General features: G+C 45.1%; 3 protein-coding genes and 2 pseudogenes across 9 annotated transcripts; 4 read left to right on the top strand and 1 right to left on the bottom strand.

Moving 5' to 3' along the window:
* Positions 1 to 5,334: 5,334 nt before the first annotated feature.
* LOC147989977 (uncharacterized) lies at positions 5,335 to 5,916 on the top strand. The gene has a single exon (XM_087520110.1). The coding sequence runs from the start codon at positions 5,335 to 5,337 to the stop codon at positions 5,914 to 5,916; it is 582 nt and encodes a 193-aa protein (XP_087376236.1).
* A 14,929-nt stretch (positions 5,917 to 20,845) lies between these two features.
* On the top strand, positions 20,846 to 23,020 carry LOC147989976 (uncharacterized). The gene is made up of 6 exons (XM_087536756.1): positions 20,846 to 21,391; positions 22,016 to 22,204; positions 22,318 to 22,353; positions 22,447 to 22,683; positions 22,818 to 22,924; positions 23,008 to 23,020. The coding sequence occupies exons 1-6, from the start codon at positions 20,921 to 20,923 to the stop codon at positions 23,018 to 23,020; spliced, it is 1,053 nt and encodes a 350-aa protein (XP_087392882.1). The 5' UTR covers positions 20,846 to 20,920.
* An 11,592-nt stretch (positions 23,021 to 34,612) lies between these two features.
* Positions 34,613 to 48,227, top strand: LOC147989974 (uncharacterized). 7 transcript variants are annotated; one of them, XM_087546622.1, is made up of 8 exons: positions 34,613 to 35,265; positions 35,359 to 35,421; positions 35,515 to 35,577; positions 35,671 to 35,733; positions 35,827 to 35,895; positions 35,970 to 36,227; positions 36,358 to 36,464; positions 47,798 to 48,222. In XM_087546622.1, the coding sequence occupies exons 1-8, from the start codon at positions 34,786 to 34,788 to the stop codon at positions 47,997 to 47,999; spliced, it is 1,305 nt and encodes a 434-aa protein (XP_087402748.1). In that variant the 5' UTR covers positions 34,613 to 34,785; the 3' UTR covers positions 48,000 to 48,222. The 7 variants fall into 7 exon arrangements, with proteins under 7 accessions (XP_087402748.1, XP_087402766.1, XP_087402764.1 ...); XM_087546624.1 differs by having other exon boundaries at positions 34,614 to 35,265; positions 35,827 to 35,889; positions 47,798 to 48,221; XM_087546643.1 differs by lacking the exon at positions 47,798 to 48,222 and adding an exon at positions 40,953 to 41,252 and having other exon boundaries at positions 34,621 to 35,265.
* LOC147989975 (uncharacterized) lies at positions 45,442 to 46,897 on the bottom strand (annotated as a pseudogene).
* An 8,695-nt stretch (positions 48,228 to 56,922) lies between the features above and the next one.
* Positions 56,923 to 57,503, top strand: LOC125532690 (uncharacterized; annotated as a pseudogene).
* Positions 57,504 to 72,089: the final 14,586 nt, after the last annotated feature.

Below are 72,089 nucleotides of genomic sequence, written 5' to 3'. Positions count from 1 at the left end.
ACATTTAATATTATAGGGTACATAAACGAGATAGAACTAAATAACTTGAATGTGGATGTTCCGTCAATATGCATTTGTAGTGTTGTTTGTTGCATATTGCCATGCCATGCTTCTTTAAATCGGACATGCATCATACTTTAAACCGGACATGCCTATGCCGCGATACCTACCACTTGCTATGTCATGCCTCACATATTGCCATGACAAGCCTCTAACCCACCTTTCCTAGCAAACCGTTGTTTGGCTATGTTACCGCTTTGCTCAACCCCTCTTATAGCGTTGCTAGTTGCAGGTGAAGATGAAATTTGTTCCATGTTGGAACATGGATATGTTGGGATATCACAATATCTCTTATTTAATTTAATGCATCTATATACTTGGTAAAGGGTGGAAGGCTCGGCCTTATGCCTGGTGTTTTGTTCCACTCTTGCCTCCCTAGTTTCCGTCATACCGGTGTTATGTTCCTTGATTTTGCGTACCTTACACGGTTGGGTGTTATGGGGACCCCCTGATAGTTCGCTTTGAATAAAACTCCTCCAGCAAGGCCCAACCTTGGTTTTACCATTTGCCTCACCACGACCTACCTTTTCCCTTGGGAGTCGCGCTCCCGAGGGTCATCTTTATTTTAACCCTCCCGGACCAGTGCTTCTCTAAGTGTTGGTCCAACCTGAGCAATGTCCGGCGCCCCTGGGCAACCAGGGTCTATGCCAACCCGACGTCTTGCTCATCCGGTGTGCCCTGAGAACGAGATATGTGCAGCTCCTATCGGGATTTGTCGGCACATTCGGGTGGCTTTGCTGGTCTTGTTTTACCATTGTCGAAATGTCTTCTAACCGGGATTCCGAGCCTGATCGGGTCGTCCTAGGAGAAGGAATATGCTTCGTTGACCGTGAGAGCTTGTGATGGGCTAAGTTGGGACACCCCTGCAGGGTTTTGAACTTTCGAAAGCCGTGCTCGCGGTTATGGGCAGATGGGGATTTGTTAATATCCGGTTGTAGAGAACTTGATTCTTAACTTAAATAAAATGCATCAACTACGTGTGTAGCCGTGATGGTCTCTTTCCGGCGGAGTCCGGGAAGTGAACATGGTTTTGGTGTTATGCTTGAACGTAAGTAGTTTCAGGATCACTTCTTGATCACTTCTAGTTCACGAGAGGGTGGCTTTGCTTCTCTTCTCGCTCTTATTTGCGTATGTTAGCCACCATATATATTTAGTGCTTTCTGCAGCTCCACCTCACTACCTTTCCCTACCCATAAGCTTAAATAGTCTTGATCTCGCGGGTGTGAGATTGTTGAGTCCTCGTGACTCACAGATTACTTTCAAAACATTTGCAGGTGCCGTTGATACCAGTGCAGATGACGCAGCTGAGCTCAAGTGGGAGCTCGATGAAGATCGTGTTCGTTGTGTTGTTTTCCTTTCCTTTCGATCAGTAGTGGAGCCCAGTTGGGGCGATCGGGGACCTATGCATTTGGGGTTGTCTTTATTTTGGTTCCGTAGTCGGACCTTGTTTGTATCTATATGTTGTAATGCTATATTTATGTATTGTGTGAAGTGGCGATTGTAAGCCAACTCTTTATCCCTTTCTTATTCAGTACATGGGATGTGTAAAGATTACCCCTCTTGTGACATGCCTACTATGTGGTTATGCCTCTAAGTCGTGCTCCGACACGTGGGAGATATAGCCGCATCGTGGGTGTTACAAGGAACCAACCCGACGGCAACGCTGCTCGAAAAGAAGGGGAAGAAGGTGCTCCCCTCAGGCTCCGGCTCGTCGGAAGCAAGCCGGAGCTCCGTCTTCCCCCACTCGTTGCTCTCTCCCGCCGTCAGCAGGCGCACGGAGGCAAGGCTCTTCTCCGTGACACTGGGCTCCTCAGGAGCATGCTCGTACCAAGCCGGGGACGAGGAAGTCTTGACCTTGCGCGGCGCCATGGGCAGCAGATGCAGAGCGAGGCCGGAGCAGATCTGTAGGTAGCGGCGGCGAAGAGCAAGAAAGGGAATCTCGAGCGAGGCGAGGAAGAAGCAATGAAGGCAAGTGGCGCCCGCGCCAGCCTTTTGTCAGGTCAAGCAGTTACGGAGACAACGTGGGGAAGCGGAGACGCCCACGTCCAATCAACCGCCACGTGTCAACTGAGGCCGCAGGCTTTGGGGGCCGCGATGCTCCGAACTTGACCCTTAGCTTCGCCGCAAAGCCAAGCCTGTGCGCACCTTGGTCCCGGGGGCTACTGTCGGCATTCTGGGAACGGGGGTCCCCAGACTTGCCTGCCTGCGGCCCGCGGTGTGGCTGAGCTAGCGGGCCGTACGGCCCATCTTCACCAACAAAGCGCCCAAGACCCTCGCGAGGGGCCAAGCCTCGCGAGGCGAACGACGCAAGACCTCCTCTGGAGTGGCCTGCTACGTCTTGAGCTTGCATTGGTTTTCCCCGAAGAGGAAGGGATGATGCAGCAGAGTAGCGTAAGTATTTCCCTCTGTTTTTGAGAACCAAGGTATCAATCCAGTAGGAGGCCACGCTCAAGTCCCTCGTACCTGCACAAAACGATAGCTACTCGCAACCAACGCGATTAGGGGTTGTCAATCCCTTCATGGTCACTTACGAGGGTGAGATCCGATAGATATAATATTTTTGGTATTTTTGGTATAAAGATGCAAAGTAAAAAGTAAATGCAAAGTAAAAAAGCAAAGCAAGATTAAAGTGATGGAGATTGATATAATGAGAATGGACCCGGGGGCCATAGGTTTCACTAGTGGCTTCTCTCAAGAGCATAAGTATTCTACGGTGGGTGAACAAATTACTGTTGAGCAATTGACAGAATTGAGCATAGTTATGAGAATATCTAGGCATGATCATATATATAGGCATCACGTCCGTGACAAGTAGACCGAAACGATTCTGCATCTACTAGTATTACTCCACTCATCAACCGCTATCCAGCATGCATCTAGAGTATTAAGTTTAAAACAGAGTAACGCATTAAGCAAGATGACATGATGTAGAGAGATAAATTCATGCAATATGAAATAAACCCCATCTTGTTATCCTCGATGGCAACGATACAATACGTGCCTTGCTACCCCTTCTGTCACTTGGAAAGGACACCGCAAGATCGAACCCAAAGCTAAGCACTTCTCTCATGGCAAGAACTACCAATCTAGTTGGCCAAACCAAACGGATAATTCGAAGAGACTTGCAAAGATAACCAATCATACATAAAAGAATTCAGAGAAGATTCAAATATTATTCATAGATAGACTTGATCATAAACCCACAATTCATCGGTCTCAACAAACACATCGCAAAAAGAAGATTACATCGAATAGATCTCCACAAGAGAGGGGGAGAACTTTGTATTGAGATTCAAAGAGAGAGAAGAAGCCATCTAGCTACTAACTATGGACCCGAAGGTCTGAGGTAAACTACTCACACTTCATCGGAGGGGCTAGGATGATGTAGAAGCCCTCCGTGATGATGGCCCTCTTCCGGCGGAGCTCCGGAACAGGCCCCAAGATGGGATCTCGTGGATACAGAAAGTTGCGGCGGTGGAATTAGATTTTTGGCTCCTATTCTAATCGTTTGGGGATACGTATGTATATATAGAAGGAAGGAGTACGTCGGTGGAGCACCGAGGGGCCCATGAGGCAGGGGGGCGCGCCCTAGGGGGGGACGCCCCCCAGCCTCGTGACCTCCTCTTTGACTCCTTGGAGTACGGTCCAAGTCTCCTGGATCACGTTCCGTGAGAAAATCACGTTCCCGAAGGTTTTATTCCGTTTGGACTTTGTTTGATATTCTATTTCTCCGAAACACTGAAATAGGCAAAAAAACAGCAATTCTGGGATGGGCCTCCGGTTAATAGGTTAGTCCCAAAAATAATATACAAGTGGAAAATAAAGCCCAATATAGTCCAAAACAGTAGATAATATAGCATGGAGCAATCAAAAATATAGATATGTTGGAGACGTATCAGGCATCCCCAAGCTTAATTCCTGCTCGTCCTTGAGTAGGTAAATGATAAAAAGAGAATTTTTGATACGGAGTGCTACTTGGCATAATTTTAATGCAAATCTTCTTAATTGTAATATGACTATTCAGATTAGAAAGATTCAAGACAAAAGTTTATATTGACATAAAAATAATAATACTTCAAGCATACTAACAAAGCAATTATGTCTTCTCAAAATAACATGGCCAAAGAAAGTTATCCCTACAAAATCATATAGTCTGGCTATGCTCCATCTTCACCACACAAAGTATTTAAATCATGCACAACCCCGATGACAAGCCAAGCAATTGTTTCATACTCTAACTTTTTCAAAACTTTTTCAATCTTCACGCAATACATGAGCGTGAGCCATGGATATAGCACTATAGGTGGAATAGAATGGTGGTTGTGGAGAATACAAAAAGGAGGGGAAGATAGTCTCACATCAACTAGGCGTATCAACGGGCTATGGAGATGCCCATCAATACACATTTAACAATTTATAAATACATGATTAATATTTTTGCTAATATTTGTTTGATATCTACTTTTTTCATAAAATTGTATATTTTTCATATACATCAGGAACAATGTTTCTACATGTTTAGCATTTTTCAAATACTTGATCAACACTGTTTAAATATATTTTTTATGTGTACTTTGTTTATGCAAGTTGTGCATTTTTTATAAATAAAAAACATTATGGGTTGGTGTGCTACTTACGTGCACCATCGTCATTTTTAAAACACATGAAACGATTTTATAAATTCATGTCCAGGTGTGTTATGTTGGTGTGCTACTTAGGGCATGTACAATGATGCTATTTTAGGACTGCCACATAGGATAAATGATGATATGGAGGAGAGAGAATTCACAAGAAAAGGCTTGTCTTCTCTTATTTAGGAAAGGACAAGAGATGATCTCTTAGCATAATATGTCTCATCATATTTTTAGGAATAATAGTTGTTGAAGATAAGGCTAAGAGATGACCCATTGTAGACATATTTTTTTGTCATCTCTAAATTATATGCAAAACTTAAGATAAGACCATCTTATCAACCATTGTACATGCCCTTAGAGCATCTCCAACAGGCGCGGCAAAAGATGCGCCCGCGCGGTAAACTTTGGTTTTAGCGCGCGCCGGCTGGTCCCGCGCGCTCCAGCATTGGCGGGAACTTACCGCGCGCGGGAAGCGTTTGCGCACGCGCGGGAGAAAGCGGCACGCGGCGCGGTAGATTTGGCGCGCCGCTTCGCGCGCGCCTATAAAATCCCGCGCTCGCCACGCGCACAGAACACATCCACGCACCCTCCCCTCGCAACCTTGCCGCTTCGCCGCTTTCCGCGCCACCACCGTGCCACCATGCCGCCGCGCCGCCGGGGTTCTTTGGGCTACCGCGGCATCCGCGAGCGCCTCAACCGCTGGTACTCCACCGAGATCCGGTCTGGCGACGTCCGGCTCGGCCTTGGGTCGTTCCAGAGCGCGTACGACGCGGCCCGCGCATACGACGCGGCGGCGTGGCGCTTGGAGAGGCCTTGGTCGCAGATGAACTTCCGGGACGTCTTCACACGCGAGCAGGCGCAGCACGTCGCCCATCCGCCGCGTCTCATCACCGACATGGACTGTGCCGACCACGCTCGGCGGCAGCGCCGCCTCCTCATCGCTGAGGAGGACGAGCGAGCCATGGTGGAGTGGCGCCGTCGCCACCCAGAGGACGTCGCCGACGAGCGTGCCTACTGGGCGGAGAGGACGGCAAGGCGCCGCGCGGAGTGGGCGGACCGGCGTCGGCGGAAGGCATTGGCGAATGCGCAGTCCAATATTGTTGCAGCAGGTGGGAGGTCGATCTTCACGTCAAACGATGAACGTTGGGACGACATGTGGCTCGATACCTCGGACAACACCGACGAGGATGATGATGGTGATGATGGTAGCGACTTGGAGTAGTTTCTATCTAGTTGCACCGCAGTTCTATCTATCTATGCTTTCGAATTATCTATCTAGTTGCACCGATGTATAATACCTTTGTATCATTTTTTATCTATGCAAATTTTATTAAAATATGTTGTAGAATGAGAGTGCGCTGTATTTTTTGCGCGCTGCTGGAGCGGCGCGTGCGCTGCTTTTTAGCGCGGCCGCTGGAGCCAGCGCTGCGCGCCGCGTCAAACCAGACGATGGGCGCGCGGCAAAGCAGTTTTTAGCACGTGACGCGTTCGGCGCCTGTTAGAGATGCTCTTACGTGCTCACATCCTAAAATTTCCTCGGCTGGGGGCCCAAGACGGCAAGTCCTCCCGGGAACAAGTAAAGGCGTTAGAAAAGAAAATGACCAAACCTACAGTAACGTACTATTTATGTCTTGCCACCGAGACATAGACGCGTCCGCGAGACAGCTGAGAGCATCTCTAGCCGCGCCCCCAACAGGCCCCCCCAGGCCACTTTTTCGGTGCCGGCGCCGAAAAAACGGCCCAGTCGCACCGGTTCGGACTTTTTTTCCGTCCGGCGGTCACAGGCCGAACCCGGCGCGCTGGGGAGCAGTTGGGGGCTCCGGCGCTAGGGAAAAGCACGCCTGACCCACACCGACAGGAGAAAAGTCAAGGTTTTCTTCCCCCGACTCGCCTCGCACCCCCCGCGCCCTTGGCCACCACTAGCTATATCCCGGCGACGGCCGCCGCCCTACTCCGCTAGATAGCCATTCCCCGCCGGAAAATAGCAGCGCTTCGCTGCGGCAGCCCCTCCCATAGCAGCTGGGCGTTTCCGGCCGCGGAGGCGCGGTTTAGCGGCGGGTACACGCCCACCAAGCGCAAGGTGTTCAGCGTTTTGCCTGTCTCGGCGATGGACTCGGATGACGAGGAAGAGCTCGCCGCGCTGCTGGAGGAGGAAGCCGCGGCCGACGTCCAGGAAGAAGAGCATCTCATGGTGCTCGCCGCCCTCACCCAGCTGCTAGCGAGCCATGAAAAGCCGCGGCGAGGTGGCTCGGCGCCGGGGCAGTTGAAAGCAAAGAACCGGCTTCGTCTTGAAGGCTACTGCATGCTCTACTCCGACTATTTCGCCGATGCTCCACTTCACGGCGAGAAAACATTTCGGCGCCGTTATTGGATGAGCCGAAAGCTCTTGCTCAGGATTGTGAATTCCATCCGGGAGTTCGACAACTATTTCAAGTGCAAGATGGATTGCACTGGCGCTCTTGGATTCACCTCCATCCAGAAGTGCACGACAGCGATGAGGATGCTTGCATATGGAGCTCCCGGTGATTCACTCGACGACTATGGGCGCATGGCCGAGTCCACCAACATAGAGTGTTTCTACAAGTTCTGTCGGGCAGTGGTGGCAGTGTTTGGGCCACAATACTTGAGAACACCCAATCCGGAAGACACTGCTCGGATCCTAGCCCAGAATGTAGCAAGAGGATTTCTTGGGATGCTTGGAAGCATCGACTGCATGCATTGGAAATGGAAGAATTGCCCATTTGGTTGGCAGGGGATGTACAAAGGCGCCAAAGGCGGTTGTAGTGTGGTGCTTGAGGCGGTAGCCACACAGGACCTCTGGATTTGGCACTCCTTCTTTGGTATGCCAGGAACTCACAATGACATCAACGTGCTGCAGTGCTCTTCTATTTTTGCCAAGCTCGTTGAGGGTCATTCTCCTCCGGTGAACTTCGAGATCAATGGGCACCAATACAACAAGGGGTACTACCTAGCAGATGGCATCTATCCGAGATGGTCGACATTTGTGAAGACGATCTCAAACCCTGCGGCAGGAGGCAAGAACGACTGGTTTGCGAAAGTTCAGGAGGCTTGCAGGAAGGATGTCGAGCGGGCATTTGGTGTGCTCCAATCTCAATTCACTGTTGTTCGGTACCCCGCTCAGACCTGGTCCAAAGATCAAATATGGGACATTATGACTTGCTGTGTCATCTTGCACAACATGATCATCGAGAGCGAGCAAGAAGACCCAGTGTTTGACACTGAACCATACTACAGGCAGGGTACTCTAGCCGAAGTTGATCACCATCTACCGGTAACTTGGACTGCCTATCTCAGTATGCATCAGGAGATCCGAGACCCACAGGTGCATCATCAATTGCAGAAAGATCTGATTGAGCACCTATGGAGGCTTAAGGGGGACGCCGTGTGATGAAATACGAGTTTTTATTTGTTGAACTATATAATTTGTATTGAACTATTTGTTGTTGTACTATTTTGTTGAAGTATTTGATTTTTCTGTGATGAAATATGTGATAAGAAATAATTGTGTTGATAATTGTACGCCGAGACACGGCGAAACCACGCCGAATATGGGCCTATTCTCACTCATATGGACCCTTTATTCATCGAAATTGGGCTGCAAAGTAGGCCAATTTCGACGCCTGGGGTGACGACTGGGCGCAAAACCGCCCCCAGCGCCGATTATATCACCGGCTCGGCCCCAGAGGGCGATTTTTATGCATCCTGGGGGGGCCAACGGCTGGAGATGCCCTGAGAGCTACAAGTCGCGTCCGCGAGACAGCTGAGAGCTACAAGTCGCGCCCGCATCAATCGCTCACAAGTGGGTCGCCGCCCATTTCGCATACACTCGAGTGAGTTTCCTTCTCTGAGTTTTCAATTTGCGTATGCTCGCTGGATTTTTCATTTCATGTGTGAGTTGAGTTCCTCCTTCTACGAGGGTCTTTTATCAGTACTATTATCTATTCTTTTTTTCATTTTCATTTTTCTTTGTTTCATTCTTGATTCTTTTTCGTTTTTCATCTAGTTTTTCCTTTTTTTGTTCCTTTTCATTGTTTTTTCTATATATGTCTACTTTTTTCATAAAATTCTACATTTTTCGTATATGGCAGAAAGTCTGTTATACACGTTTAACCTTTCTAGTATCCATGACTAACATTTTCTAAAATATATGCATTCATGTCTAATTTTTTTCATGCACAGTGTACATTTTGAGTATACATATGGAACATTTTATACATCTATAAAAATGTCAAATAAAGATTAATATTTTTTCAATATACGTTTTGATGTTTATTTTTCAACATATTATAATTATTTTATACATATAAAACATTTTTAAACAAGTTTAACATTTTCAAATACATGAATAACTTTTTTCAAATATATGTTTTCTTGTCTACTTTTTTCAAGTTTAACATTTTCAAATACATGAATAACTTTTTTCAAATATATGTTTTCTTGTCTAATTTTTTCATACACTTTTTTTTAGGGGTTGGGTGTTCCTTCAGATGTGTGCCCGTGAGAAAGAGCTTGTGCTTGCCTGACTGCAGCATCTTGTTCATTGAGTGCATATAAATGTTCATCTTGTGTTCTTTCAGGACAGGTCGCTTTGCTTGTCCGTTTGTTTCCTTTTTTATATTTTTGAAATATTATAAATACATATATTCTCCAAAATTAATTTACTTCAAATTTTAAAAGCATTCATCATGGGCGTGTTTGGTTGCCTGCATATGGCCCAATCAGGCCCGCACGGGAAGGGAACGGGCTGTTTGGACGCCTGGTTTTACTATTCGGCCTGCACAACACGAAATTTAAGCACCTCTGGGCCTGGCTCACTAGGAACGCACGAATCGGCAGTTTCTCGAGGGCCAGCCCCGAGTGGTGCACGTGGGTGGCGGCTGCTGCATGCGCGCGGCCACACTCGAGAAGCCGCGTTGCTTCCCGAAGCGTCGGCGGTTATTAGCCTCACCGCCCCTCACCACTCCCTCTCCCCACTCTTCCCTACTCTCCCAACTCTCATCGGCGGCGGCGGATCGGAGCAGAGGAAGAAGACCACCGGACTCCATCACCGGCGAGCGGATCAGCAGTTGGACCGCGACAATGGCAGTAAGCACTTCTCTCTCTTCGACATGCAAAACTTTATCCCGTTCGATCCGGTGATAGATTCGATCCACGGCGGAGGGGAATGGGGAATAGAGGTAGATAAGCATAGGGGTAGTTCATACTAGTTCATAGCAGTTCATACGAGTTCATAGATGCAAGATCGGAATGCAGAAGGGGGATTGGGGGATTGGGGGATAAGGGGTACACAACAGACACCGGCTGACCGCGGCGGCCGTCACCGGCGTGCGGAGCGGCTGGTCGAGCCGCTGGCCTTCATCTTCTTCTTCATCGCCGTGCGGGCCGGCGGGTCGTCGTCGTCGTCCTCGGCGGAGTCGAGGTCGATCCGCCAGCTACGACGGCCTGCCCCCAGCGCCCTCGCTGGCATTCACACCGCTTCTTCTTCCTCCTCCTTAGGCTCCCCACCGATGACTGCCGGCGGCGCGATAGCCGTCTCCCAGTACACTGTGGCATGGCGGTCATTAGGAGCCCAGTAGGTCTTGTACTTGCACCACTTCTTTCTCTGTTTAGTGTCGTCGGAGACGGCCTGATTCATGGCCCAGCGAATGATGTCAACTGCCATCGCGCCCTTCGCTGGGTCAGGAACCAGCGTCTTCAGCTCTTCTGCAGTGACCTTCATGAGCACTGCATTAGATTCCTTCTGCATCTCAGGCATGGAGCCGAAGTTCGAGCACACCTCCATGGTGTTCTCGAACTTGGTCCGGTCACCATCCATCCACCCGAGGAAGAAGGCCCTCCAGCCAATACCCCAAGGGAAGGGGTTGGTGTTGGAGCTGGAGCTAGAGCTCATGGCGATGAGGAGGAGGAAGGTTGACAGTGAGAGAAGAGATGGGGTGGGTAAGTAGTGCTGGGAAGCGTGAGTAAATATAGGGGGAATGGAGGGGAGGAGAAGAGTGACAGTCATGCTGTTTTAACTACATGCTCTTCAATTAGACATGAAATCTGTGATGTGCTTGACTCCATGAATTATGTGCAGATCGAGGAGAGCAATGAGATGGGCACGGAGGTGCTCCCGACCGTTGATAACAAGGGCAAGCAACCCCTTCACCCAATGCCCGACGAGGTTGTGTTGCCGCCCACCGCCGAGGAAGACCCGAAGACGCCTGAGGGTGGCGACGACGAGGGCATGGAGCAGCCCCCCAGCAACAAGCGCCGCAACTATGGCCACTACCATCAGGAGGATGGCCCAACTCACTTCTGCAAGGTCATCCTGCACCGAAGCTTGAGTGCATCCCCATGCCCCTGGACTTCACCAAGCACTTCGTCACGGTGCCGAAGGAGTTCAAGCTCAGGAACAACACCGGCTGCTCCTGGAAGGTGACGGTGAAGTTGATGAACGGCAGGGTAACCCTGGATCAGGGTTGGGCCACCTACGCAGCCGTTCATCAGATCAAGATCGGCTAAATGGTAACGTTCAAGCTCCTCACTCCCGACAACCTCAAGGTCATCACCTTCGACGACGATGTCATTGAGGTCGTCAACAAGTGCAGGAAGCACGACGAAGTCTTCGCCGCCAAGGAGTAGGGCCGGGGCCTCCTAAGTACTATCGAGTATGCTTTGAACTGTTTATGTTTATGGTTTATGCGTAGAACTGTTATGAAGTGTGGTACTGCTTATCTGAAATATGCTTTTAAGTAGTTGATCCTCTGTTTATTCTCTACTCTGCTTATGAAATGTGGTACTGGTTGTGCCGAAGTGTGCTGGTAACCTCACCAACTAGCCAAAGAGATTACCACACACCAGGTGTTGCATACAACCAAACATCATGCCTTGGGTTTGTCCACTAACATGCAGGCAACCAAACACCAGGCAGTGTGGTTCTACCCATGCAGGCAACCAAACAACATGCAGATGGTGCATTTGAGGCTGCATTTGCTTAGCCAGGTTGGGTGGAGAAGTGTATGCAATGCGGGTACTGTAGCGCACAACAACCAAACACGCCCCATGCATATAAATGTCCATGCAGTATAAAATTGTTTTTTAATAACTTTTATAACATGTTGATAGCATTCAATAAAATGTACTTGGCATTTTAAAATGTTGCATGTTTCAAAAATATGTTAGTTTCATTTAAACAATGTTAAGACAATATGAAAAATATGTGTGTGATTTTAGAAAACATTCGTCACATTTTGAAAATACAGCCTTGTAAGTTAAAATAAAATTCGTACCATTCAAAAAAAATCTGTGATATTTCTAGAAATGTTCACACGTTTCAAAAAGATATACATGACATTGAAAAAGTATTAGTATTATGTGGAACAAATGTTAGCGTAACATAAAAATGTTTCATACAGTTCAAAATAATGTTCAAAGTGTATTTGAAAATGTTTACATTTATTAAAAATATGGTCAAAGATGTATTTGAAAAACTTTCAATGTATATTAAAAAAAGTTATGTGTGTCTACGAAAAATATACAACATGTATTGAAAAAGGTAGACATGTACCTCGAAAAAGAAGAAAAAGGAAACCACCTAGAAGGTTCTAAAACTAGCCGGAATTTGTCCATTGAACCTTCCTAAAACCGCTTTGATCGGCCGACCTACTAAGGCGAGGACGCACCGACTGCTAGAGGCGAAACTGATACTCTTCTCGCTGCAGGTAAGATATAGCCATGGCGCCAGTAGGGACGGTGCCGACTGCCGGTGGCTGGTGGGCTGGGGTGCTAGGGAATGCCATCGGGAGAGAGGCATAATCACCCACATGTCCCAATTTGGGCCGGCCCAACATAAGGAGGAAGTTGGTCAAAGGAGACAGTAACGAGGGGCTGACCTAACGACAGCTCACGGAGACAGCAAGCATGGGCATGTGGCTAATTTCTTCGTAAACTTTAGTAGACATCCATAATTCATGAAATTTTGGTGGTAATCATTGAATATTCGAACTAGGTAGAGGCACAAACCCAATTTTACCATTGGAAAATGATGTCATAGTTGGGCTAAAAGGAACCATGTTTTACCAATTTGTTCTTAACCTTCCTATAAATCATGAGAGATTTTATGACAAGCTGATGTACAAATATTAGGACATCATGCTAAGTTTTACTCTTTTTTGATAATTTTTCTTCTAAAATACTTGAAAAATGCTAACTAAATATTTTTTACGTAACAAATGGTGATTTTAGTTCATGTTATTACAAATATTAAATCAAGGTGTATTCAAGAAATGGAAAATAGCTCAAATGGCCACCGAGATTCGGTTAAATAGATATTTGCACGAGATGTTATGGGAGATAGCCCACTTGGTGAACAATTAGTACTTTTCTTATTTTCATCCTTCCCATAATTTTATCACAAGCTACTAAATAGCTAGAAAAATGCTAAAATATTTTTTTACATAAAAATTGAGATGCTAATTCACTTTGATTATTATAAACCTTGAGTCAAGATGTAGTCAAATTTTTAAGTGGAAAAGAGCCAATTGGTTTATGTGGCTATTTGCATGGGTTGCTATGTGAGATAGTCCACTTGGTGAACAATTAATGTTTATCTTACTTGCATTATTCTAGGATTTTTATCATAAGCTATTGAATCAATATTGCAATTCGTTGCCAAATTGTTCATATTTTTTACAACATTAAGATATTTTTTCATTTTTATTTCCTATAAAATAGCTAGAGAAGATTCTAAACATTAAAATGGTGATTTTAATTCACATTCATTATTACAAATGTTAAACCAAGAGGTAGAGAATTTTGAAGTGAAAAAGAGCTCAATTGGTCATTGAAATTGGTTATGTGGTATAAAGTTGAAGATGTGTTGTGAATGTTATGAAATAATATTTGAGATAGTCCATTTTGTGGACAAGCTTGTATTTAAATTTTGTGTATTGTTCCCAAATGTATCTGACCAACTCATGTACCAATATTAGTACGTCACACCAAGTTTTAGTAAAAGCAACTACAATTTTTGTGTGTGTAAACACACACAAAATCTTACTTTCACTTTCCCCCAAATAATTGAATATTTTATCCATTCCCTGCACATGGTCCACAATTGTATATGTGTACTTGTTTATATTGTTTCTGTGATTTTAACTGTTCATTTCGTATACGTATAGTTCAAAATTGAGTTTATTTCACCCACAAAAAGGAATTGAGTTTATTTCAACAAGTGGGAAAAATATTAAAATAGAAGTCAATGACATGTGGGGAACCTTTCTTTGCTCCTACACACAAACTCTACCACTCAACTTGGATCCTCTCACTCAAGGGATACGACTTTGGGCTCGCAGACATTTGGGACCTGCAACTTGCTTGCCCACATGTCAACCACCAAAGATAATCTATCTCAAGTCACTCAAAAATCTTTGTCCCCAATAGTAAACCCACCCAAAACTCTCTTCTGCCCCAATGCTCTGGTACCACTCCCGCATGGCCGGCCGACGCAACCCCGACAACCTTGCGAACACCCATGCGGGGTGGTACTTGGGCATGGAAGAGCCCAACATGCCCCCCTCCGCCTCTTCGTGAATGGAGTCTCCTCCTACTCGCGTGCTCCAAGTCGCAATGCCGAACCTCACATCGGTGGTCGAACCCAAATTGGAAACCAACTAGTCATTGTAGAGTTTAACATCACCATCACCAAGTTTAGAAAAACATATGATCGCTTGTGTGGCCGTCTTTGGAATCCAAGGATGGTGACGTTGAACTAACGATCACTATAAAGTTCAACATCATCTGAGAATCATATCCATGAAACATACTTGTGTGATTGTCCTTAGAATCTAGCGAAAATGATCCTTGGCATCACCAGTGCAAACTGTATCACAAGCCTCATAAAAGGTGGCATTCACCTCCACCTACAACCATAACCACATCGGAAATATGATCCTCACCTTGCGAGCCCGTTTCGTCGTCTACTGCTCTGCTGGTCCCATTGCCAGTGGAGGCGGGACTGGGAGGCAGCGGCGGACCGGTGGCAGAAAACATTGTAATGGACTGGATGGTAGCGGCAGACCCGTTGCATACGAGATAGAATGGAATGGACAAGATGATATTTTTTTAGATTGATTCCGTTTTTGTGTGATACCACTTAGTAGGTGGGGTCCAAAGCTGAAGTGGGTCAAACGAGTCTCCTCTTCGTTGTTGATGACATCAACTATTTGTTGCCTTCCGTAAACTTATAAACAAACTAATAAGACCGATAAATCACAAACTAAAAATAAAATAAGTGAAAACTTAGCATCACCACCATGAAATCTAGACAACAAGCATCCTAGTTATTATAGGTTGAGACTAGATTCAATTGATTCTACACTTCTTTGACACCCCCCCCCCCCAATGACCCAATCTCCACACATAAAGGTTGTAGTAGACGAGGTGAGAGGCAACATGAACTTTAGAAACTAGAATTCATCACAATCCATGGCACTGGTTACCAATTGGCGCACAGATTCTCCTCGACGAGGAAACTTCAACTTGTCATTACGTCATCGCCCACTTGATAATCTCACATGTAACCTTGGTGGTGCGGAAGCAGGCACCACTGACATTTCCTCCACATAATTCCGCCCCACAAATGTACTCCTCGCATGACCCTCTTTGAAACCCAACAAACACTCTACTCACGCATCTCTGGCATGAACCACAACACAAGCCTCACAAAAGGTGGCAATCATATCTTGATGCATCCATGTCCAGATCGGCAACATGAGCCTCACATCGCGAGCCTGTAAATCCCTCTCCCGCTCGACTGGTTCAATTGGTTCAATTGCCGGAGAAGGCAAGGGAAGGAGGTTACAGACCGGCAAGGAACATGTGGATTGGACGGTTGTGGCATACCAGATGCAATGAAGTGGGCTAGTTATTGTTTCTATGAATCATGTTATTTTCCTTTGACATACCTGGGTCTAAATGGTCAAATGAGTCTCCTCTATGTTGCTGATGACATGGCAAAGTGATAGATACCAAAGGGTCAAATGAATCTCCTCTCTGTTACTGATGAGATGACAAAGAGGTGGTTACCAGAAAGAAGGAAACATGTCAAAGGAGATGACAACAAGGGCTCATTTAATGACAAGTCATGGAGATGGCGCAAAATGGATTGTGAAAAATTTCTTCGCTAGTGTTCGTGGCACAACCACAACTCATGGAAATCTTGTGGCAACAAAGAATATCGGCTCTGGATGGTGCCACCGACCGAATTTTCCCTAAATTTAAACATGTTTGTGTGCGCGTCTGTGTGTGTGTACAACATTGCAATATTTATGGTAAAATCACAAATGTCATCATGACATATAGGCAGTACATCAATGTATCTATAGTCTGCTATCCAGCCGATAATTAAAAATGGTGCCTAGGCTCATCTACACTCGATGAATAGTAAATTCAAAAATAGTAAAAACTTCAAAATAATCTGAATTTTTTAGGCATCCAAGATGCTCATGTACGCCAGGTGCGTGCAAAATTTAGATTGTTTGGACATATGAGGAGCTCGTGCAAAAATAAAACCAAAATTGGCTATGAATAGTGTTCTTTTTCAAAGTTTCTCCGACACCCAAAATTTGATGTTTTTTACACGAGCTCCTCGGATGTCCAAACACCACGAATTTTGCACACATCTTGCGCACATGAGTATCTTGGATGCCTAAATTTTTCAGATTTTTTGAATTGTTTTTTAAAATAAATTTACTGTTCATGCCCGACTGCAAATGAGCTTGTGTGCAGAATAGCTGCTCTCTCTATCTAGCATGCATCGATAGCTATACTCCACCCTCCAACTGAGAGACCTCTGCATTTTCATGCCATATCATGTGTTGCAATTTATTTTGCCGTGAGAAAGCTTATAAGAAACCAAAATAAAACACTATGTTTGTCAATTTATGTATATTTTCCACTACAATATCATGTTTCTTTATTCCATTTTTTATAGTCATGGTGTAGTGGAAAAATATGATATTATAGTGATGCTGGACTAATTTTATGTCTACTACAATGCGCGTGTCGAGGTAAAGCTTAGTATGATACACAATAGAAACAAGTATGGTGTGGTCATGCAAAAGTAATATGCTTTTTAATGCATTGCAACACATGGCCATTTGGTTATTGTCTAAATTGATGCTTATGTTGTTAAGTGTAGACCTTTTAGCTAAAGATGATTGGCGGCTAAAAAAACAAAGTAGTATTAAACCTTGTCCCGGATAATCGATGGACTTTTCTTTTTAAACTTATCGTTGTCGCTTATTTCTGCTGAATTTAAGAGCTCTCATTTATGTGATGGAACCTTGTTGGGATGGCTAGCAGGTATCTGCGGCAGGTGAGATCCTTGTCCTCGAGCATCTTGTATCGGCATGGACTGACCGAGCCAGCCAGCGTTGTGAGGAAGATGTCGGATCTTTACCAAGACGATCAGGATCAGCCATCTCCTTCATGGTCTCAGGCGACCGCATCTTGGGCAGGGACCAATCATGGTTGCCCACCGATGATATTTGCAGATGTTGCTGCTGCAGCAGCTGTAGGTGCATGTTCTGTTTAGGCCTGTTTGGCAATAGTTCAAGTTAATGACATGTTATATCAACAAAACGTTGTTGCATGGCAAAATTCACTCATGTTTCTTCCTTCAAAAAGAAAAGAAAAAAAAATCCAACCATCTCCACTAGCCAGCTACAAACTGAAGCTGCCAATGGAGAATGGACCATGGACAAGGAATTCCATATGCAACACAACATTGTAGCTTGTAATAGTGAACATTTTCTTGCAGTCAATGCCCGATGCTCATAATAGGGTGGAAGTATACTACATGTGTCACTTGAGCTTGTCATATTGCCATAACTTGTTATAAAACTCAAGTTCAGTTTATCATTTTTTGCAATAATATAAGACATTTGTGTACTCACATGCATTTTTCATGTTGCTTACTAATCCCTCCACTCACTATTATAAGATATTTTGGATATTTCAATATAAACTACATACGGACTAAAGTGAGCGAACAAACACACTATAACATGTCTACACATATATTCGATTTAGTAAGAACATCTTATAATACTGAATGAAGGAAGTATTTTTTATCTTAGAACTTGTGGAGATGGTTGGCAAGTATTTGAGGCAAGTATCTTATTTAGTAAGAACATATATTCAAACATATTATTTGTGAACATCTTATTTAGTAAGAACATATATTCGAAGCTATAGCACGCTATTTAAAATCATGGTGGTTTCCCTCCTTCCACCGAGATTTGAGGCAAGTATTTATCTACGCGAAGGATTCTTATAGTAATTGCAAGACGGGCTGGTTTAAAGATTTTTTTTAAAATTGTGGACTTGTTTAAAGTATTAGCACAAAATGGCAATTTGTTGATTCAGTTGAAACAAATTTTCTATTTTCTAGATTAACATGAATACGTTCCAAGTTCTGCCTATGCATAAGCACATTTTTCTTGTCAGTCATCCACACTCAATACACATTGCAGGCAATGCTCTTATGAGAATATCATGCACGTGTTTTTTTTGCGGGAAAGGAACTTTTCATTCATCAGTCATTATGTTTACATTCAGAGATGACAATGCTACCTATTTCCACAGGGGAGTTCGGAAGCCAACAGGTTGTGTGCTATTGCGAGTGTGAGGCGCTACATTTGCATGTCTGCTGATTTTAGCTAGACTAATCTTCCTTTCATGAGCCAGAATCCTTCTGATCTCATTGATCCGGTTCACATACCTTGAGCGCTCAACATCTTTACACTGCACCATCTTCAACAACTCAGTGCAATCCGTCTCCACAACCAATGACAAATTGGACCAGTGGAGCGCAAGTCGAAGCCCTTCATCCATGGCCGCCATCTCCGCTTCCAGAGGATCACCACAATTAAAGAGCACCCGTGTCGCAGCGAAGATGACCGCTCCTTCATGATCCCGCAAGATGATCCCAGCCCCGGCTGTACCATCCTCTTTCAAAAAAGCACCAACTATAGTCAACTAAGCATAGTTCACATCAGGGGCCTTCCATTGCGGCGTTACTGCTGTTTCATGTGTGTTCTTTGACATGCTTCCCAGGTAATCGATCACCTGCTTGCCCTTCGTAACGCCCGCTTCGGGATACTGCCGTATTGCGATTAGGGAAGTGATATAACTCGAGAGGAAATGGCGCGAGGCCTCAATCGAGATCGGGGTTTATAATGTGTGATCTCATTTCTTGCATAGCAAATCCTCCACATGATCATCAATGAAGCAAGCTTCTGCCCTTCCAGCAATTTATCAAGCAGGCGGAACAGCCACTCTGGCTCAGCATCACGCAGGTCAGCAGGGCTCGGTAATGCCCAGTGCCCTCGCATAGCCTCCCAGAGCGCCGCTGCGTGAGGGCAGATGACAAGGGCGTGGTGTTATATATCATGCACGTGTTGAATATGCACAAATAGTTTCTATCCCCTGGGTTCACACATGTGTTTCAATTTTTTACGAACTTCTAAAATTTTGTTGTATGAAATATATAACCTCTGTTGGAAAAGGCAATGCCTAGGAGGCGCTTAGGCACGCCTAGGCGCTAGGCAGTGGCCAAACGCCTCGCCTAGGGTATAAATGGAGGTCTAGGCAGGGCAAGCAAGGAATTATCTACCCAAGTAAGAAATCATGCCACATACTGCACTAATATGCCAAACGGGTTATATTCCAATGGCATTAGATGGTAATTAACTTATTTATATGCCCTAAAGTAATATCAACACCCATATAATAATCACAAAGACACTATGAGTAAAAATTATATTACCGCCTAGGCCACGCCAAGGGCGCTTAGGCACTGCCTAGGCACTAGGCGAAGGCCAACCGCCTCGCTTACGCCTACCGCTTTTTCCAACCTTGTATATAACAACACATATGTGAACTGAGAACTACATATGACAATTGTAGAAATTTAAGGAGAAAATTTAAAATTTATATCTAGGCGATTAGATGGGATCGATGGTTGTGATTGTGAAGAAGGAATTCTGGAACAACCAATTCTAACTATGAGGCATTAGCTAAAAAAAGTTATATGAACTAATGAGGCTACGTCTTTTCCTTCCCCTCTTGCCAAAGTGATGCCTAGGGCGAAGAACTCATCCCCTCCAGGCTCCGCAAGCGAGCCCGTGGATTCACCTCCTCTCCACCTATCGCCCCAGTGACCAGTGGCTGGGAGGGGAATCTCGGTGCCTCGGCTCCAACTATAGTTTAGGTTAGGTGTTTTCAGTCCTCGCATTGGCGGCACTTGGTTGGATGGCGACACTTCATCTTTGAACTGGTCTTCCGGGCTTCGATCCTCCTCAAGTTTGTCCTCGGGTGGTGTTGATGGAACTCCCATCTAGATTCCGATCGTCTCATTGGAACAACAAGGTTAGGATTACTTGTGGTCGTGCTTGATGGCGAGAGATCTGGTGTGGGGCACTTCAGATTGATCCAAGGTTCAACCATGACAATTGTGGCTCTAGGACGCCGGTCCTTAGGGACATATGCATGAATACTTCCCGACCGTCATCGACAACTTCAGGTCAGCTCCGGGAGGGGAGCGGTGCATCGGTGACTCGTTCTAGCAGCACAGTGGTCATTCAGTGGTCTAAGGACGTCGATGTAAGTTTTATTATGTTTGAGTTTCTTTCTACTTTTGGTGAAATTTGACGGTCGTTCTGACTCCTTTCCGAAAAAACAACTAATGAAAATATATTATTTGCCAACATAAAGTGGGTAGATTTTTTATAAGGTACCCTTTAAATAGCATTTAATAATAAATATTTTCTATACAATTTTAAATTCTATTCTATACTGTTTCCAGATATGCTTTGTTTTGTATAGTAATATGATATTACCATAAAGGTGGTGCATGGCGCATGCAAATATTTCAGCAGTTATTTGGCAAGTATGCCTATAATGGGACCGTCATTAATGAGTATAGGCTGTCCACAGTTTGCTCTATTTGTCACGTCTGCCTATCCTCCACTCATACTTTTTGGGAGGTATTAGACTCTTAGCATCTTTGTTTGAACCTTTATTCATTTGCTTAAATGATAAGCATACCCGACATACCTTCTTCTTCCTGCTTTCTTCTTCCTCATATGAATCTGTCGATTCAAAACTAGCTACTCTTCTATCCTCCCCTAAAAAAAAGAAGAAGCAACTCATCCTGCTGTATGCCTTCCACACCTTCCATGGCACCCGATCTAGTGAATGCTTCAAATTCTTACTATATGCTTCTTCGAGAGTTGTTCTTCCGTTTGGTCTTTGGTCTTCAAGTTGAGTCTTCCCTTTCCATGGAGATAATTGCCTTTTGGTTGTGGCTCCAAGGGAATGGCCAAGTTGATTTCCTTCGGCGCATATACTCTTTTGGTGACAACCATTTTTGTGCCCTTGTTTCTTCTGTAAAACGTTTTCTGGAACTTCTCCATTTCGGATTTGATGATTTAGCGAGCAGATCTATACCAAGAAGTGACTTTAAGAAGGAAGCTGTTGAAGGAATTTCTTTCTACCTCAATGGTATCTGTTACGAGGCCTTGGAAGATCTTCGAGAAAGAATAGAGATGGATTTTATCCATAATCAGAGGACATATCTGCGCCATGATGCCTATGGACAGTCCATGACTGATCGGGTTCCTGTAGGCTCGGTAAGACTAGGTAGGATTATTATTTAGTTACCGATATTCTAGAAAAAAAAATTAGTTACCGAGGATCGGATCTGTTACTAGTTGAAGGTTTTACCCTTTTGTGATTTACCTTATCATCCATGCAGATGACTGATCTATACCTACAAATAATGAAATTGTTGGCCTTGGTCCCTGTACACTGATGCTAGGTGTAGATCGATTGATCTCGCCGGGACACACGCACACGACGAGCGTGTCACTCTTGTAGTTTATTGCTTTGATCTTGTGTTACAGGGGTAGGTTATAGGTATATATAATGCAGCCATAGCTAGCTATATATACTCTCCTAATCCTATACGGTGATTGATTCTTGTCCTAGCCGGACTACAACAGCGTGGTTAATTCCAACAAACATCAGTAGTATTTTAGTTTTTGATTGTTGGTTTTAATAAGATAGTTAACTGCTCATGCGGAGTAGTAAGATCTGTTAGAGTTTGTGAAGTATTTTCTGCCTTTTTCTGATCACAAAGTTCCTTTGTAGCCTTGCTTTGAGATCCGTACTCTCCAACTAACTTATAACAAGCAGATTTCTCTTTTTTGTTTCTCTAAAAATGAAATTTCTGATTTACCAAGTCATCTATGCAGGAGCACCTTCTCAGCAAGATCAAAGCTTTGTATGTCAACACTCCAAATCATGATGGAGAAGACACAAGTTCTAGAAATATCCATGTTCAAACAAGTCATATAAATGACGAAGTACACGATTATCATTCAACTTCCCGTTTGGTGACATCATTGGATAGCTTGAGCTTAAGAGAGAAGCATAATGATGCAGTAAGAACGCCATAAATTCTATGCATCGTGATTATATGTCACTAATAATTATTTGCATGTTCATTCTTTTATTTTCTGATGAGACTTGATAGCTTTCATCCAATACTTTGCAGATCATGCAACAATCATCTGATGTTCCTAAAAGCTCGGTGAGAGTAGTTCAAATCTGCAATAATGAAATATCTGTTAATAGTTTGTGAAGTATTTTCTACTTTTTCTGATTCACCAAGTCATCTATGCAGAATCACCTTCTTACCAAGATCAAGGCTTTGTATGCTAACACTCCAAAGCATCCTGGAGAAGGCACAAGTTCTAGAAATATCCATGTTCAAACAAGTCAAATGCATCATGGAGAAGGCTCAAGTTCAAGAAATATGCATGCTCAAACAAGTCATATGTTCCACCATGATTATCAATCAACCTCCCGTTTGGCAGCATTGCTGGATAAGTTGAGCTTAAGAGAAAACCATAACGATGCGGTAAGAAAGCCATCATCACTGATCATTCTTTGCATGTTCATTTGTTTATTTTCCAATAAGACTTTATAGCTTTCTTCCAAATACTTAGTGCAGTTCCTTGCCTGAAGAGAAAATAATAATATATTTCTTTGCAGATCACGCAACAACTATCTGATGTTCCACCTGATGAGAGAACTTTGTTCGTGACATTTTCCAATGGTTACCCACTGACCAAAGATGAACTGTATGATTTTTTTATGAGGTATATGCCTTTCATTTCAGTTCATTACATACGTAATAGGGACAGCCTGCATGCAAGTTGAATGATTTTTCTATTTTGGTCAGTCGACTGATCTAAAAATTCTGTTTGTCGATTTGCTCCATATCTTTCATCACCCAGCTCCTTAGCAGTACACAGCTGTAGCTGCTTACTTCATCACCCAGCTGTAGCTGCTTTATCACTAGTTGATTTTTATATTTGCATGTGTGTTCCTACGTACTAGCAGAGATGCTTTCATCCCCTCGCAAAAAAAAAATGAAAAAGAAAGAGATGCTTTCATCATCCAGCTGTAGCAAACATGCATAGGGCCGCTAGTTCTTTCAGGCGTAGGTCAGCGAGAGATCGGTCATTTTTATGTAGCCGGGCTGCTTTAAAACAGACGAAAAGATTGACTAACTAAAAAAGATTTCATGTGACGGAAGAATAGCAAAAACGATTAACATATAAATTCCATTTAAGTTCGTGACACAAAATTGTGCACAAATAGAAAACCGGTTTTTTTTCTCGAATATCCACGAGTGTGCATATTATATATTAAAGAAGAAAGGCAAAGAGTGCATCGAAAGCAAAATACAAAGCATTAACCAGATAATAATCAAAAGAAGAAAAGGGCCAGTCGTATGAAATTCTAATACTTGTGGTAAATCCGATTTTGCACCATCCAATGGACAAATGAAAGCGCATCAAAATAAAAATTGACATGCGCCAAATTTGTTCTCAGCTGATTTTTGAGAGGAGCAGTCGGCCCTATGCAACCGTAAAGCAGAAGCCCACTAGATACTTGGGCTTGGTTTTGAACATAAGTTTAGTTTCCTGCCCCCGAGTGGAGCTTCAGAACTAGTTCTTTCTTACTAACAGCAGCTGGCTCCTGTCGTAGGAGGTCTGGTCGTTTTGCTATTTCGATGCTTTTATGAACAGCGTTTGGTGCTTGTATCCAGTGCCATTTTGGTTTAATTAATATAATCGGGTTCGGGAGCTCCTCCCTGTTTGTCTAAAAAAGCTGTCCCAATACTTGGTAAGACACAAGACAAAAAATGAACAAAAAAACAAAGTATTTTCTAAGAAAAATCGAATTAGTGCCATTTGTATTACCCTTTAAAAATAAAGAAAATGAAAACTAAAGTAAAAAATAATAAAAAAATATTTTTTATAACATGCAAGTATAAATATATAATAGAGGAAATTTTGCTAAAATAAGTTTTCTCAGAAGGATTGAATTAGTGGCATCCATATTACCCAAAAAGAATAAAATAAAAACAAAAAATATGATGACAAAATTTGCGCACAATTTACACAGAAATTGTGCTTTGTTACAATGTGCAAGAATAAATAAACATATTATAGTGGGCTTAGTTGCATTGGCATTACCGTTAAAGAAGAAATAAAAACTAAAAAAAATCAAAATGATGAAGATTTGTAATGAAGAATGAATTAGTGTATTACTTTTAACATTTAATAAGAAAGGAAAGAAAAAATAAATGAAAAAAATGAAAAAAATGTACACAATTTACGCAAAAATTACACTTTTTTTAAATATGCAAGAATAAGCAAATTATAGAAGAATTTTAAAAAAAATCCCTAAGAAGGAATGAATTAGTGGCACTGGTATTTCTTTTAAATAAGAAATAAAATTAAATAATAACCAGAAAATCATACAGATTAGGTTTTCTGAAATGAATGAATCAGTGGCATTCATATTACCCTTCAAGTGGAAAAAATGAAAAATAATAAACAAAACATGACAAAATTTGCTTAGAATTTACACAAAAATTGCGCTTTTTAAAATATGCAAGAATAAACATATAATATTGTAATTTCTACAAAATATAGAAGTAAGAAGGAATGAATTAGTGGCATTGGTAGTATCATAAAAGAATAAAGAAAGTGAAATAAAAACTAAGACAAAATCAAAATAATGGATTCTACAAAAGAATGAATTAGTGACTTTAGTATCACCCTTTAAGAATAGAGAAAATAAATAAAGAATTATAAATTATGGGATTTCTATGGAAGAGTGAATTAATGCCATTGGTATTACCCTTTAAGAAAAAGAAAATAAAAAAGCTAAAACACACAATGACGAAATTTGCATACAATATACATAATTTTTATTTTTTAATACGAAAGAATAAGCATATAATAGTGTGAGTTGATCAAAAAAATGTTTCCTAACAAGGAATGAATTAGTGACATTGATATTAACCTTAAAGAAGAAATAAAATGAAATGATCACTAAATCAAATTAATAAAATTTAATAAGAAACAATGAATTAGCGACATTGGTATAAATCTTAAAGAAAGTAGATAATGATTTTTCAAAGAAAACTTGCACACAACTTTGCACTAAAATTGAACTTTTTATCGCATGCAAACGACAATCATATAATAGTGTAATTTTTGCACTATTGCATAGTATTTATGTGTATACATTTACACTCACCCAACATCCCAAACATATAGAAATAGAAAAGGCAAAAAAGAAACAAAGGGAGAGAAGGGAGGGCATGGTGGCATAGGTAATGGGTTTCAACCCACTAGCCAATCGACTGACCCAAATATGTGGTCAGTCAATAAAAAACAAGACACACCGCAAACCAGCTCACATGATAGCCCACAGGAAAAAGTAGGTATCTCAAAGCAGAAATCAATGGTCAAAAAATCAATTAACTCAAAATTAACTTTTAGGTGATTTACATATAGCTAAAGTGTACGTAACAACACAATTATGTGCTTGGAGAATGGCTTGGTAATAAACAGTCCAATATTAGAGTCGTGGGAAATTAGTGAACCAAATTTCAAATGTAAGCACATATTCATCTATTCACCCCCAAAATCTAATGTGATGCATATCTTTTTTTAGACAGTAGGCTCGATGAGCCTCCTTTAAATTAATAAAGCTCCAAACGGTTGTAGTAGAGATACAAAGTGCCGAGGAAACAACTTATAGGGCAGAAGACAGGAATTAACTAACAAAAGTAAAGAAGAAAAGTGGACCTTGGATTCGATGAAGCACTCGCGAGAGTGATAGTGAAGCAGGAATTTGGTGTGCAAGTAGGCAAGCAATGGTGAAAACACCCTCGTCCATTTTAAAGAAGGCTAGAACATGTCGCACACTCATTTGTATGCATCGACGAAGAGAACCCTACACTCTCGCTCTAGTTCGATGGGTGTCGTGCGGTTGACGAGTAGAGAATCTCACCTAAAGCATAGTGTTAGGAAATGATGAGAAACCTGCCAAGGAGAAGAAAGACAAATGGCCATGTCATAGATCACAACTACTGTTGACTGCCTCACAACAACATATCAATATGCGGATCAGGGCCCAAGGTTCCATGGCCGAAGCCTTTTTATTAGTAATGACATTGTAGTACTTCCCGAATTGATAATCCGGGCAAAGGATTTTCACTCGGAACTCGAGAAAGATGAGTGTGGACCCTCAATGATGCGTCCAAGAAGGAAAGCGACATCCAAGAACGTCATCTTTGGCTACGTGGACCACCATCACACAAAGGTATGACATGGGTACCATGACAGGGCATTGGAGGTCAAGAAGATGCCACCCAGATCTGGAAGGGGACGGGGGCGGGCGTAACAAACGTGTCGTGAACCATGACCGATCACCAGTAGACCACTCTGATGCCTAGCAAACAAGAAAGAAAACTAGCCCTCCATGTCACAATTCTTAGTCAGGAGACCATCATGATCACCATCCAAGGCTCTCCTCGGCTTCCAAACCTCCCACGCCTCCACAAAGGAACAAGGAAGATACCTTCTCATCTGAGAGGCCCAACACTAACTAGTATATCTCCATGTGTGGACCACCAGAATGCAATGAAAAACCGCTCAGACTTGTCCAATAACCAAATACAACTCACACAATTTTGTATACTCTCTCTCTCTCTCTCTCACACACACACACACAAGCGCGCGTGCACGTAGCTGGCAGCGCAGAGGACGAAGAGGCTGCTCCTTGCAAACTCCTAGAGCTGCCATGCCATTGTATCACTAGAGCTCTCTCACCATCCACCCCTTCCCCACCACGAGAGGCATTAGGTCCAGATCCACAAAGTGTCAGCAGTCTAGGAAGATGCAAAATGCGTCGTTGGCTCTTGGTTGTCAGGATCGAGGACCCCCGACTAACCCAACGTCAAACATGGTTGCACCACCCATTACTAAATGAGTTGCACATAGAGAGTGGCTCGGTATTGTCATCCTCGAGCTTCGCGAGCTTGCTAGCTGCCACTTGGCCATGATCTGTAAGCGGGAAGGAAAAGTGTTTGAGGGCTCTGGTTGGTCGCCTATGATATCAGTCTGGATGGAGTGACACATGGAAGTGAGACGTTTCCCAACAAGGTATTGTGGGGCCTAAATTGTTGAAAATGGAAAAGGTAGAGCTTTCATATAATTTGGTATTAAAGGTAACAATATTAAGTTGTGACAAAACTCCATTCTCCACGCAGTTCAAAAATACTTGTCTTTTTTATCCCAGTGTGTTTGGCAACTTTTGCGAAGGGGAATGGAAGTTAAGATGCAGGGGCTTATGTGAAAGAGAAATGACGAGTCACATTATTCCTGAGACCTTTGTTCTGGTATCTACAAGGAATTATGTGTCAAAATTTGAGAGAGTTTGTGGGAATTAAATGAGAGCTTAAGTAAGAGATGATAACAATGGTCTGGCTCTTTGCAAGTCGAATCCTATAATATGGAGGTTACTAAAGCATTCCGGGGAGGAAACATGGTGGAATCAACTTGTTGCCTATCTATGCCATGTTTCAAATTTGTACTATGATATTGGCATGGTGGACTTTATGCATTGTCACCAGGAAGCGAATGTGGCAACACAATTATTTTGTCCAACGTATCAGTTGTAAATATGGGTCGGTGATCCTCCATTATTTTGAACTCTCATGCGGACGATGTAACTATTGGTTGGTTATCAATGAAGTGCACCATGGTGACGATCCCTCAAAGAAAAGTAAGAGATGATTACATAAGTTACGATGATGCCTCAAGATGCTCTTTTTTAAAGCAACCCGTTCCCAATTCCCACCCCTTTTTCTATTATTAAAATGGTGGGAGGTGAACTCTAAACTCCTATGTTTAGTCTCTACTAAAAATCTCATTCATTCCGACCAAACAAGTTAGTTTGTATCTAACATACCCCAAATTCACATTCCCTTCCAATCAAACTACTAGGTGTAGTCAAACTTTAGCTAATTTAACTAGATAAGTAAAATTCATATACTTAAATTTGTGCAAAATGTAGTTCATAATATTTTATCTTCTTGTGCTCCACGAACATCATATAATAGTTTGTGGTAAAATATGCATTTGAAGACCTTGGTGATATCCATAATGACACGCTTTTCCTCTTTTGAAATGGATGCAATTGCCTCATTCATTAGTTAAGAAGAGTTTTACAACAATTAGAAGTTAGCCAAAGTATGGAACATAAACATCTAACCTACTCCCGTAGCATGATCAATCTCAAATCTTCTGCACTTGCCACTCCCAAAGTGTGGCCTCCATTTTTACCTTGCGAGTGATGATACTAGACATGGCTGAAAGGTTCATAAAAATACTCGCATTCAACTCATTCCAAATTTCCCACGAATTAATAATAAGGAGGGAAGTGACCCCCTCATCACTTTTATATTGTTGTTGATCATAGAGTACGAATAATCGTTGACCATGTTGAAGTAGCTCCAATCGTCGGTGTTATAACATCAATAAGCCCAAGAAACACTTTATTCTCATTCCAAACACACCTCGTGAATCTACACTTCAATAACAACCGACTCTGGCTCCCTTCCGCATGATTGACATAAACCGTGCTCTACGGTGTAGTTTCTCAACCGCCCACGCCTAGTCTTCGAAGATAAGCCATGCAAAAAATTGTCGCTAGGAAACAACCAATAGTTCAAAAAGGCAGCTTCAAGAAATAAAAGTTCCCGGAGTCGTGTTGAGCGGAATATGTTGATGATGCCGAGTACTCTACTGAAAGGTTCCAAACAATTTCACCCTGGTTGTCATCGCTTGTGTCATGCAAACTGACCCAAATCTCAAAAACAATAATCAATTATGTCTTGCATAGAGAGACCTAAATTTATCTTAATGTTTGTGATCCATTGGTCATGCTTCAAAGCTCTCTCAAGCATTAGGTTCTTGCACTTGGAGATTGCAGAAGTGGATTGATCAATGTGTTTTGACTTGTGCCCCCCATGCCAAGGTGCATGCCAAAAGGTAGCAATTTTACCATGTCCAATAGTGGTTGTGGTCACATTATAGAAGACGTCCATGTTGATGGCACCAAATACGTGTCAAACCCTACCCATTATCCAGGTCTTTTCATGCAAGCCATGGCCAACAGAGTAGCCTCTCTAGAATTTCTCTAGATGAAGGATGCCAACCCACCCATAGATGGCAGCCAACAGACAAGTTCCCACTTGATTTTACACTTCCCTCTGGACTACTTCTCCGACCCGACCCGAAAAAGCACACTGTAACTTAACTTTAGTATTCATGATTGCTTAAGGACAAGGGGAGCAAGGGGTAGTTGGCTTGTGAATTAAGGACCGATTAAATCAACGTGTGTCTCCTCACCATTCCATACTTGTCAATGAGCTTGCATGTGATCTTCTACACACTTCGCAAGCAACGCGCTGATGAAGGAAATTAAGAAGAATATCATTGAGATCGATGCATAAGGGGACACATAGATTTTTTTCCACACTGGTAACGAAACCGGTAACCTTACCAATGCTTTGCACAACGCTTGACATGTTACTGACATCTTCTTTGATAGCGACCACAAAAACCGAAGCGTGGTCTGCATAAAGGGAGGTGTGAAGACATGCAACCCGACCTCTGAATCCATGGAAGGCAACCGTTAGCCATCGCCAAATCCAAAACCTACCACAACGGCTTAATAGTGATGACAAACAAGAATGGGGAAAATGGCTTCCCCTAACGATGGCATCTCCGGTATTGTGTAGGCTACCCTAGATGTTATTAAGAAGAAAATCAGAGGATGACATGCGCAACAGATCGATCAAACTAGCCACAAAACCTCGAAGGGAACTCTCTTTTCTGCAAAAGGTCCAATAAATATTCTTGTTGCATAGAGTGAAAAGGCTTTTTTATGTCCAACTTGAGAAGCAGAGACGGTTTGTTTGTTATTTGCATTAACAAGATGACCCCCCACGCATTTCTGCGAGAATTAGCTGCAATATATTTTAATGAAAATGGTTGAAACATGAATATTTGGATTAATAATATATGAAATAAAACTGAAAACACATAGTATATATTATATTTGACTACAAATATAGCTAAGAAAATATTTATTGAATGTAATAGCATAATAAATGAAAAAAATCACATGCATGTTGTCGTTGATCTTTGATAAGGTGACATGTGTGGTTAGAATATATATGTGTATTTTGAGATAAATACAAGTAATGGGGATCAAGTAATAATGGAAAACTTTTCCTAGACATGTTGAGGTAGGCCTTTCATGAGGTTTCATGTATGCATGTTGAGATCAATAGAAGTAGTGATGATCAACTACTTAGATATAGAGGATATAGGTTTGGATTGGGAGTGTGTAAGCGGAAAAGTGACGAGAAATAAATGTTATAGCTTTTTTAGTATGCATTGTGTAAGCTTCTGCATCCCTAATTTATTTATATAGATGAAAGGCTACTAGAAGAATCAACATGTTGAAGTTGATTATTTTGTATATCACTGAACCCTGAAAATGGCTAACATATATTGTTGTAATTATACCAATTTACTAATGTATACTGGGAACATGTTACATATAACGAAGACTATATATATGTTACTCGTACATATATAGTCGGATTTTTTTGAAAGGATATATAGTTTGATCGGTGAAACAATGTTGAGATGACTGTTTCGATTGAATATGACCAGTGAGGTAACTTTTAAAGGTAATTAACAAGATATTGCTCAACATTGCCAGACAAATTAGTAGGTTTGTATGATGCCTTGGCAAGTGATAAGCAAAAAGATGTAGATATATAACTAGTTAATTAAGCGGTTAATTTGACTTTCACAAAAAAGAAAGTGGTAAATTTGACAGTTAGATATTATGACATAAAAACAGGAAAACTATCATAAGGAAGAAGAAATTGATATAAGGAGAATTCATTGCATTAGTTTTCCCTATATATGCAGTTGCTAATTATGTTGCATTAATTCCTTCCATGTCACAGCCACTATGGAGATATTGAAGAAATAAGTATAGAGGTGCCAATCGAAGACAGGCTACCTTTATACGCACACGTTACATTTTACTCGCAGTTGACACTCTTCCGTGTTCTAGATGGGAACATTAGAGTCAAGTTCATGACCAGCAGTGGAAAACATATACGGGCTCGACAGTTCGTCCCCAAGAAGAAGAAATAAACTGAAGTGTGATGACCTACTCCTTGCATAAACATTCAAGAATATTCTATGTATGCCAAGCATTCTGGAGGCGTACTCGAATATAATCTGCACTTCTAAGATTACTCTTGTGCCTACTGCACCTTAATTACCCATTTGTGACCTATATTTATTGGTATTGTTCTGAACTTCCGATGTATGCCACTGTGAGGACTAAAATTTCTACTTGTTAAGGATTACAAATTCGTATTGTTGGTATGTATAATGGTCATATCAACATTAACATTCGGTCCTTGAAACCTATTTTCATCTATGGTAGTTATTGTGTGAAGTCAGTTAAATGTTACCCTCTATTTTTTCCTTTTTATTGGAACGGAAGATGCATCATCAGGTGGCTCCAAGAGCCAAGTATTTCGGTAACAACATAGAGATTGCAAGTTTTGCTAGCCTATCTTCCACCTTATTTGAATTTCTACTCTCAAATTTAAACAAAATTTTTTCAAAGAAAGCTCAGCGTGAAGAGTGTTCCCAGAGGCTAGCTCTATATACGCATTTGCTTCCTTTATTTATATCTTCTGCCACCAATAGATAATCTGAAGGGACCTGAAGAAGGTGCACATACGTTCAGGTCAAGTGCAAGACCTAGTCCTCTCGGCAGGCCATCACCTCAACGATACGGTCTATTGTCAATCGAGTGATTTTCCTAGTGATAAGTACACCCGACAAAGTCTACGCCGAGTGTTACAGTCGGCAAACCGCACTCAGTAGACACCCCGCCAACAAAGTGCTCTTTGCCGAGTTCTTTCCATAGCGCACTCGGCAAAGCCTTTGCCGAGTATCAAAACAGGTACTCGGCAAAACAAACTAGCATATACTCTGCCAAGCAAGGGGTTCGGCCCCTTCGGAAAATACCAGCAAGAAAAGGGCCTAGAAATGCACTCAATGTATTAAATTCCTAGAGATGCGCTTAATGTATTAAATGTAGCAAATGAACCCAAAAAAGGCCAAATTTTAACATGTAATGGTGTATGTTGAGCATAAGAAAAAAACTCTAGGTCAAACAATAAAGAAATGATCATTACCTTCAAAAACATTACATATTCTCTCCCGAACCATGATTCCTTCTCAAAGATATGAAATTTGGCGAAACCTTCTAACATATTTACCACAGCCTCCAAGTGTCAGGTAATAACATCATGCCAAGTTTCATGTTTCTCACACTTCATTTGCATTATTTGAAATTAAAAACCAACAAGATCCAGGTTTGAGATCGAGTTGGCTTCCCCGGATGTTTGGAATTCCTGCCGTTTTCTTTGATAAGGCCTAAACATAAGTTCATTAACACAAATATAATTTTTAACCAATTTTTTATAACTTTTTCACACACTTGCAGTCTGAATTTGAGTTATATCTATCAAATTAAATGACTAGAAATGCATGTAATGACTTAAATATAGCAAACGAGAACAGGAAAGGCGAATTTTGACATGGAACATGTGATGGTATATATTGATGGTAGAAAAAGTTTCAAGGTCAAACAATGAAGCAACCGACACTTCACAATCAAACCTAACCTGTTCCTTCTCAAAACCACGATTCTTACTTGAACATGCTTCAGTTTCTAAGTAGCGTACATCATAAAATTTACGGAACCTTCTAAATTTTTTTACCACAACCTCTAGGGATCATATAATGACACCATGTTTATGTTTTCAGAATTCGCTTGCATTTTTTAAAATAAAAAAAACGACAAGTTTCATGTTTTGGGTGAGTCTTGGCACCCTGATATTTGGAATTCCTCTTTTTTTCTTGGATATAATATTTAAACGTAGACTCATTAATATAAATAATATTTTTGAATACAATTTCCCCAACTTTTTTAATGTTATGCAAAGGAAAAAAGAAAAGACAATAAAAGAGAATAAAATAAGAAATAATTTAAAGAATGAAAATATAGAGAAGGAAAGAAATAATAGAATGAAAATACAAAAAACAAAGTTAAATAAATAAATATAATGAAAACATAAAAAAACGAATTGTTTTGTCGGTGTTTTTTGTTTACCAAGTGTAACACTAGGCAAACCATGAGCTGACCGAGTGTATTTTCCCAAGAACTAGGCAAAGGGTTTGCTTGCCGAGTGCCTGAAAAAAAGACACTCGGCGAACGAGCATGCACTCGGCAAACAGGCCGATTCCGGTAGTGTGGATGCTAAGTCAACCTCTGCTCTGCAAATTGCACTAGCTGATCTCCTGTTTGATGAATTCGTCATTGCTCCATCAACATTAAGTTTGCAGATGCCACCTGCTGGGCGGTTTTGTTTTCACTGGCGAATTACCTACCTTTACATTCTTCTTCAATGTTTTAAATAGCGGGCCATGAAAAATAATGGTGGGCCTCTAAATCAGCTATAGCGGGGCTATAGCGGGCTAAAGCAGGCTATTTATGAAAACGGCCTTTTAACGGCACCCTGCTAAAAAGACTATAGCGGTACTATAGCCGACTATTTAAAACTATGTTCTTCTTTGATAGAAACTTGAGCTCACCGATAAGTCCATTAACAAACCCCATAATTATTACACGGCAACTGAAAATTTGATTTGAGGATTGCTTTACACCTGGCCGATCAGATCGCCCATAAAATAATGAGCACCTTGTGATGAACTCTTCACTAGTTAACGGTATCCTGGAGCTCCATTAGCCATTCCCGTGGGTCACCAGCGGCACTTCTCGAGATATGCTCACTGAACTCTTCATGAACTAAAGCACATATGCACACACACACCGTGCCATTGTGCAGCTAATCAGCGAGTGTTTCCATTAGTCTTCTCCATCTTCGCAGATGGTGAAAAACATCTAGGCGATTAGATGAGATTGATGGTTGTGAGAAGAAGGAATTATGGAACAACAAAGTCTAAAGATGAGGCATTAGCTCAGGGATCCGGTAACTAATGGTCATATATTATTTGCCAACATAAAGTGGGTAGCTTTTCACAGAGTGCAAACTGCATGCGTCTTTTTTCAGTTCTATGTATATGTAAGTATATACATAGAAGCGCTTTAAATAGCATTAAATAATGAATATTTCCATATATTTTTTATATGTCTCGTGATATAGTTGGTGATTTTGTACAGTAGAGATTACCAAAAAGGTGACCCATGCAAAAATAGAAAATCAGCAGTTATTTGGCAAGTATGGTTATAATGGGGCTGCCATTAATGAGTATAGACTATCAACAGTTTGCTTTTTTTGTCGCCTCTGCCTATCCTCTACTCATACTTTGGGAGGCATTAATTTGTCAATCAACATCCGCTTGAACCTTCTGGATTTACTTAAATGATAAGCAAGCCCGCATACCTTAGTCTTACTACCTTCTTCTTCCCCGTATGTCTTTGTTGATTCAAAACTAGCAACTCTTCTATACACTCCTGTATGCTTGCCACACCTTCCATGGCACCAGATCCACTGAATAATGCTTCAAATTCTTCCAATATGCTACTTCGAGTGTTGTTCTTTCGTTTGGTCCTTGGTCTTCAAGTTGAGTCTTCCCTTTCCATGGAGATAATTGCCTTTTGGTTGTGGCTCCAACAAGGGAATGGCCAAGTTGGTTACCTTCAGCACATATACTCTCTTGGTGACAACCATTTTCGCGCAATTGTTTCTTCTGCAAAACGTTTTCTGGAAGTTCTCCATTTTGCGTTCGGTGGTTCAGAGGCCAGATCTATACCAAGAAGTGACTTTCAGAACCAAGCTATTGAAGGAATTTCTCTCTACCTCAATACTATCTGTTATGAGGCCTTAGAAGATCTTCGAGAAAGGATAGAGATGAATTTTGTCCGTAATCAGATGGCATACCTGCGCCAAGAAGCCTATGGACAGTCCAGGACTGATCGGGTTCCTGCTGCAAGCTCGGTAAGACTGGGGTTAATATTTAGTTACGCAAGATCTGATCTGTTAGTAGTAGAAGGTTTTATCTTTTCGTGATTTTCTTTATCATCTATGCAGATGACGGATCTATACCAAGAGGCCTATGGAGAATCATCGCATGAACAAATTCCTAATATCTCAGTAAGACAAGTGTTCATATTTAGTTATTCAAGATCAGATCTGTTACTAGTACAAGGTTTTACCCTTTTGTGATTTGCTTTATCATCTATGCAGATGACAGATCTATACCAAGAGGCCTATGGAGAATCATCGCATGAACAGATTCCTAATATCTCAGTAAGACCAGTGTTCATATTTAGTTATTCAAGATCAGATCTGTTACTAGTACAAGGTTTTACCCTTTTGTGATTTGCTTTATCATCTATGCAGATGACAAATCTATACCAAGAGGCCTATGGAGAATCATCGCATGAACAGATTCCTAATATCTCAGTAAGACTAGTGTTCATATTTAGTTATTTAAGATCAGATCTGTTACTAGTACAAGGTTTTACCCTTTTGTGATTTGCTTTATCATCTATGCAGATGACAGATCTATACCAAGAGGCCAATGGAGAATCATCGCATGAACAGATTCCTAATAGCTCGGTGAGAGTAATGAAAGATCTGTTAATAATTTGTGAAGTATTTTCTACTCCTTTTGATTCACCAAAATCATCTATATGCAGAAACACCTTCTTACCAAGATCAAGGCTTTGTATGCTAACAATCCGAAGCATCATGGAGAAGGCACAAGTTCTAGAAATATCCGTGTTCAAACAAGTCAAATGTGCCATGGAGAAGTCTCAAGTTCAAGAAATATCCATCCTCAAACGAGTCGTATGCTCCACCATGATACAGAGGACGAAGTATATGATTATCAGCCAACCTCCCATTTGGTCACATTGCTGGATAAGTTGAGCTTAAGAGAGAACCATAATGATGCAGTAACTCATCGTCCCTGATCATTCTTTGCATGTTCATTCGTTTATATTCCAATAAGACTCGATAGGTTTCATCCAAATATCTAGTGCAGTTCATAGCTTGAAGAGAAAATAATAATATATTTCTCTGCAGATCACGCAACGCCTATCTGATGTTCCACCTGATGAGAGAACTTTGTTCATGACATTTTCTAATGGCTATCCACTGACCAAGGATGAACTACACGAATTTTTTATGAGGTATGCCTATCATTTCAGGTTTTATTACATATGTAAATTCACCATTATTTGTTAGGGGAGTGGTATGGTTATTGATTGCAGGTAATAAGGAGTGTAATATAGGAGTCAGCGGGAAATTAGTGAACCAAATTTCTAACATATGCACTCATTCATATACTCACCCCGAGAATTTGATGTGATGCATACAAATACTTTTTAGACAATAGGCTCGTTGAGTCCGACTTTAAATTACTAATTTTCCAAACGGCTATAGTAAAGATACAAAGTGCCGAGGAAACAACTTATAGGGCAGCAAACAAGAGCAAGCTAACAAATGTGAAACAAAAAATGCGGAGCTTGGAGACGTCGAAGTACTCACCAAAGTGAAGATAAAGGAGGAACTTGTGGAAAGTTGAATTGTAGGTCAAGCTCCAAGGTACCTGCTATCATGACCGTCTATTTGACATCATGATCATTGCAGCTGGGAGCACCGCGAGCCTACGTCTGACCGTTCTTGCGTCATTACCAGGCGTGGACCAAGCCCCTATTTGGCATCTTCTGTCACCATTCTCACGTGATGAGCTGCCCCACACAACACAAGCAGATGCTCCATGCAAGATTCATGCTTCATGGTGTGTGCGCAATAGAGAGAGAGAGGATGTGAGAGAGCAGGCATGGGGAGGAGAGAGAGAAAGCGAAGAAGTACAAGAAAATGAGAGATAGAGAGAGAGAGGAGATGAAATGGGACTACGATGTGTGTGTGTGAGGAAGGGAGAACAAAGGTGAAATGGGACTAGGCTGTGTGTGTGAGAAAGAACATAGGTGAAATGGAAAGAGAGAGAATGCGCCATCCCCTCTCAGCATGTGAGCAGTAGAGATAGAGGTTGTGAGAGAGCAGAAATGGGGGAGAGAGAAGAAGAAGAAGATGTGAGAGATAGAGGAGAGAGGTCAAGCGTGGAGTTGTGGTGTGTGAGGATGGCTCCCTCTCTTGCTCCCCCTCGCCCGACGCCCCTCTCTTTCCCTTCTCCGGTGACCCGCCCCCTCCCCTTCTCTTGTTTGCCCTGCCTCCCCGCTCCGGGATCTCCATGTGGCTCGTCCTCATCCCCTTCTTCACCAGTTCCTTCCGCCCTCCCTGCCCCCTCCCTCGATCTCTGTTCTCTAGTGCGGTCTCTCACCAATCACTTCTGGGCACTGGATCTGGATGTCGACGATGTTTTGAGTGTTGGTAGCTCCCCCTCGCCTTCTCCCATGGTGATAGTGTGACGGCACTGCGTGACCTGGGGGCGCTGGGGTCTGACTCTGCAAGTTCGTACCTGGTGGCCACTCAGTGCTCGTAGCTCTTCGTCTCGGGGGGGGGGGGTCGAGGTTGGGTGGTTGTGACGCCCAGATCTCTCCGCGCTCGTAGGTTACTTCATCCTACTCCTTCCCTTGGTTTGCTTGGCTCTAACCCGGTTTCACATGTGTGCTTCGTCTCGTTGGATCCTAGTGTGGGTATGATCTCGTTGGTAATGTCGATGCGGGATAGGGGGCCAGCGACGCCTTTTGCGCCCGTCTCTGCTTCTTCTACTTATGGGACGGAACCCTAATCCGGTCATCAGCTTGTGAGATGGTGGGCTCGTCTATGAGCTTGGTGGGCTCTGCACAGGGTGGTGGCCCTGTCCAAGGGTTGGATACCGCTTCGGCTATTCTTTCCCCCCTCTCCCTTTTGGGCTTCGACTTATTTCTCCCGTGAGTGGCCCAGAGCAGCCAGTTGGCCCACCTAATCTTGTTGGCCCATGTTGTGGGTATATGTGGCCCCTTCGAGGTTGTGTCGTCCTAATCCTAGGGTTTTCTGTTTCCTGCGCTAAGATTTGCAAGATTAGATCTGGTCACCTCCTTCCTCGCTCCATCTGAATCGTTCCACCCCCACCTCTGACCCGCTCCTTCGCCAAGGTGCTGAAGATGGGCTAGTTGGGGGACCACAACACCAACAACAAGAGGGAACTTGATGGATTTGGTGAGGCCACTTGTGGACTCCGTGGCGCCTGAGGCTGAGTTGAGGGCTAAGTTGCAGCATGGGCAGGAGGCTCGCGAGCGTGCTACCAAGGAGCGGGAGGCGTGGGGCACACCGCCGGTTTGGTTTTGGGAATAAGAGTGGTACAAGGAGTAGTGGGCACATCAGGAGGAAAAGATGGCGGCAACTCGCTCCTCTGCTTCCCCCATCCCATCTCAATGGGCGGGCTCAGATTCGTCTGCCCTAGATAACTGGGAGGCGGCAGCATCGGGCGCCGTGCCCCCTCCCCCATGCTGTTGCTCCTCGGTCGAGTGCGGATGCTGCTCTGCTTGCTCCTCCTTCTAGTGTTTATGGGTTCCAAGGGCAGTTTCGTCCCAAACCCTGTCTTGGTGGCTTCCACAACGCCTCCTAACAATCGGCCAAAGAAGTTCAATAATTTTTGGTCGAATGACAATTCTGATGGATCTAGTGATGGAATCCTCACCCGCCCCTACCAATCTCTGGATCTGCTCCACTGGTGGGTGGCTCTGGTAATAGCTCGGGTCGTCCTTCTCTCACATGCTTTGCATGCCATAGGCCGGGTCACTCTGAATCCCGTTGTATGTTTCCTCTTTTTCTATCTGATTTACTGTGTCGAAGGCCACCTCACAGTGGGTTGTACTAATCGCTCCAAACCTCCTTCAATTAAGCAATATAGACTAGGCAAGACAGGTTGTGCGTTTTTGGTTTGTATGGTGGTTTGGACATGGTTGTGGTTGCGCCTCAAACATCCTACGTTGCTATCATCTCGGTCCAATCTGCTATGTGACCCTGCAAACGATTGCGGATGAGCTAAGCGAATGGGGTCCGGATGGTTAGGACTGGTAGTTACAGTAGATTTCACAGTCAGAATTTGGGATTGCTTTCCCAGTCTCGGGAAAGTTTAAAGATGTTATCTAAGGGCACTAGTTTTACGCTTCCAATGAACCAGCTTGTATTTTTTGTCAAAAAGGTTGGGACGATGATCGATGCTTTGGCAACTTCGTGGATAACTGTGTTTTGTTAAATGATGTTCATTCGATCATGCGTAACAAGGCGTGTTTGATGGAATTTGGTGAGCTCATTGGAAAACCTATTTGTGTGGATGAAGATTCTTTGGCTAGATTAGCCTAGTTCATACGAGGAATTGGTGTAGTGCGCCAGATTGGGTCCGCGTGGTTTCACCAAGGTATACCCCAAAAGTAAAGCCTTTCAGATCAATGTTTGAGATGAGGGCCAGGTTTCTGCTCACGCTCCCCCTCGTCTTCTAAAGTGTGTACAAAATACATTGCCCCCATTGTTCTTAAGGTGGGCAACAGGGTTATGTCGTGTTGTGGTAGATATAATACAGTTGCTGGAGAAGTTCTCATCACCAACTCTTCTCTTCCCTCTCTCCCTATGTTCTTTATGGGTTTTTATAGGCTACCTAAGGGTACCCACACTGGTCTTTATAAGCATCATAGCAGATTTTGCTAGAATTTGGCTGACAATAAAAAGAAGGATCAGTTAGTCAAGTGGAAAATCATTTGCCAGCCTAAAAGCCACGATGGCCTGGGCATTATTAACACATCGATTATGAATTGTTCCTTAATTGTCAAATGGTGGTGGTGCATTCTTCTTCCTTCCACTAGGACCTTTTGGTTTGATATTCTTAAAGCACAATATTTCCTTCCACTAGTGATCTGCTGGCTTCACATGATAATGGATCTCAATTTTGGCAGCTTTGAATAAGGTGAAAGATGTTTGCCGATCTTATGTGAAGTTTATTATTAAAGATGGGAAATCCAGTCACTTTTGGCCTGATTGGTGGCACATGCCACCATCTTTGCTCTTCTTTCCTGGTCATTTTCTCTTTTTGTGGTAATCTTGATATTACTATCTTTGATCTTACCAATTCTGGTTGGAATTTAGCCTTTAGCTGCTCCCTATCTCCTGTAGAGTTGGAACAATGGCATAAGCTTGATGCCACTTTCCTCACACTCTCGGAGATTCTGGACTCGGTGGTCTAGCCTCATTCCCCTCGGGATTTTTTCGGTCAAATCGCTTCACCATAGTCTTATTGCTAGGTCCTGTTCTTCTAAGTTCATGGGTGTCCGGAGGGCTCGTGTTCCACTGAAAATTAAGAACTTCCTTTGGCAAGACATCCATGGGAAGCTTCGTGTTGTTGATCAAATTAGGAAGCATAATGCTCACGCTGATTCTACTTGTTATTTATGCTCTAGGCAAGAAGATTCTGACCATATTATGTTTTCATGTGACTTTGGCATTCTCCTGTGAAGTTGTACTCGGTCGTGGCTGGGTTAGCTAGGCTCCGACCGGTTTTTGCTCAATTACTGCCGCTTTTTAGTGCATTATCTGACCCTTTGAGATGCAAATTCTAGTTTGGGTTTGCTGCTGTCAGTTGGGCTCTTTGGACTACTCGTAATAAGTTTACCATCGAGCATGTGTTCCCGTCGAAACCAGCTAATGTTATTTTCCAATCCATTACACTAATGCAGTAGTGGAGGCCCCTGGTTAAGAGCTATGACATCGACACCACGGACCTACTCAGCTCTCGCTTCAGGGCTACATCGAACTCGCTATCACCAAGGGTGCAGGCTCTAGCTTAGTGGACATCCGATCATCATTTACTAGTTTTCTTTTGGTACCTGGTTGTTGGCCTATGTGTCATTTTTTTATTGTTCATGTGGGATTTGTTGGTTGTTGGTTGTTCGACAACTTGTGAGACTTCTTTAATGGTTGTAATCGGTGTTGTGAATCTCCTTTGGCTTTATCTATAAAGTCGGGAAATTGCATTTTCTCTAAAAAAATAGATAGATGAGAAATGGGAGGAGGCTCTGAGAGAGAACAAAGGAGAGATAGAGGAGAAGACTAGAGAGAGAAAAGGGAAGGAATAAGAGACAATATTAAAGTTTCTTAAGAGAGGGGAGAGAGAGAATGCAGGGAGACAACATATGTGACAGAGGTGCTGCTGCTAATCACAATGAATCACAGGTCATGGTTGAGATATCGAGGGAAGGGAATCTGGTACGAACGAGATAGATAGAAGGTACTATGGAGCTCAACCTTGAACAAATCACTCTCAAGAACTTGGTGTGTGTGTGTGTGGGAAAGCAATATAGGCCCACCTCTATTTCAAAGAAGGCTAAATAACACCACATACTCATTTGTCCCCATCGTCAAAGAGGAGCCCCTGCACTCTTGCCTTGGCTCTATGGGTGTTATACCATCGGCGTGTAAAGAATCTCTCCCAGAGCATACGGTGAGGAATGGTGACAAAATATAAAGGAGGAGAAAAACAATGGGTTGTTTTGCAAACACCAAAGCAAAGTCCACATTGTGATCACAACTACCACTGACTGCCTCACAACCATGCATAGACCCATAGATTAGGAGCAAAAGTTCGAAGGTCGACGCCTCCAACAATGTAACGAGGCTATAGAGCTGCTCCGACAATCCGGGTTAATGATTTTCACCTGAAAATTGAGGAAGATGAGCATGTAACCTCAATGAGGCCTCTGGGGAAGACATTGATGTCCAAGAACATCGTTGTTATCGGCACTTACCACTGTCAAGAAAAGCTATCTTCATGGCACCGCGACACCAATCCATCTAAAGGCCTATCGCTACACCCTGAAAAGGAGAGAAGGGAACTGCTGGTCAACATGACACCCAAATCTAGGCATCATAGATGCCCCACAAACAATGACCAATCGTCAAGAAAAGCACTATATTGCCTTAGCAGCCAACTAGCACTCCACATTGCAAGATTCACCGTCAGAACACTACAGTGACCATCATCTAGGGCTGTCACCCGGCTTTCAAACCCCACGCCTTCACAAAAAAAATAAGGAAGCAACTAAACGTTCGCAACCATGAGACCCAATGTCGACCAGTAGATCTCCAAGTGCGGACCACTAGTTTGCTACAAAAACCGTCTTAGATCTAGACTACCATCCTGGTCCAAAGCACCAAAATTCAACATCGACGTAGGGTGCATACTTACACACACTACTAGCTAGCAGCAGAGAGGAGGGAGATGGTGCTCCATCCAAACTTTCAAAGTGAATTGCCACATTATCGAGTCAAATGTAGGTGCGCCACTCGCTATTGAAATGAGGTGCACATGAAGAGCGTCTCGATGACACCACCTCGAGCTTCGTGAGCTCTCTGGCTGCCACTCGGCGAGGATCAGAGAGTTGTAGTGAAAAGTGTTTGGTGGGCCCGAATGGTCACCTACCATGTCGCCTCGGATGGTGTGATGCGGGAACATTGAACAGTTTACACATAAGGTATGTGATGCATAATTAATAGTAAATTTGGAAAAGTAGAGCTTTCATATAATTTGGTATGAAAAGGTAAAAGCATTAAGTTGTGACCAAACTCCACTCCCCATGTGGTCCATAATGGCATGTGTTTTTTTCATAGTGTGTTGGCAACTTTGGCGAAGGGGATGTGAGTTTAGACGAGGGGGTTAGGGTAATAGAAAATGTTGTGTCATTTTATTTCCTAGTGCTCTGTTTGGTATCTTGTATCTACAGCGAACTATGTGTGGGAATTTAGAGAGTTTGTGGAAATTGACGAGAGATTAAGTAAGAGACGCTGACACTAGTTTGGCTCTTGGAAAAGGTATCTAGTGCAACTCTTTACAACTCGAATCTGATAGTACAGAGGAGGGAATAGACCCACCTCCTCGTGTTTCCGTTGATCTTGATCACATAATATCACCAATCTTTTGCTGAGTTGAAGTAACCCCATTCACCGGTGTTAACATCAATAAGCCCAAACAACACTTTTATCGCATTGTAAATCTGCCTCATGAACCTAAAATTTCTAGGGCCCTTTTGCAAAATTGTAATCTATTAGCTATCCATACCCTTTCTTGCAAGATAAGCCAAGAATGTTTCTTTCTCTTAGACGACAATCTATTTTCCAAAAATCTGGCTTCATTAACTAAACACTTTGTAGAGTCGAGTCGAGCGGAATATTCCAATGATGTCGACTACTCTACCGAAGCAGTAAGGTTTCAAACAGTCTAATTCTTGTTGTCATCGCTTGAGTGTCTTGCAAATTGACCCAAAGCAGAAAAAATAATCAATGATGTGTTCCACAAAGAGACCAAAATTTATCTTAATGTTGTTGATCCATAAATCGTACTAAAATAATTCTCTCTCCATGGTTAGGTTCCTATGCATAGAAATTTTAAAATGGATAGTGCAATGTCTTTTCTTTTGCGGACCCCAAGCCAAGTTGCATTTCAAAAGGCTGCAGTTCGGAGTGAAATTTGTGACAGAAAATCCACTTCCCAGTGACCACACTAACACATGCAGGACGAGGAACCAAACCCAAGTATTGTTCGTTAGCAAAGCATTAAATTCGTCAAGCATTGCGTCATGCCAGTGGTGATCTTTGAGAGCAGTTTTGTAAGAGGAGGGAAGAGGAGAAATGGCAGGGGTGGCCGCGAGGAAAAATAAACGGCGTGGTTGAGCGAAGCCCCTCTTGGCTCGGGTTGTCATTTTATGTGAATTAACAGGTGGAGCAACATGGACTACATGACAATGTGGAGGACTAGGCGTGGCTGGCACGGAGGGCGAGGAAGATTTGGTGGGTCGCTTGGCGGGGTGGGCGGTAGATCCGAGGTGAGCAGGCGCGGGGGATTCAAGGGGAGCAGTCGTGGGCGAACCGAGGGGAGCAGGATCAGGTGGGTCGGGCGAATCTGGCGAGGTTGAACCCGGGGAGGGCGCGTGGCATGCGGGAGGTGGGTGGGTCGGCCCAGTCGGCTCGGTGGGGAGACAGGCGGATGCGTGGGAAGAGGTTGGCGGCGGAGCAGATTGCGAGGCGGATCATGTAGGGCTGCAGGCATCTGATGTTGGTTGGTGGGCGTGGATTCCAGAGGGGATCGTGCGTAGGTGAGTGGGAGGGGCGGGATCTGGCGCGGTAGTTGCGCCTGTGACCGGGGTGTGTATGGAAAAACAGTCTCGTCAAAAATGTGTCGAGAAACGATAACGCGACGGGAGTGTAGATCGAAGCAGCGGTACCCTTTGTGCTCTAATGGGTAGCCAAGGAAAACACAACGCATAGAGCGAGGGGCTAATTTGTGAGGGCTGGTGGCATAGAGATAGGGGAAACATAAAAACCAAACACACGGAGGTGGTCATAACGAGGATGCACGCCAATGAGGAGGAAAAATGGGGTGTACGGGGTGGTCTTGTTGGAGGGGCGGCGATTGAGCAGGTGTGTGCCAGTGTGTAGAGCCTCGACCCAAAAGGGAGGTGGTAAGTTTGCGTGAATGAGAAGGGTGCGTATGACGTCGTTGGTGGTGGGAAGCATGCGCTCAGCCTTGCCGTTTTGCGGAGAAGTGTGAGGGCAAGAGAGACGATATATGATACCGTTGGTAGAGAAAAAGTCGCGGAGAGAAGTGTTGATGAAGTCCCCGCCATTGTCACACTGCATACATTTGATGAGAGTATGAAATTGGGTGAGGATATAGGTGAAGAAGCGTTGTAAGGTAGAAGAGGTGTCGGACTTGTGGCGCAAGGGGAAGGACCAAGAGTAATGGGAGTAATCATCGAGAATTATGAGATAGTATTGATAACCAGAGAAACTTACAACCGGGGAGGTCCACAAATCATAATGAATAAGTTGAAAAGGTGCACTAGTACAATTGTGGGAAGATGAAAAAGATAAACAGGGCCGCCGTCCTAATTGACATGCCATACAAGGAGAGCGGGCAGTGTTATTACAATCTAGAAAAAAATCCTTGGAGATAGAGGCAAGTGAAGGTTTGCCCGGATGGTTGAGGTGCTGGTGCCACAAGTCGCCTGGAGTGGTGAAGAAAGCAGCGCCATCGATAGACTTATTTCCATAGAACGTGTAGAGAGGACCAGCGCTACTGGACTTCAGAAGAGCATTCCGGGTTGGAAGTGCCTTCGCAGAGAAACCAGAAGGATTAAATTCAACGGAAACATTATTGTCAATAGATAACTTTCAAAGAAAGATAAGATCTTTGACAATATGAGGGCAGACAAGAACATCGGCGAGGGAAAGGTTAGAAGGAGGAAGGGTGGTAGAACCCATGCCAATGATAGGGAGACGATCACCATTACCGACGGTAATGCTAGATGAATTATGCTTTGGAAAAGAACGAAACGTAGAGAGGTTACCAGGGTTGCCGGTGACGTGTGTGGCCACGCCGGAGTCGAGGATCCCGTCAGCTCTGTGGTGAGGAAGACTCTGCTGGCTGTAGGCGTGCTGGAACAGGGCGACGTGATCCCAGGAAGGCGGGCCGGTCTGGAACGGTGGTGTAGACAGAGGCGGCGGCGACGGCCCGGACAGCATTAGTGGATACGCTTGAGAGTGAATGCCGGGACAAGGGCCGAGCACACCGGCAGCATTGGGAGGAACCCACCCGGAGCGAGGGGCGGGGAGGGCCATGCCGTACGGAGCGAAGTACCCGGTCCAAGGGGACGGCTGAGGCGGAGCAGACCTGCTACCACCCGGGTCGGATCAGCCGCGCCCACGGCCGCCAGTGCGGCCGCGTCCATGCCCGCGGTCATCGCCGCCACGGTTGCCACTAGAGCCATGGCCCGATGGGGGGCGCGAGCCTTGCGGTCGGCGCGATCGCCGTGGTCACCATGGTCGTTGTTGGAGTGGAGGCCGCCGGAGATGGTGAGAGCAGCAGATCGGGCCTTCGCCCGGAGGTTGATGTTGTACTCGGGAAGATACAGGCGGGAGCGAGCGACGTGGAACGGCGGCAGAGGCACCGTATCGCCGAGGATGGTGCAGATGGTGTCGAAGCGGACATCCAAGCATGGAGGAGCTGCATGGTGAGGTCGTGATCCTTGACCGCGTGACCCGTGTCCGCGAGGCCGTCCGCGAGGGCCTTGAGACGGCAAGCATAGTCAGAGACGGAGAGGTCTCCTTGTTTCAGGTTCCGGAACTGGCGCGTCAGGTCGAGGTACTGGGCGCCTTCGTTCGTCAGGAAGTAGTCTCGGATACAGCGCCACGCGGTGAACGCGTTGACGGCGCCGCCCATGACGAGCTCGAGAATGGAGCCAGCCAGGGTGAAGTAGAGCCAAAGGGTGAAGCGATGATCGACCGCGAGCCAGGCCGCACCAAGGTTGGGAGGAGGCGGGCGATCCACGTGATCTTGCACGCGATACTGCATGAGAACGCAGTAGAGGAAAGTTCGCCACTTGATGTAGTTGTTCTCGGCCGGATCTAGTTTGAATTTTATGTGGCTGGAGATATGATCATTGTGGAAGGAGATGAGGAGGGAGTCGGCCGGTGGTACGGCAGGGGGAGCGGGTGCAGACAGGAGGACTGGGGCGAGGTCGGAGGAGAGGGCAGCAGTGGTGCTCTGGGAAAGGGAAGGAGAGGTCCCGGGGGAGGACGAGGGGATGGCCGGAGATGGGGGCTCGCCGAAGATGTCCTCGAAGGCCATGGCGACTGATACCAAACTAAAGGGAGAAAGTGCTCACAGTTCTGTCATATTGATTATGGCAAGAGTTACAGAGATACAAATAGCCGCGGTCACCCAACGTCTCCCATGATACACGGCACGCAGGGCCAACGTGGAGAGTGGTTGTGATCCTCAAAGCTAGGAAGTAGTTACAACAATATACAGAAAACTACGTACATGCAATGACCGGGTTTAACACAATAGTCGTCGTGGTGACATCACAGAAGAGGTCCATATCAATGGCGTCACAAGGGGGTCCCAACCGTATGCCCTATCCGGGTCTTCCATGAAAGCCATGACCAACATCATAGTTTGTGAATTAAGGACTGATAACCAATGTGTTTTTCTTTGCCATGCCATGCAAGTTAATTAATACGCTTGCACGTGATCTTGTACACGCTTTTCAAATGATTCGCTGAGAGAGGAAGACCTAAGTGTGGCAGTTGGAATTGAGTGCAAACATCCCAACAATCAAGAAGGATGCTGTTGAGATCGATGGACGAACAAGGGTAGTTGGCACTAAGAGCTTTTGCAGCACACTGGAAACATGACTGATAACCTCATCGAAGATTGCAAAATGCTCAACAGGTTGCTGCTATCTTCTTTGCTAGGCGCCAGAAAAACCGTTGTGATGTCCACATAAAGGGAGGTGTGAAGAAATACACTCCAACCTCTCAATCTGTGAAGGCGCAAAATCTGAAATCTACTAGTTAAAGTGATAAATTTGATAATACATATAATTGACATAAAAGACATGAAAGGATATAATAAGGAACACAAAATGAATTTCAGGAGAAAATTCAGTAGATTTAATTCATTTCATTAGTTTTGCCTATATATGCAGTTTCTAATTTTGTTTCAAAAATTTCTTCCATGTCACAGGCACTATGGAGATATTGAAGAAATAAGTGTAGAGGAGCCAATCGAAAGTAGGCCACCATTGTACGCGCACGTTACATTTTACTCACAGATGACACTCTTCCGTGTTCTAGACGGGAATATGAGAGTCAAGTTCATGACCAGGGGAAAACATCTATGGGCTCGACAGTTTGTGCCAATGAAGAAGAAGAAAACTGATGTCTGATGACCTAAGCCTGATTTCATATCCATTCAAGAACATTTTATGCCAAGCATTCTGGAAGCATACTTGAATAGAATCTGCACTTGTAAGATTAATAGATTATTCTTGTGCAAATCTAATTCTTGTGCCTTCTGCTCCTTATTACACATTTGTATCACAGATTTATGGACATAGTTCTGATCTTCAGACGCATGACACCGCGAGGACTCAAATTTGTACTTGTTGAGTATTATAAATCCATATTGTTGGTATGAACACAATGATGTTAATCTTTAAATTCGTTCCTGGAACTGGAATGCTAATTATTATTTTGCGGGAATCCTGGAATGCTATTGTACTCTATGGTAGTCATTGTGCGACCCTAGTCAAATGTTAAGCTCCGGTTTTGTATTTTCTTTGGAAAGGATGGTACTACCTCTCGAGTCTTTTATTTTCTTTTTTAAGCTGAGCTGAGCTCCTTACCCACATGGGCCGCTGCCCTTCACCCAGTAACAACCACTGCACGAGCACGACCACGACCGTCATTGATCGCTTCCGTGGCGACGGCGACGTATGCCCCTTCAGAGTCTCCGAGTGCGTGTTAGCCTGCTATAAGCTCATCGTCACGCAGCGTAGGATGCTATACTTTTCTGTTGTAATAAGGTGTGCATGGGCCTGATGCGACAGCCGCATGCACGCACGTAGTGGAGACGTGCACAGTGCACGCACTCCTTTCTCATTGTTTCTCTCCCGGTCAGCACATATCACCGTGTGGAGGAGTCGTGGGATGGCGCGACTTGACCGGATCACAGCGAGCAGGCCGGGAGGTTAGCTAGTAGTTGTTTTCACTCAATGTAACTAAGATAAGAGAAAGAGAAAGATAACAGAAAAGCTGCGAGGTTTGCGCAGAGGAAAAACAACTCTCTCTCACTCGATGTAACTAAGATAAGAGAAAGAGAAAGATAACAGAAAAGCTGCGAGGTTTGCACAGAGGAAAAACCACTCTTTCTCCAGTTCGTGTTCATTGTTCTCGCTCGCATCTCTCTCTCGATCGCTCGTTTCGCAACGACAGTGCGCTCCCTCCCCGGATAGTGACGCTGCATTTAGAGTTTAGACATCGGCGGTCGGCTTTTCTACGGCGTCCTTTCCTTTGCCGGTGCAACCTCCAAAGCTTCTACACTAAGTGCGCTCAGCTTCTCTGTGCCAACCACCAAGATGCGACCGTGATTTCTCCGTGTTGCCGGTGGAGTTTGAGATTGGGCCGTGACTTGGAGATGTTGTAGCGTCCCTCCTGCTGTTTAGATCAACTAGTCATCAACCTGTATTTCTGCACCGGCTAGCATAAGAACGTACTTACTAAGTTTTCAATGTTATGACTACAATATCATATTACAGTTTCCCGCTTATCCATATTAAATAATATAATTTGAGTGAATTCCTCAATTTATTACCAATCTTATGTATTCTAAATTCCTCAATTATTATCAACCTTATGAATTCTAATTTGCTAGCTGCCTTGATGATAAAATAATTTTTTGGCTATCAACATGTCAAATTTATGAGAAGGGGTACAGTACAATGTCTAAGAAGAGCTGCAACTAATTAGCGTCTCTATTCCTACTGAATTTGATAGAATGCGTGGAGGCATCATACCAATAATCCAGTACCCAGAAGAAACGATCACAAATGGATGCATCATTAAGTTTTCAACTGAAACACATTATGTGAACTAATTTGGGTTGGTGGAAAATATAGGCCACCGAGCCTTTCCATCAGCAAGACATTCATTTTAAAAATGTATAATTTGTTGAGCAATATTGATTTCCCTTTTCTAAATATTTCCACATTTGCAGTTCCATTAGTGAAAAAGAATGGAAAATGTACCCAGAATTTGTGGTGTTAAATTTCTAATTTCGATCAGACATCTAATTGGTAACTAAAAGCATGTACTCCCAACGAAGGAGGACAATTTATTGAACTGTAAGCAAACTGCACAACAATAATGTTTATCTCTTCTCAACTGAAGCTAGTAAAACCGAACCAATAGCACAATTTATTGAACATTAAGCAAACTGCACAACAATGTTTATTACAAATATTAAATCAAGGTGTATTCAAGAAATCGAAAATAGCTCAAATGGGCACCGAAATTGGGTTAAATAGATATCTGCACGAGATGTTCTGGAAGATAGCCTACTCGGTGAACAATTAGTATTTTTCTTATTTGCATTATTCCCGTAATTTTATCACAAACTACTAAAGCAACATTAGGACTCCTTGCCAACACTAGTAGAAAAGGGGGCTTTGGTCCAGGCCGGGTAAGCCCATTAGTCCCGGTTCAGTCCAGAACCGGGACCAATGGGTGCATTTATCCCGGTTCGTGCGGCTAAGGCATTAGTCCCGGTTCACCTGGGCCCTTTAGTCCCGGTTCGTGCCACAAACCGGGACTAAAGGGTGCGATGACCATTAGTACCGGTTGGTGCCACTAACCGGTACTAATGGACTTTGAGGCATTAGTACCGGTTCATGGCACGGACCGGTACTAAAGGTCCCATTTTCAAACTCCCCCCCCCCCCTGGACCGCCTTTTCAGTTTTAGAAAAAACAACCTGTTTGCAAATTTGTAGAATCCTCAAATTCCAAAAGGAAAAAAAGTTATGCTCAAATTTCAGTTTTTTTAATTTTCATTAAATCTGGTCAAACTTTGGTCAAACTACTTATTCAAGAAGTATTAATGTTACTAAATAATTATTCAAGAATATTAGTGTTATTAAATAATTATTTCAGTTTTTTTGAATTTTGGTCAAATTTGGTCAAACTATGGTCAAACTATGGTCAAACAATGGTCAAACTACTTATTCAAGAAATATTAGTGTTACTAAAAAATTATTGTTTTTTAGAACAATAGTTTCAAACTCAAACAGTGAAATGTGTGTCTTCATGCTCAAGCTAAACTCCTGAGGGTTAATAGGATTGACATCTTACTATTGTCAGGAAAACAACGAGTGCAGACTTGGAAACGAGGGAGAATAGAACCTGGAAGTTAAGCGTGCTCAGGCTGGGGGAGTGGGAGGATGGGTGACCGTCCGGGAAGTTAGATAATTTGGAATGATGAGGTGTGATTAGAGATTAAATTGAGCAGTGATGAGGGGTGATTAGAGATTAGAGGTTAAAATAATTCAGAAATTTGAAAAATTTAAAATTTTCAAAAAAAAATTCAAAAAAAATTTCAAAAAAAAATCAGAAAATTTCCTTTAGTACCGGTTGGTGTTACCAACCAGGACTAAAGATGGACCGGCCACGTGAAGGGCCTTTAGTCTCGGTTCTGGTTTGAACCGGGACTAAAGGGTCAGGGCATTAGTATCGACCCTTTAGTGAACCGGGACAACAGGCCCTTTTTCTACCAGTGCAAGTCCCTGGAGCCGCCGCGCCTGCTGGTTCCTGCAGCGCCCGAGGAGTGTCTTCGTGCGTGATCTCGGGATCGAGCAGAGAGCTCCAGCCCCGTTGACCGCCTCCTCGTCCAGCGCCTCGCTGTGGGTCTCCTATATCAGATCGCTTAGGCCCAGCGCCTCCTAGGCCCAGCCAGACCCGCCGGCCTGCTGCTTCCACTGGACCGGGCCTTGGCCCAGGGTGAGCCACCCCGCCCTCTGTATGCTCCTGTTGTGGCCCAGTCCAGCAGATTTGGCCCGTTATGGGTTTTTTCCTGTTCCAGCGATTTTAGCGATTTATCCGTAGATTTTCATAATTACAGAAAACCCCCTAGCCTTCATGCATATCATTCCTCACAAACCGTGCATCGGTTTAAAATGTTCTATATATGTAAAATGCTTCGAATTTTGTGTAGATCAATAATTTGCCACTTTCATCCATGTTTGAGATGTTTAAAATGATGTTTGCTTTAATTTCCTTAAATAACATGCTAAAATGATTTTATTCATAACTAAATAACCGTAGCTCCAAACCTAATAAACTTTATATGTAAATGGGGTAAAAAATTTCCTAGTTTAACATGGTGGCATCACTTTGCATGTTTGATAACTCTAAAATTATGTTTAGGGAAGAACAGTACCAAACCTTAAAATATGCACATGAGGAGTTTCCGGACTTGTTGTTTGTTGTTCCGGCCTCATTTAAACTTGCCTAGATAGGTAGTGTTCATATGCTTCATCCTTGCCATGTTAAACAACATTTAATATTGTTGGGTACATAAACGAGATTGAACTAAATAACTTGAATGTGGATGTTCCGTCAATATGCAGCTCGTTGCATATTGAGCTCCACTTAATTTGTAGTGTTGTTTGTTGCATATTGCCATGCCATGCTTCTTTAAACCGGACATGCATCATACTTGGTTGTGCATCATGCCATGTTTATGTGGTGGTTGTTTACTATGTTGTTTGCTTCTTTCCGGTGTTGCTTCTTCGGGTTAGTTCCGTTAACGTCGCGTTTGTGAGGATTCGTTCGACTACGTCCGCTTGTCTTCTTCATGGACTCGTTCTTCTTCCTTGCGGGATCTCAGGCAAGATGACCATACCCTCGAAATCACTTATATTTTTGCTTGCTAGTTGCTCGCTTTATTGCTATGCCTATGCCGCGGTACCTACCACTTGCTATGTCATGTCTCCCATATTGCCATGACAAGCCTCTAACCCACCTTTCCTAGCAAACCGTTGTTTGGCTATGTTACCGCTTTGCTCATCCCCTCTTATAGCGTTGCTAGTTGCAGGTGAAGATGAAGTTTGTTCCATGTTGGAACATGGAAATGTTGGGATATCACAATATATCTTATTTAATTTAATGCATCTATATACTTGGTAAAGGGTGGAAGGCTCGGCCTTATGCCTGGTGTTTTGTTCCACTCTTGCCGCCCTAGTTTTCGTCATACCGGTGTTATGTTCCTTGATTTTGCGTTCCTTACACGGTTGGGTGTTATGGGGACCCCTTGACAGTTCGCTTTGAATAAAACTCCTCCAGCAAGGCCCAACCTTGGTTTTACCATTTGCCTCACCACAACCTACCTTTTCCCTTGGGAGTCGCGCTCCCGAGGGTCATCTTTATTTTAACCCCCCCCCCCCCCCCGGGCCAGTGCTTCTCTAAGTGTTGGTCCAACCTAAGCGATGTCCGGCGCCCCCTGGGCAACCAGGGTCTATGCCAACCCGACGTCTTGCTCATCCGGTGTGCCCTGAGAACGAGATATGTGCAGCTCCTATCGGGATTTGTCGGCACATTCGGGTGGCTTTACTGGTCTTGTTTTACCATTGTCGAAATGTCTTGTAACCGGGATTCCGAGCCTGAACGGGTCGTCCTGGGAGAAGGAATATCCTTCGTTGACCGTGAGAGCTTGTGATGGGCTAAGTTGGGACACCCCTACAGGGTTTTGAACTTTCGAAAGCCGTGCCCGTGGTTATGGGTGGATGGGGATTTGTTAATATCCGGTTGTAGAGAACTTGACACTTAACTTAAATAAAATGCATCAACTGCGTGTGTAGTCGTGATGGTCTCTTTCCGGCGGAGTCCAAGAAGTGAACATGGTTTTGGTGTTATGCTTGAACGTAAGTAGTTTCAGGATCACTTCTTGATCACTTCTAGTTCACGATCGTGGCTTTGCTTCTCTTCTCGCTCTTATTTGCGTATGTTAGCCACCATATATGCTTAGTGCTTGCTGCAGCTCCACCTCACTACCTTTCCCTACCCATAAGCTTAAATAGTCTTGATCTCGCGGGTGTGAGATTGCTGAGTCCTCGTGGCTCACATATTACTTCCAAAACATTTGCAGGTGCCGTTGATACCAGTGCAGATGACGCAGCTGAGCTCAAGTGGGAGCTCGATGAAGATCGTGTTCGTTGTGTTGTTTTCCTTTCCTTTCGATCAGTAGTGGAGCCTAGTTGGGGCGATCGGGGACATATGCATTTGGGGTTGTCTTTATTTTGGTTCCGTAGTCGGACCTTGTTTGTATCTGGATGTTGTAATGCTATATTTATGTATTGTGTGAAGTGGCGATTGTAAGCCAACTCTTTATCCCTTTCTTATTCAGTACATGGGATGTGTAAAGATTACCCCTCTTGCGACATGCCTACTATGCGGTTATGCCTCTAAGTCGTGCTCTGACACGTGGGAGATATAGCCACATCGTGGGTGTTACAAGGAACCAACCCGACGGCAACGCTGCTCGAAAAGAAGGGGAAGAAGGTGCTCCCCTCAGGCTCCGGCTCGTCGGAAGCAAGCCAGAGCTCCGTCTTCCCCCACTCGTTGCTCTCTCCCGCCGTCAGCAGGCGCACGGAGGCAAGGCTCTTCTCCGTGACAGTGGGCGTCTCAAGAGCGGGCTCGTACCAAGCCGGGGACGAGGGAGTCTTGACCTTGCGCGGCGCCATGGGCGGCAGATGCAAAGCGAGGCCGGAGCAGATCTGTAGGTAGCGGCGGCGAAGAGCAAGGAAGGGAATCTCAAGCGAGGCGAGGAAGAAGCAATGAAGGCAAGTGGCGCCCGCGCCAGCCTTTTGTCAGGTCAAGCAGTTGCGGAAACAACGTGGGGAAGCGGAGACGCCCACGTCCAATCAACCGCCACGTGTCAACCGAGGCCGCAGGCTTTTGGGGCCGCGATGCTCCGAACTTGACCCTTAGCTTCGCCGCAAAGCCAAGCCCGGGTGCACCTTGGTCCCGGGGGCTACTGTCGGCGTTCTGGGAATGAGGGTCCCCAGACTTGCCTGCCTGCAGCCCGCCGCGTGGCTGAGCCAGCAGGCCGTACGGCCCATCTTCACCAACAAAGCGCCCAAGATCCTCGCGAGGGGCCAAGCCTCGCGAGGCGGACGACGCAAGACCTCCTCTGGAGTGGCCTAGCCAGGCAGGCTCACGAGGAGCGGAGATATCAAGGCGAGGCAAACCTCACGAGGCTCTCATGACGTGAGCCATGACGATCGACACGAGACGGGTGCCAGGCGGGCGCCAGCGCGCACAGCTTCCTTGTTTCCTCTTTGGTGCAAAGGGGGCAAGCGCAACTGCGGAGTACTGAGGCCTCAGGCAAAGGTTGCCATTTCGGTGCAACAAGACCAAGACCATGGCCTGCAAGACGGAGGTCATCGTGGAGCCCAGAACAGCGTCACCACCAGAACTTTGTGCAGGCGAAGACTACTTTTGACAGGATAGCTTGTACTAGTTGTCCCCCTTCAAATTAGCCCGCCATTATTGGCTCCCTTCCCACTCGATATTTGGCAAGAGGATCAGTGCCTCTATAAATAGGTCTAGCCACCACCATAGTAGGGGATGAGATGACCTGATGGGATCTTAGCTCGAGAAAGACCACCCCCGCACACACAAGCACACCGAGCTCAAGAACGCATCAACCTCAGGAGGCGGTTCTTCCCTTGTATTGTTCATCATCAGCCCAAGAGGCAATCCACCACCACCACACTGGAGTAGGGTATTACACCACAACGGTGGCCCAAACCAGTATAAATCCCGTGTCTTTCTGTGTTGTGAGTTCGTCGAGTTCGTCCGCAAGATCTTAGAGAGCTAGAGCGTAGATCGGTTGGAGGAAAAGACTTCGCGCGCACCCTAGTGTTCGAACCTTAAGGGTTTGCCGGAACCCCACATCCCGACAGTGGTGAACTTTTGTCAAGGCCAAAATCAAAGGTGGGACTCAGCAGCGGCAATTTTTGCGGAATACATAGACACGCCCCCCCCCCCCCCCCCACACACACACACAACAAAAAAAAACTATGAGATCTTCGGTTTTTCCTTTTCCTTTTCCTTTTTCTATCTATTTTTTCTTCCATTTTCTTTGTTTGTTTCTTTGGTTTTCATGGTTTTCTTTAGCCTTTTTTTCCAACACATGTCTAATTTTTTTTATACACATCTGTACATTATTCAAATGCAACACAAAACATTTCTATATATGTTAAATACTTTCCAAGTACATGATCAAATCCTTTTTTGAATATATGTTTCACTTTTTACCTTTTTGTACACATCTTATATGCCTTTAATGTTTTTCAAATACAGGATCGGCATGTTTTTCAAATATATGTTTTGGTGTACACTTTTTGTGATACAGATCTACATTTGTTGTATACATCATAAGCAGTACACATTTAACAATTTATAAATACATGATTAATATTTTTGATAATATTTGTTTGATATCTACTTTTTTCATAAAATTGTATATTTTTCATATACATCAGGAACAATGTTTCTACATGTTTAGCATTTATCAAATACTTGATCAACACTGTTCAAATATATTTTTTATGTGTACTTTGTTTATGCAAGTTGTGCATTTTCTATAAATAAAAAACATTATGGGTTGGTGTGCTACTTACGTGCACCATCGTCATTTTAAAACACATGAAACGATTTTATAAATTAATGTCCAGGTGTGTTATGTTGGTGTGCTACTTAGGGCATGTACAATGATGCTATTTTAGAACTGCCACGTAGTATAAATGATAAGATGGAAGAGAGAGAATTCATAAGAAAAGGCTTGTCTTCTCTTATTTAAGAAAGGACAAGAGATGATTTCATAGCACAATATGTCTCATCATATTTTTAGGAATAATAGTTGTTGAAGATAAGGCTAAGAGATGACCATTGTAGACATGTTTTTTTGTCATCTTTAAATTATATTGAAAACTTAAGATAATACCATCTTATCAACCATTGTACATGCCGTTAGAGCATCTCCAACAGGCGCGGCAAAAGACGCGCCCGTGCGGTAAAGTTTGGTTTTAGCGCGCGCCGGCTGGTTCCGCGCGCTCCAGCGTTGGCGGGAACTTACCGTGCGCGGGAAGCGTTTGCGCGCGCGGGAGAAAGCGGCACGCAGCGCGGTAGATTTGGCGCGCCACTTCACGCCCGCCTATAAAATCCCGCGCTCGCCACGCGCACAGAACACATCCACACGCCCTCCCCTCTCAACCTCGCCGCTTCGCCGCTTTCCGCGCCACCACCGCGCCACCATGCCGCCGCGCCGCCGGGATTCTTCGGGCTACCGCGGCGCCCGCGAGCGCCTCAACGGCTGGTACTCCGCCGAGATCCGGTCCGGCGACGTCCGGCTCGGCCTCGGGTCGTTCCGGAGCGCGTACGAGGCGGCCCGCGTGTACGACGCGGCGGCGTGGCGCTTGGAGAGGCCTCGGTCGCAGATGAACTTCCGGAACGTCTTCACGCGCGAGCAGGCGCAGCGCGTCGCCGCTCCGCCGCGTCTCATCACCGACATGGACCGTGCTGACCACGCTCGCGGCAGCGCCGCCTCCTCATTGCCGAGGAGGACGAGCGAGCCATGGCGGAGTGGCGCCGTCGCCACCCGGAGGACGTCGCCGACGAGCGTGCCTACTGGGCGGAGAGGACGGTAAGGCGCCGCGTGGAGCGGGCGGGCCGGCGTCGGCGGAAGGCATTGGCAAATGCGCAGTCCAATATTGTTGCAACAGGTGGGAGGTCGATCTTCACGTCAAACGATGAACGTTGGGACGACATGTGGCTCGATACCTCGGACAACACCGACAAGGATGATGATGGTGATGATGGTAGCGACTTGGAGTAGTTTCTATCTATGTATGCCATAGTAGTTTCTATCTAGTTGCACCGTAGTTCTATCTATCTATAATTTCGAATTATCTATCTAATTGCATCAATGTATAATACCTTTGTATCATTTTTTATCTATGCAATTTTTATTAAAAAATGTTGTAGAATAAGCGTGCGCTGCATTTTTTGCGCGCTGCTAGAGCAGCGTGTGCGCTGCTTTTTAGCGCGGCTACTGGAGCCAGCACTGCGCGTGCCGCGCCAAACCAGACGATGGACGCGCGGCAAAGCAGTTTTTAGCACGCGGCGCGTTCGGCGCCTGTTAAAGATGCTCTTACGTGCTCACATCCTAAAATTTCCTCGGCTGGGGGACCAAGACGGCAAGTCCTCCCGGGAACAAGTAACGGCGTTAGAAAAGAAAATGACCAAACCTACAGTAACGTACTATTTCTGTCATGCCACCGAGACATAGACGCGTCCGCAAGACAGCTGAGAGCTACAAGTCTCGCCCGCATCAATCGCTCACAAGTGGGTCGCCGCCCATTACGCATGCACTCGAGTGAGTTTCCTTCTCTGAGTTTTCAATTCGCGTATGCTCGCTGGATTTTTCCTTTCATGTGTGAGTTGAGTTCCTCCTTCTACGAGGGTCTTTTATCAGTACTATTATCTATTCCTTTTTTTCATTTTCATTTTTCTTTGTTTCATTCTTGATTCTTTTTCGTTTTTCATCTAGTTTTTCCTTTTTTGTTCCTTTTCATTATTTTTTCTATATATGTCTACTTTTTTCATAAAATTCTACATTTTTCGTATATGGCAGAAAGTTTGTTATACACGTTCAACCTTTCTAGTATCCATGACTAACATTTTCTAAAATATATGCATTCATGTCTAATTTTTTTCATGCACAGTGTACATTTTGAGTATACGTATGGAACATTTTATACATCTATAAAAATGTCAAATAAAGATTAATATTTTTTCAATATACGTTTTGATGTTTATTTTTCAACATATTATAATTATTTTATACATATGAAACATTTTTAAACAAGTTTAACATTTTCAAATACCTGAATAACTTTTTTCAAATATATGTTTTCTTGTCTACTCTTTTCATACACATTTTTTGAGGGGTTGGGGGTTCCTTCAGATGCGTGCCCGCGAGAAAGAGCTTGTGCCTGCCTGACTGCAGCATCTTGTTCATTGAGTGCATATAAATGTTCATCTTGTGTTCTTTCAGGACAGGTCGCTTTGCTTGTCCGTTTGTTTTCTTTTTTATATTTTTGAAATATTATAAATACATATATTCCCTAAAATTAATTTACTTAAAATTTTAAAAGCATTCATCATGGGCGTGTTTGGTTGCCTGCATATGGCCCAATCAGGCCCGCACGGGAAGTGAACGGGTTGTTTGGATGCCTGGTTTTACTATTAGGCCTGCACAACACGAAACTTAAAGTACCTCTGGGCCTGGCTCACTGGGAACGCACGAATCGGCAGCTTCTCCAGGGCCAGCCCCGAACGGTGCACGTGGGCGGCGGCGGCTGCACGCGCGCGGCCACGCTCGAGAAGCCGCATTGCTTCCCGAAGCGCCGGCAGTTATTAGCATCACCGCCCCTCACCGCTCCCTCTCCCCACTCTTCCCTACTCTCCCAACTCTCACCGGCGGCGGCGGATCGGGGCAGAGGAAGAAGACCACCGGACTCCATCACCGGCGAGCGGATCAGCAGTTGGACCGTGGCAATGGCAGTAAGCATTTCTCTCTCTTCGACATGCAAAACTTTATCCCGTTCGATCCGGTGATAGATTCGATCCACAGTGGAGGGGAATGGGGAATAGAGGTAGATAAGCATAGGGGTAGTTCATACTAGTTCATAGCAGTTCATACGAGTTCATAGATGCAAGATCGGAATGCAGAAGGGGGATTGGGGGATTGGGGGATAAGGAGTACACAACAGACACCGGCTGACCGCGGCGGCCGTCACCGGCGTGCGGAGCGGCTGGTCGAGTCGCTGGCCTTCATCTTCTTCATCATCGCTGTGCGGGCCAACGGGTCGTCGTCGTCGTCCTCGGCGGAGTCGAGGTCGATCTGCCAGCTACGACGGCCCCGGCGCCCTCGCTGGCATTCACACCGCTTCTTCTTACTCCTCCTTAGGCTCTCCACCGATGACCGTCGGTGGCGCTGACGAGGACATGCATTGGGGGTAGGGTAACGGTCCGCCCGGTCCGAGTGACGGCCAAACAACAAAAAAATACACGTTCCAGGCGTGAAGAAATTCCGAGTAATCAGTTACTCAATGCAGGACCAGCTCCAAATCACTCCATACAGTCTGGAATCCGTCAAGGCAACATGCGGAGATAAGATCACCGGGCGACCAGAGGGAGTTCATAAGTGCCTCCGTAGCACTCGACTCATCTGGGAATTCACCTCGACTCGACCCGCTCAACCTCGACCGATTCGGGGGCTGCTGACGAGGACATGCATTGGGGGTAGGGTAACAGGCCTGACCTAAAGGCCCTACCCATGGACACCGTATACTCTGTACTGGGCCCCTGGGCCAGATCGCCGTCTAGATGTACCACAACTTGAAAATCACTCGGACGCAGACAACCACTCGGAGCACGACACTTCACTCGACGAGCTCATTCCACTCGACCGTGTAACTCACTCGGATATGCAAAGACCAATAGTCGGCATGACGGTTTGTAGCTAGTGGGCAGGCATTATGGCATTGATGCTCCACCGTGTAACATAAGGGGTGAGGGGGTGGCGCACTCTATATAAGCCACCCCCACCACTAGACCAGGGGGCTCTTTTCTTCCATCTCTCTTTCTTTTTCACCATTAGTCTCAGGACTACAGGGATCTGTTCCCCTCTCATTGTAATCTCCGGATACATACTAAGATAAAACAAAGCCTCTCCGGAGCACGAGACGTAGGGTTGTTATCTCCACCGTGAGAGGCCCGAACTCGCTAAAACCACCGTGTCACCCATATGCATCTCGATAGATCATGCTCCTTTATCCTACCCCTTTTTTATTGTCGGAATCGTTACCACGACAGTTGGCGCCCACCGTAGGGCATGGCATCTATCGAGCCATGATGCCGATGGTTTTTTCATTCATCTATGTTTAGTTTTATGTTCATGCTTCACCTGACGGTTGAAGCATCTCAAAAGAAGGGGAGAAGATACATCTTCACCTGACGCTACATGCGTGCATGACCGTTCACAAACGGATCAATCAGGAGATTTCTTTCTATACTATCGTTTTATGATCTAACAATCGTCGTGGATCTAAACAAGCCCGTTGTTGTCTTCCCTGTACGAGCAGGCACCCATCCGGATCAACAACGAAATATTACGATGAATAGACTAGACAAGAGACGAGAAAGGGACTATGGCACGGTCGCTCTGCGCCAAGGGTTGCAGCCATCGTCCTCACGCACGGTTGCCAGTGCGCCGACCTGCTTCTTCCTCTCCACCGAGCTCGGCCCGCCCGGACTGCAGGCGTTTGGCGGTCCCTCTGGCAGCGCTGTAGCTCGCCTGTGGTCGAGGCGATGTGGGCGCAGGACTGGCGCAACAACGGCCACCTCATCTCTGCGACGGCCTGACATGGCGCGTTGCAGCGGCGTCCCTTGTCAACCGCGCGGCGGCGACCCCCGTGGTCGATGCGCGGGGCTGTCCATGTCAATAAGACGGAAGCTGCCGGATCGACTCGGCAGTCGGCACCACCTCGACCTCCGCCCGCACGCAGACTCTCAGGAGAACGCCGTCCTGCGCTCGGACTTGTCGCCGGCCGCCTCAGCTCGTGCTGGGTCCATGCAAAAGCCGCCGCCGCGGCCATGGCCGACCAGGGAGCTCTGTGCCCCGCCTTTTGATTCTCCTTCTAACCTTAATTCTTTTCCGATTTATTTCTTGCATGCAGGGGATAAATGTCCATGGGGAAGGGAAACTTTCCTTGCATGCATGGACGGCCTTAACTCCTGTCTAATTATCGGTAATTAACGCTTCTTGCATGCAACGTACAGGTTTGGACGTGGGCAACCTCATCAAGAATCGTAACGGCAGACGTTGACGAATTCCTGTGGACTGATGGCCTCCGGCACGACGCCCTGGCGGTTCCTCGGTCCGACGTACGGCAAGAGCTCGCTGATAACCTGTACGATAAAGTCAACAGCACACTGAAGCATCCGATGACGGCAACACCCTCTCAACCGTAAGCTGGCTCCGCCCTCACACACGACAGCGTCTCCCGCGCTGGAGGTACAAACCCGACGCGACGTGGGGACCAGCAGTTGGCCACGCCACCATGCTCAGCAGCTTCTCCCTCCGACCGTCCGACGTCGATGGTTCAGCGGCAGCCTCTGCGGGCGCTCGGCAGCTTTCCCTTATGTATCGTCTGCCTCCCTCCGGCATCATCCAGTGGGCAGCAACTCTCTCCAGTCGGCATGGTCGCTCGGATGGGACTAGCTCACTCAGACCAAACCGAATCACTGGCGCTCGGCCGCTCGTGTGTCCTCGCTCGGTTGGACATGTCCTTATCGCTCGGCTGCCCTGCACGCGGTGATGAAGCTGCTCGCGTCATTATCAACTTGACCGACTCGGACGTCTCGCGCGTCACCACTCCGCGAGACGCCTCTACTTCACTCAGACACCCCACGCGTCGCCACTCCGCTGGGTACTTCATCATCAACTTGACCGACTCGGCCGTCCTGCGCGTCGCCATCGGTTGGTCATCTCATAACTACTCGGCCACCCCGTGCTTCGCCAATCGGTTGGTCAACTCATAACCACTCGGGCGCTCCGTGCGTCGCCAATCGGTTGGTCACCTCATAACCACTCGGCCGCCCCGCGCGTCGCCATCGGTTGGTCACCTCATAACCAGTCGGCCGCTTCGTGCTTCGCCAATCGGTTGGTCACCTCATAACCACTCGGCCGCTCCGCGCGTCGCCAATCGGTTGGTCACCTCATCACCACTCGGCCGCTCCGCGCGTCACCAATTGGTTGGTCATCTCATAACCACTTGGCCGCCCCGCGCGTCGCCCTCGGTTGGTCACCTCATAACCACTCAGCCGCCCCGCGCGTCGCCCTTGGTTGGTCACCTCATAACCACTCGGCCGCCCCGCGCGTCGCCATCGGTTGGTCACCTCATCACCACTCGGCCGCCCTGCACGTCGTCATCGCCAAAATCCCCCAGTGTGTGACTTAGCTGTGAATCTGTTTCTCCTAAGTTCAAGAAATCTTACCGAGTGGAGAGCAAACCTCCCACTTGGGGGCTTAGCTGCAGTCCAAGGACTCGCCGAAGTTTGAAAAAATCCTACCTAGTGGAGAGCAAACCTCCCACTCGGGGGCTTAGCTGCAGTCCAGTACTCGCCTAAGTTTGAAAAAAATCCTACCGAGTGGAGAGCAAACATCCCACTCGGGGGCTTAGCTGCAGTCCAGTACTCGCCTAAGTTTGAAAAAAATTCTACCGAGTGGAGAGCAAACCTCCCACTCGGGGGCTTAGCTACAGTTCAGTACTCGCCTAAGTTTGAAAAAAAATCATACCGAATGGAGAGCAAACCTCCCATTCGGGAGCTTAGCTGCAATCCAGTACTCGCCTAAGTGTTTGAAATCCTACCGAGTGGAGAGCAAGCCTCCCACTCGGAGGCTTAGCTGCAGTCCAAGGACTCGCCTAAGTAGCCAAAATCTGACTGAGACAAGAGCAAACCTCTAATTCAAGGAGCTGCATCACAAGCATAATGTGCGCTCCATCCCTATCCGCAAGGACACCGAGACGAAGGTCGACTGTCACCATCGCCTCATCTCACCACTCGGCCACTCGCTTGCCTTCAAATAGTTAAGTCATTTTACATTCTGTTATTTCCGTCTTTCCGATTGTCCCATAATTCACACATCACGTTCACTCGGAGGCCACGCCACCGAGTGTACCTCTACGCTCTGCTTCTTATTTTCACATACTTGCTTAGTACTGGTTATGAGACTCACGAGTCCATCTTCAATTTTTTCGCATACATCATTCACGAACACCATGTGTCGTTCTTCATTTCGAATTTGCATCGGTCCTCCGGGGCTGCAACTCAGTCAAAACACTACACTTCCACTTTATTTGAGCCAGTATTCCAATGAGTTCAGTCAGATCCGCCGCTTCGACAAGTTCGAACGGATCCTTCGCTCTTTCGGACTCTTGCTGGTTAACCAGCAAGCCCCTTGCACTCCCAGCGGGTGTCTATGAGTGTTATAAACACAAATCATTTCAGCATTCTGACCTCGGGTGTCTATGGGTGTTATAAACACAAATCATTTCAGCACACATCAAATTTCTTCGAGAAATTATTCCGTTGGCTTGCGCCATTTTTTTACACAAGTTACGCGATCACTCGATGGCCTTATGCGCCAACTTCATGCTGCTCGGACTCGGTCACCGTACCGATCCTAGCGCACCACAACACCGACCTTGTCGCTCTGTTGACTTCAAATACATCCAGCCAACCCGTCTGTGGAATCCTCTTCATCGTATTAATGATATAGACCTCGTCAGGCATGAGATAGATAAGTCCCTTTTATAATTAAACTTCACACACTTCACTCTTTTGCGAGTTTGCCTCTTTCGAGCATCACTCGGAAGCTTCTCCTCATCTTTACCTGAGTCCGACTCGATGAATTTCAAATCATCCATTCAAAACTATATTTCTCGTATTCCGACATGTCCGTTTGTCGAAGCCTATAGTACGCTCGGGGGCTACGCCGCACTCGGGGGCTGCATCTCATTTGGAATGACACTCTCCTGAGTAGTCGAGTCCTTCATCACCAGTCAGATCCTTCACTTCAACAAGTACATTTGATCCGCCACTTTGACAAGTTTTATAACCACCCAGACGCTCTGCACGCCATCTTCATTCCTACTCAGACTCAGTTGTCACGCCGGTCTTATTGTGTCGCAACCGCACTACGCCGACCTCATCGCTACATTAGCTTCGAAAGCATCCGGCCAAGTCCTTCGAAGACCATTTCAGCCACTTGGCTGGACACTTAGTCCTTCACTCCGCCACCTCGCGCATCCTCACTCGACCGCCCCGCGCGTCGCCACTCGGTTGTGCACGTCTTCACCACTCGGCCGCCCCGCGCGTTGCCACTCGGTTGTGCACGTCTTCACCACTCGGCCGCCCCGCGCGTTGCCACTCAGTTGTGCGCGTCTTCATCATTCGACCACCTCGCACATCATGACTCGGCCGCTCCGCACGTCGCCACTCAGTTGTGCACGTCTTCATCATTCGACCACCTCACACATCACGACTCGACCGCTCCGCGCGTCGTCACTCGGTTGTGCACGTCTTCACAACTCGACCGCCTCGCGCGTCGTCACTCGGTTGTACGCATCATCGCCCCTTGGCCACCTCGCGCGTCGCCACTCGGTTGGTCACCTCATTATCACTTGACCGCCCCGCGTGTCGCATATCGATTGGTCACCTCATCACCACTCGGCCGCCCCGCGCGTCGCTACTCGGTTGGTCACCTCATCACCACTCGACCGTCCCCCGCGTCGCCATCGGTTGGTCACCTCATCACCACTCGGTCGCCCCGCGCGTTGCCACTCAGTTGTGCACGTCTTCATCATTCGACCGCCTCGCACATCATGACTCGGCCGCTCCGCGCGTCGCCACTCAGTTGTGCACGTCTTCATCATTCGACCACCTCACACATCATGACTCGACCGCTCCGCGCGTCGTCACTCGGTTGTGCATGTCTTCACCACTCGACCGCCCCGCGCGTCGTCACTCGGTTGTACGCATCATCGCCCCTTGGCCACCTCGCGCGTCGCCTCTCGGTTGGTCACCTCATTATCACTCGGCCGCCCCGCGTGTCGCATATCGATTGGTCACCTCATCACCACTCGGCCGCTCCACGCGTCACCTCTCGGTTGATCACCTCATCACCACTCGGCCGCTCCGCGCGTCGCCTCTCGGTTGGTCACCTCATCACCACTCGGCCATCTCGCACATTGCCTATCAGTTGGTCACATCCTTGCCACTCGGCTGCCCCGTGTGTCACCACTCGGTTGAACACATCTTCACCACTCGGCCACTCGCGCGCCTTCAGACAGCTAAGTTGTTTTATAGCTAAGTCGTTTACACCCCCAGCACATGAACGACTAAGTTACTCATATGATCAACCTCATATCACACTCTGTAGCAAGCTTACCTCTTTCGAGCATCACTCGGGGGCTGCGCACAGCCGTTGGCCATGTTGCCCTCAGGGGTTATGCCCATTCGATCAACCCATTGATCGCATCAGGAATATCTTTCTGACCATACATGCTCGTTCCGCCGAAAATCTATAATGGTAGTACTGTCCACTCGGACGATCACCCAAATCATTTCTTGAAGTCATCTTCAGACTGCAAAAGGGTGAAAACGACGCTCCTCTACGAATACACCTGGCCCTTATCCTAGGACCCAAGGCATCAGTTTCACAAACTTGGACTCAGAGATGGCATGTGCTGGTGTTCCCCCAGGATAATGAGTGGAATCTCTCCGGAGAGTCAGCCCACACACTAGCCTCGCCAGTCGGGTTTCATGGCATGTCCATGTCAGACCACTAGTCTATCTCCTCCAGGAGACATACGAGTGCCACCAAGTTTTTCCTTGCAGTCAACATACCCCGATCAGTTGGGAAGCACGTCCACTCGGACAAATACCCATTTCACGCAAAATTTAACGGTCAATATAAGAAGTACTACTGGAATGATTACTCCCTGGAGTGTCCAACTTTTTTCTACAGTCGTCAGTTTCAAAGCCGATTTCATTCACCATGTTGAGAGCACGAAGATTTAGCTACTTGACCGAGTTCCAAGCTGAATTTATTCCATACCGAGTGCATGAAGATCAGTTCCAAGCTGAGCTTACTTACCATGTCAAACGCCTGAAGATGCATCCGATTGACTCAATTTTGGACTAAAAAGATATTTACCGTGTCGACTGCGTGGAGGTTTACCAGGACACTTAAACCCTCTGCCAGGCTCGGAGACTACACCCAGTGGGTGCACTCAGCGTGCCCCCACTGGAAGAGAACTCGGAAAGAAACACTTTTCTCGATGCAAAACCGGCTCCAGAATTACTCGACCTCCGAGTCAGAGAAGAACAAGTTCGATCAGTACCAGCTAAGAAGATTTTTAGTTCTCTTAGACCCCCACCGACTGCCCGCAGTCGACGGCGGTCTCAGGGACTACACCCAGTGGGTGCACTCTGCGTGCCCCCACTGGAGTAATCTCCACTCGGTACGGCCTGACCAGTCCGAGTGATGAACAACAACAAAAAGGACAGGCTCTAAGACTCCCGCCGACTGCCCGCAGTCGACGGCAGTCTCGGGGACTACACCCAGTGGGTGCACTCAGCGTGCCCCCACTGGAATGGTATCCACTCGGAACGGTCCGCCCGGTCCGAGTGACGGCCAAACAACAAAAAAATACACGTTCCAGGCGTGAAGAAATTCGGAGTAATCAGTAACTCAATGCAGGACCAGCTCCAAATCACTCCATACAGTCTGGAATCCGTCAAGGCAACATGCGGAGATAAGATCACCGGGCGACCAGAGGGAGTTCATAAGTGCCTCCGTAGCACTCGACTCATCTGGGAATTCACCTCGACTCGACCCGCTCAACCTCGACCGATTCGGGGGCTGCTGACGAGGACATGCATTGGGGGTAGGGTAACAGGCCTGACCTAAAGGCCCTACCCATGGACACCGTATACTCTGTACTGGGCCCCTGGGCCAGATCGCCGTCTAGATGTACCACAACTTGAAAATCACTCGGACGCAGACAACCACTCGGAGCACGACACTTCACTCGACGAGCTCATTCCACTCGACCGTGTAACTCACTCGGATATGCAAAGACCAATAGTCGGCATGACGGTTTGTAGCTAGTGGGCAGGCATTATGGCATTGATGCTCCACCGTGTAACATAAGGGGTGAGGGGGTGGCGCACTCTATATAAGCCACCCCCACCACTAGACCAGGGGGCTCTTTTCTTCCATCTCTCTTTCTTTTTCACCATTAATCTCAGGACTACAGGGATCTGTTCCCCTCTCATTGTAATCTCCGGATATATACTAAGATAAAACAAAGCCTCTCCGGAGCACGAGACGTAGGGTTGTTATCTCCATCTTGAGAGGCCCGAACTCGCTAAAACCACCGTGTCACCCATATGCATCTCGATAGATCATGCTCCTTTATCCTACCCCTCTTTTATTGTCGGAATCGTTACCACGACAGGCGCGATAGCCGTCTCCCAGTACACTGCGGCACGCCGGTCATTAGGAGCCCAGTAGGTCTTGTACTTGCACCACTTCTTTCTCTGTTTAGTGTCGTCGGAGACGGCCTGATTCATGGCCCAGTGAATGATGTCAACTGCCATCGCGCCCTTCGCTGGGTCAGGAACCAGCGCCTTTAGCTCTTCTGCAGTGACCTTCATGAGCACTGCATTAGATTCCTTCTGCATCTCAGGCATGGAGCCGAAGTTCGAGCACACCTCCATGGTGTTCTCGAACTTGGTCCGGTCACCATCCGTCCACTCGAGGAAGAAGGCCCTCCAGCCAATACCCCAAGGGAAGGGGTTGGTGTTGGAGCTGGAGCTAGAGCTCATGGCGATGAGGAGGAGGAAGGTTGATAGTGAGAGAAGAGAGATGGGGTGGGTAAGTAGTGGTGGGCAGGGTGAGTAAATATAGGGGGAATGGAGAGGGGGAGAAGAGTGACAGTCATGCTGTTTTAACTACATGCTCTTCAATTAGCCATGAAATCTGTGATGTGCTTGACTCCATGAATTATGTGTAGATTGAGGAGAGCAATGAGATGGGCGCGGAGGTGCTCCCGACCGTTGACAACAAGGGCAAGCAACCCCTTCACCCAATGCCCGACGAGGTTGTGTTGCCGCCCACCGCCAAGGAAGACCCGAAGACGCCTGAGGGTGGCGACGACGAGGGCATGAAGGAGCCCCCCAGCAACAAGCGCCGCAACTATGGCCACTACCATCAGGAGGATGGCCCAACTCACTTCTGCAAGGTCATCCTGCACCAAAGCTTGAGTGCATCCCCATGCCCTTGGACTTCACTAAGCACTTCGTCACGGTGCCGAAGGAGTTCAAGCTCAGGAACAACACCGGCTGCTCCTGGAAGGTGATGGTGAAGTTGATGAACGGCAGGGTGACCCTGGATCAGGGTTGGGCCACCTAGCAGTCGTTCATCAGATCAAGATCGGCTAAATGGTAACGTTCAAGCTCCTCACTCCCGACAACCTGAAGGTCATCATCTTCGACGACGATGTCATTGAGGTCGTCAACAAGTGCAGGAAGCACGACGAAGCCTTCGCCGCCAAGGAGTAGGGCCGGGGCCTCCTAAGTACTATCGAGTCTGCTTTGAACTGTTTATGTTTATGGTTTATGCGTAGAACTGTTATGAAGTGTGGTACTGCTTATCTGAAATATGCTTTTAAGTAGTTGATCCTTTGTTTATACTCTGCTCTGCTTATGATATGTGCTACTGGTTGTGCCGAAGTGTGTTGGTAACCTCACCAACTAGCTAAAGAGATTACCACACACCAGGTGTTGCATACAACCAAACACCATGCCTTGGGTTTGTCCACTAACATGCAGGCAACCAAACACCAAGCAATGTGGTTCTGCCCATGCAGGCAACCAAACAACATGCAGATGGTGCATTTGAGGCTGCATTTGCTTAGTCAGGTTGGGTGGAGAAGTGTATGCAATGCGGGTACTATAGCGCACGGCAACCAAACACGCCCCATGCATATAAATGTCCATGCAGTATAAAATTGTTTTTTCATAACTTTTATAACATGTTGATAGCATTCAATAAAATGTAATTAGCATTTTAAAATGTTGCATGTTTCAAAAATATGTTAGTTTCATTTAAACAATGTTAAGACAATATGAAAAATATGTGTGTGATTTTAGAAAACGTTCATCACATTTTGAAAATACAGCCCTGTAAGTTAAAATAAAACTCGTACCATTCAAGAAAAATCTGTGATATTTGTAGAAATGTTCACACGTTTCAAAAAGATATACATGACATTGAAAAAGTATTAATATAATGTGGAACAAATGTTAGCGTAACATAAAAATGTTTCATACAATTCAAAATAATGTTCAAAGTTTGTATTTGAAAATGTTTACATTTATTAAAAAAATGGTCAAATATGTATTTGAAAAACTTTCAATGTATATTAAAAAAAAGTTATGTGTGTCTACGAAAAATATACAACATGTATTGAAAAAGGTAGACATGTACCTCGAAAAAGAAGAAAAAGGAAACCACCTAGAAGGTTCTAAAACTAGCCGGAATTTGTCCATTGAACCTTCCTAAAACCTCTTTGATCGGCCGACCTACTAAGGCGAGGACGCACCGACCGCTAGAGGCGAAACTGATACTCTTCTCGCTGCAGGTAAGATATAGCCATGGCGCCAGTAGGGACGGTGCCGACTGCCGGTGGCTGGTGGGCTGGGGTGCTAGGGAATGCCATTGGGAGAGAGGCATAATCACCCACATGCCCCAATTTTGGCCGGCCCAACATAAGGAGGAAGTTGGTCAAAGGAAACGGTAACGAGGGGCTGACCTAACGACAGCTCATGGAGACAGCAAACATGGGCATGCGGCTAATTTCTTCGTAAACTTTAGTAGACATCCACAATTCATGAAATTTTGGTGGTAATCATTGAATATTCAAACTAGGTAGAGGCACAAACCCAATTTTACCATTGGAAAATGATGTCATAGTTGGGCTAAAAGGAACCATTTTTTACCAATTTGTTCTTAACCTTCCTATAAATCATGCGAGATTTTATGACAAGCTGATGTACAAATATTAGGACATCGTGCTAAGTTTTACTCTTTTTTGATAATTTTTTCTTCTAAAATACTTGAAAAATGCTAACTAAATATTTTTTACGTAACAAATGGTGATTTTAGTTCATGTTATTACAAATATTAAATCAAGGTGTATTCAAGAAATGGAAAATAGCTCAAATGACCACCGAGATTCGGTTAAATAGATATTTGCACGAGATGTTATGGGAGATAGCCCACTTGGTGAACAATTAGTACTTTTCTTATTTTCATCCTTCCATAACTTTATCACAAGCTACTAAATAGCTAGAAAAATGCTAAAATATTTTTTTACATAAAAATTGAGATTTTAATTCACTTTCCTTATTACAAACCTTGAGTCAAGATGTAGTCAAATTTTTAAGTGGAAAAGAGCCAATTGGTTTATGTGGCTATTTGCATGGGTTGCTATGTGAGATAGTCCACTTGGTGAACAATTAATGTTTATCTTACTTGCATTATTCTAGGATTTTTATCATAAGCTATTGAATCAATATTGTAATTCGTTGCCAAATTGTTCATATTTTTTACAACATTAGGATATTTTTTCATTTTTATTTCCTATAAAATAGCTAGAGAAGATTCTAAACATTAAAATGGTGATTTTAATTCACATTCATTATTAGAAATGTTAAACCAAGAGGTAGAGAATTTTGAAGTGAAAAAGAGCTCAACTGGTCATTGAAATTGGCTATGTGGTATAAAGTTGAAGATGTGTTGTGAATGTTATGAAATAATATTTGAGATAGTCCATTTTGTGGACAAGCTTGTATTTAAATTTTGTGTATTGTTTCCAAATGTATGTGACCAACTCATGTACCAATATTAGTATGTCACACCAAGTTTTAGTAAAAGGAACTACAATTTTTGTGTGTGTAAACACACACAAAATCTTACTTTCACTTTCCCCCAAATAATTGAATATTTTATCCATTCCCTGCACATGGTCCACAATTGTATACGTGTACTTGTTTATATTGTTTCTGTGATTTTAACTGTTCATTTCGTATACGTATAGTTCAAAATTGAGTTTATTTCACCCGCAAAAAAGAATTGAGTTTATTTCAACAAGTGGGAAAAATATTAAAATAGAAGTCAATGACATGTGGGGAACCTTTCTTTGCTCCTACACACAAACTCTACCACTCAACTTGGATCCTCTCACTCAAGGGATACGACTTTGGGCTCGCAGACATTTGGGACCTGCAACTTGCTTGCCCACATGTCAACCACCAAAGATAATCTATCTCAAGTCACTCAAAAATCTTTGTCCCCAATAGTAAACCCACCAAAACTCTCTTCTGCCCCAATGCTCTAGTACCACTCCCGCATGGCTGGCCGACGCAACCCCGACAACCTTGCGAACACCCATGCGGGGTGGTACTTGGGCATGGAAGAGCCCAACATGCCCCCCTCCGCCTCTTCGTGAATGGAGTCTCCTCCTACTCGCCTGCTCCAAGTCGCAATGCCGAACCTCACATCGGTGGTCGAACCCAAATTGGAAACCAACTAGTCATTGTAGAGTTTAACATCACCATCACCAAGTTTAGAAAAAACATATGATCTCTTGTGTGGCCGTCTTTGGAATCCAAGGACGGTGACGTTGAACTAACGATCACTATAAAGTTCAACATCATCTGAGAATCATATCCATGAACCATACTTGTGTGACTGTCCTTGAATCCAGCGAAAACGATCCTT

The sequence above is a fragment of the Triticum urartu genome, chromosome 1A (genome assembly GCF_056163025.1).
Source record: "Triticum urartu cultivar PI428250 chromosome 1A, HENAU_Tu73, whole genome shotgun sequence".
Classification (NCBI taxonomy): domain Eukaryota; kingdom Viridiplantae; phylum Streptophyta; class Magnoliopsida; order Poales; family Poaceae; genus Triticum; species Triticum urartu.
The sequence above is the reverse complement of the archived record's forward strand: the minus strand, read 5'-3'. Positions and strand labels throughout refer to the sequence as shown.

Bases quoted from the DNA above. Each gene is read 5' to 3' on its own strand.
- LOC147989977 (XM_087520110.1), top strand. From the start codon at position 5,335: ATGCCGCCGCGCCGCCGGGGTTCTTTGGGCTACCGCGGCATCCGCGAG.
- LOC147989976 (XM_087536756.1), top strand. From the start codon at position 20,921: ATGCCTTCCACACCTTCCATGGCACCCGATCTAGTGAATGCTTCAAAT. The intron at 22,205-22,317 runs GTAAGAACGCCA...AATACTTTGCAG, and splicing joins GAGAGAAGCATAATGATGCA to ATCATGCAACAATCATCTGA. The intron at 22,354-22,446 runs GTGAGAGTAGTT...TCATCTATGCAG, and splicing joins CTGATGTTCCTAAAAGCTCG to AATCACCTTCTTACCAAGAT.
- LOC147989974 (XM_087546622.1), top strand. From the start codon at position 34,786: ATGCTTGCCACACCTTCCATGGCACCAGATCCACTGAATAATGCTTCA. The intron at 35,266-35,358 runs GTAAGACTGGGG...TCATCTATGCAG, and splicing joins GGGTTCCTGCTGCAAGCTCG to ATGACGGATCTATACCAAGA. The intron at 36,465-47,797 runs GTATGCCTATCA...TCCATGTCACAG, and splicing joins CTACACGAATTTTTTATGAG to GCACTATGGAGATATTGAAG.